Source organism: Schistocerca americana, chromosome 1 (assembly GCF_021461395.2).
Source record: "Schistocerca americana isolate TAMUIC-IGC-003095 chromosome 1, iqSchAmer2.1, whole genome shotgun sequence".
Taxonomy (NCBI): domain Eukaryota; kingdom Metazoa; phylum Arthropoda; class Insecta; order Orthoptera; family Acrididae; genus Schistocerca; species Schistocerca americana.
In genome coordinates this window covers 730,093,648-730,165,736 of record NC_060119.1, presented here as the reverse complement: position 1 = coordinate 730,165,736, position 72,089 = coordinate 730,093,648, and positions in this window count along the sequence as shown.

Here is a 72,089-nt window from a genome sequence, read left to right as displayed (position 1 = left end):
TCGAGTCCATGTCGTGTCTTGTTGCGGCACTTCTGCGTGCTCGCGGTTGCCCTACACGATATTAGGCAGGTCCTAAGTTTCTTTGGCTCCTCATTGTAATATCAAATAATGCAAGTTTTCGTACAATCTGACTAGTGCACAATTTCTGTGCAGTAATGCGATCGTTGCAAATATGTGCTGCATTTTTTCTCTTTGCTGATGGACGGCTAGATTAACTTAAGTATTACAATATGCCCCGCAGTATACTGAACATGTCTGTGTTTTGTGACAAGCTGTTTATTACCTTTGAAATGAATATATGTTTAAATATTTTGAGTTATTCCATATCCATGAGGACCACTTCACTTGTGTTCTGTGGTAGATATATTAATATTTTTTTTTATTTGCAAATATATATTCTGAATTTTTATTTTTCTGACATGTTCCGCATCCTGGAGGAGATCCTCACTATGGATCTTTTGGAACAAAAAATACATCTGATCTCATCTGGACTTCCCGATCACCACTAACGGCCTTGTTCAAATTGTTGGCAAAATTTCACTACGGCTGGATGCAACGTTCCATTTGACCCATATACCCGTAATATTTCAGGACTGATTTGTGTGCAATTTCGACTTTTACGCATAAGATTCGCACTGTTCCACGTGCTTCACCCTTTTTGTAGCACGTTTCCAGTTACCTGGCCGTTTCAGTCACACACTCTGACGCAGAACTGTGTCTGCAGTAAACCTGGAACAGGTATTCTCCTCTGAAAATGCGCCACTATTGCTGCACAGTGGTCTTAGCTTTGTATCGTAGATAAGCTACGGTTTAATAGGAAAACATAATGGATGGAGAAAGTCAAAACATTCTCTTTGTCTGATTTCTGAAACATCTTTGACAAAGCCTCGGCTGCATTTAAATAGTTCAAACGCAGATCACATTATAGCAAATTTCAACTATTGAAACCTCTTACTTTAACCGAAGAGAAGAAATTTCTAGAAAGTGTAAAAGGGCCACGCGGGGTAGCCGCGCGATTTAGGGCGCCTTGTCACGGTCCGCGCGGCTCCCCCCGTCGGAGGTTCGAGTCCTCCCTCGGGCATGGGTGTGTGTGTTGCCCTTAGTGTAAGTTAGTTTAAGTTAGATTAAGTAGTGTGTAAGCCCAGGGACAGATGACCTAAGGAGTTTGGTCCCATAAGGTCTTACCACAAATTTACAAAAAAAGGTGTAAAACGAGAAGTCTCAAAAATATACCAGATTAGTGTGACACACTTGCATGAAAATGTTCTTCAAATAACTCTCCAAATAACTGCATTGACTGGAGAAGGATTAGATAGAAAAGACCCAGCATAACAACAATTTTCAGGCACCTAAAAGCATTAAAACTAAAGCAGACTACTGCTCCCTTAGATTTCGGTTATTTTGCTTGTTTCCTTATAGCATCTTTCAAATCGGCGACAATGGCTGTGTGAAATCTGTAGATGCTATATGAACATCCCCGTAGTAAACGTCTGCAGTTGATGTGACACTGTGTAGAAAAGTTGCTGTAATTTCTGGTGTTGCGTTTCGTCGCTTTGTAAAAGTAAGCACTACATCACTTTTTATAGCAGTGAATAAAATAGCAACAGATGGATAGAAAAGTTTACCACGAGAGTGCAAATAATTTCTGTATTCCTGCAGTCGTGGGTTGTTGACCTAACAGTACTAAATATCACATCTCACAAACTGTGGCGAGCGAAGTCCATTGAACATGCTACTGAGACATTTACACAGAGTCATCAATCGAGCCAAAATGAAACATTTTTTTGACAAGTTCACTAGAACAGGTCCGAGACATTGCAGATTCTGTGTTCAAAGATACTTGAACAGTATAGGAAGTACCAACAGCATTTTGTTTGTGATGGCAGCCTACTATATTCAATTCAGCCGGTGGAGGCAGTGCGATACAACCTTGGAAAATGTCTTTGTTATTTCTAAATAGTTCCGGTAGAAAATCCCACCCCTCCACCCAAGAAGGCGAAACCATTCTACCCAACGTATACTGAGCTCCAACGGAACTTAACGACCGGTAGGGTCAAGGTCAAATATCTGGAGCCTTTGGCATTACGGCTGAGACAAAAAAAGCTGGACAGGCAGGAGGCGTTGAGGTGGCAGCAACATCAAGCCCAACCACCCCGGCACCCTTCACTGCGAGGCAGCTGCTCACAGTAAGGAAACTGAGAAACACAAAGAATTTCAATGACGCGCCGCCATTACAGCCCAGTTACTGACTTAAGCCTGCGCGACAGTGAATCGTAGCGGTATCAAGAGGGAACGAGGAAGAGAAAAGGAATAAACAAATAAAAAAAGCGACAGAAGAGAAATTTTCATAATCATAAGAAAAGATGTTAGACACGAAATAAACCGATGAGAAGAACGAACAACTAACTAATAAGCCGTGTTTCGTGGTAGCCACTGTGCCTATTCCTGGCAAATCAGTGTGTAAAATGAATGGGAGACCTAATAATAAAATTAGTTTACTACTTTTATAGCATTTTTACTATACCAATGCCCATGCACAAGCATTTACAGTTCACTCCAACTAGACATCCCCCTCCTCTCCTTTTTTTTCTATACACTATCTGAGAGATGAAATAGTGAAGGCAGCAGAGGATCAAGTAGGTAAAAAGACGAGGACTGGTAGAAATCCATGGGTAACGGAAGAGATATTGAATTTAATTGATGAAAGGAGAAAATATAAAATTGCAGTAAATGAAGCAGGCGAAAAGGAATACAAACGTCTCAAAAATAAGATCGACAGGAAGTGCAAAATGGCTAAGCAGGGATGGCTAGAAGAAAAATGTAGTAAGGATATAGAAGCATGTATCACTAGGGGTAAGATAGACAGCGATTACAGGAAAATTAAGGAGACTTTTGAAGAAAAGAGAACCACCTCTATGAATATCAAGAGCTCAGATGGAAAACCCGTCGTAAGCAAAGAAGGGAAGGAAGAAAGATGGAAGGAGTATGTAGAGGGTCTGCACAAGGGCGATGTACTTAAGAGCAACATTGTCCAAATGGAAGAGGACGTAGATAAAGATGAAATGGGGGATATGATACTGCGTGAAAAATCTAATAGATCAGTGAAGTACCTAAGTCGAAACAAGGCCCCCGGAGTAGATAACATTCCATTAGAACTACTGATAGCCTTGGGAGAGCCAGCCACGACAAAACTCTTCCATCTTGTGAGCAAGATTTATGAGGCAGGCGATATACCCTCACACTTCAAGAATATAATAATTCCAGTCCCAAATAAAGCAGGTGCTGACAGCTGTGAAAATTACCGAACTATCAGTTTAATAAATAACAGTTGCAAAATACTAACACGAATTCTTTATAGACGAATGGAAAAATGGTAGAAGCCGACTTCGGGGGAAGATCAATTTGTATTCCGTACAAATGTTGGAACACGCTAGGCAATATGGACCCTACGACTTATCTTAGAAGATAGGAACTTACGTTTCTATCATTTGTAGACTAAGAGAGAAAGCTTTTGACGGTGTTTACTGGAATACCCTCTTTTAAATTCTGAAGGTGGCAGAAGTAAAATACAGGGAGCGAAAGGCTATTTACAATCTGTACAGAAATCAGATGGCAGTTACAAGAGTCGACGGGCACGAAAGAGAGGCAATGCTTGAGAAGGGAGTGAGACAAGGTTGTAGCCTATCTTCGATGTTATTGAATCTGCATATTGAGCAAGCAGTGAAGGATAAAGGAAATAAAAGAAAAATTCGGAGTAGGAATTAAAATCCATGGAGAAGAAATAGAAACTATGAGGTTTGCCGACGACGTTGTAATTGTCAGAAACAGCAAAGAACTTGGAACAGCAGCTGAACGGAAAGGACAGTGTCTTGAAAGGAGGATATAAGATGAACACCAACAAAAGCATAATGAGGATAATGGAATGTAGTCGCATTAAATCAGATGATGCTGAGGGAATTAGATTAGGAAATGAGACCCTTAAAGTAGTAAATGAGTTTTGCTATTTGGGGAGCAAAATAATTGATGATGGACGAAGTATACAAGAGGTGAAATGTAGACTAGCAACGGCAAGAAAAGCGTTTCTGAAGAAGAGAAATTTCTTGACATCGAATGTAGATTTAAGTGTCAGCAAGTCTTTTCTGAAAGTATTTGTATGGAGTGTAGCCATGTATGGAAGTGAAGCATGGACGAGAACTAGTTTAGAAAACAAGTAAATAGAAGATTTAGAAATGTTGTGTTACAGAAGAATGCTGAAGATTAGGTGGGTAGATCAGGTAACTAATGAGGAGGTACGGAATAAAATTGGGGAGAAGAGGAATTTGTGGCACAGCTTGACTAGAAGAAGGGATCGGTTGGTAGAACACGTTCTGAGGTGTCAAGGGACAACCGATTCAGTATTGGAGGGAAGCATGGAGGGTAAAAATCGTAGAGGGAGACCAAGAGATGAATACACTGAACAGCTTCAGAAGGATGTAGGTTGTAATAGTTATTTGGAGATGAAGAGCCTTGCACAGGATAGAGTAGCATGGAGAGCTGCATCAAACCAGTGTCTGGTCTGAAGACCACAATATACACACACAACGACACATTCACTATCTCTCATACTACCCAGTCTGGTTATTCCTGTGAGTTCACGATTAATATATTGTGTTAATTTGTCATATTAATAAACAGTTACCGCTTATTGTATAAAAAAGTTTTACATAATGCATTCCAGCACAATGTACTTGCAGAAAGCAATCGAAGCTCTTTAAGACTGTTCACAGATGAAGCGGTCGTCTATAATAAAATTGTAACGACAGAAGACAGTATCGATTTTCAGAAAGACTGCAGAGAATTAATGAATGGTGCAGGCTCTGGCAGATGATTCTGAACGTAAATAAATGCAACATATTGGGCATACGTAGGGAAAGAAAGCTGCTACTTTACAAGTACCATAATCGATGAAAAATTGCTGGAAATAATATCCAGCGTAAACTATTTAGGAGTAACTATCCAGTGCGGTTTTAAGTGGAACGATTACATAAAACAGATAGTAGGGGAAGAAAACCCATACAGATTCACAGGAAGGATATTAAGAAAATGCAATTCATCCATGAAGGAAGTGGCTTAAAGACGCTTGTTCGACCGATTCATCAATATGAGATCCTTACCAGGTAGGACTAATAGAAGAGGTATTTTCCAAAGAAGAACGGCGTGTTTCGCTACGGGATCGGCACGAGTACGTTATAGAGAGGTTTACTATTGAAATTTCGAGAGAAACTCATCGAGAAGAATCGAACAACATATTACTTCCTGACACATACATCTCGCGAAGTGACCACTACGAGAAAATTTCAGAAATTAGGACGAATACAGACAGTTACCGATAACCATTCTTCCCATGCGCCATTCGCGAGTAGAACTGGGTTGGAGGGCCCATTTGGTGGTACAAAAAGTACCCTCCACCACACAACACTAGGGAGCTTCTGGCGCCTCTACAGACGCAGAGTTTTTATTTCTGTCGAAAGCACATAATTGTTAAATACGACTCACTCGTGTTCTTTTTTAACTTATGATACTGTTGTTCACGCTTGATTTCAACCGCTGGCGAGATCAGACGACACTAGAACTTTTTCTGTGGAAGAGTGGAAGTGAAAAATTGGTTAAAGATTAAGTTGTCTTGTACAACAAGTGAGTTGTTTGCCATATTTGTTTCAGTGAAATATCCATGAAGTTTGTTATGTTATTCGAAACTGTGCATGATGAATATGTCGGAGATAAGAGTCGCTACAAAATCATATACCAAAGCAGTCAACAAAATTCGCTGATACACAACAATAAAAAATCTACATATATTCTTATGTAATCCTGTACAATTCCATCATAATTTCGGAAATTTGCAACTCCTGTATTCCGAGGTGGCAACAGTGGCAACAGTTACGTTTACAGATCAACATGCGTAACTACCGGGTTTGACGAATGCATAGACAGCCTATCGCATTTCCAGTGTCCCGCTAAACCACACTGTGTTAACCCTGTAGAAAATATCATAAGCCTTTTGGTGCAGCTCCTGAAATGTTACGGTTAATATCATCGAATTGTTGAAACTCTCCGCGATCTAATCATCAAGAACAACACACACAGCTGTACATTAACGGTTCTCCACATCCTCGAAGATTGTACAGCTACCCAAAACCTGCGACGACAAATGGACTTAGGACACCACCTGTCAGTGATTCTAGTGGATGAGGAAATAGCTATAAGCTGTGTGTTATGCTTCTTATATTGCAAGATTCAAAGACAACGTAGTTATTGGTCACGTTAGAGAGCAGACGTAGGTAGACATCTCACCGACAATTTAGGCACGAGGCACCATCTAGTCCGTTTTTTGCACCTGAACCGTCATGGACGACAAAATATCTCTGTTTCTATAACTACATGCACCATATATCAAACGGTTTTACAAGTAAATGAAAGTATCTACAATCAAATGGAAATATCCGGATTTGAGAATAAGTCGACCGCACCCATATTCGCCTGGTGTATTGTTCTCAGCACCGTCAATGCTCGAAACTGACATTCCTTAACAATGCATTTTATTATTTGCGTCTTCGGTCTGCAGTCGCGGTCAGCAGATGGACGGAAACCCCACTTCTTCAAGGTATAATCGCATCTTCCTTGACTATTGTAATGAGGTTCGCTTCGACTAAGTTTCATGCGGTAATTGAAATCCTTCAACCTTCCTTGTTCGTTGTTGAACAAGGTGAGTATTTTTGGGTGGATGGTCGTTCCAGCGTTGTCGCCACTTGTAGGTTACTCCGAAAGAAGGAACACTTTCTACATCAACCCAGGACGGTTTGCGTGATTACAGGCGAGTTGTTGGATCTTATAGAGCACCGCCGAAGAGAGAGTTCTTGCACAAAGTGATCTTCTTGAGCAAGTTTACCATAGCTGCTTTCCTTCTTAGATCTTGGGGACCAGTACTAGCTAGCACAGATAACCAATGAATGGGAGTCGACCTATCGCTACCAGTGATAACTCCCATTGCTTTATAAAGCTGCCCATCTGTCTCTGTTGTGTGTGCGCTGTTTATCTACACAGGAGCGCAATATTCTCCAGCGACTGCAGCAAAGTGTAAAGAACTGGCGTCCGCACCCCAACTGTTTCTGGCAATCTTACAAAGTAGACTGACTCTTGAGCTAAGATTCTTAGATAATCAGAGGCACTGTTATGAAACTTCCTGGCAGATTAAAACTGTGTGCCCGACCGAAACTCGAACCCGGGACCTTTGCCTTTCGCGGGCAAGTGATCTACCAACTGAGCTACCGAAGCACGACTCACGTCCGGTCCTCACAGCTTTACTTCTGCCAGTATCTCGTCTCCTACCTTCCAAACGTTACAGAAGCTGAAACTTCCTGGCAGATTAAAACTGTGTTTCATATAAGCGCACACTCCGCTGCAGAGTGAAAATCTCATTCTGGAAACACCCCCCAGTCTGTGGCTAAGCCATGTCTCCGCAATATCCTTTCTTTCAGGAGTGCTAGTTCTGCAAGGTTCGCAGGAGAGCTTCTGTAAAGTTTGGAAGGTAGGAGACGAGGTACTGGCAGAAGTAAAGCTGTGAGGACAGGGCGTGAGACGTGCATCGGTAGCTCAGTTGGTAGAGCACTTGCCCGCGAAAGGCAAAGGTCCCGAGTTCGAGTCTCGGTCGGGCACACAGTTTTAATCTGGCAGGAAGTTTCATATCAGCGCACACTCCGCTGCAGAGTGAAAATCTCATTCAGAGGCACTGCTGTTTGAATGCCAAGCACCGATGCAAAATGGTTCCCAGATATAATGGACTGTAGTTGTGGGGAACTTCGATCAAAAGTCACTTGTAGCGTCCTCTGGGTCCTCTGTTGTTTAAATGGAATGCAGTGACCTCAGTTTTATTTGGGTTACACTTAAGTCTTCATTTATGGAAGTAATCATTCAATTTCGTCAGTCCACTGAACATCGGATACCAACTACATATGCTACGTTGGCATTTTAAGTCTTTGCAGAATGATATTATTTTTATTTTGAGAGCTGAATTTTAGGAGGCTAATTAACCATTCATGTACCTTTACAAAACGTATATTAGTTTTATGGCTATTTTTTTCGAAAAAAAGGTAGAGGCTTGTACCTACATTTTATGGCGCTATGTGTGGATTGAGATTCTAACAACCACTGCCGGTATCAGCGCAGTTGACAGGATGTGTGCGCATCCGGGGAAGGGAAAAGAAAGGAAACTCCGCGATCAGACCCCGAAGATCGCGCGGTAGTTGACCGACCGCTGCATCATCCTCAGTTATTCATCATTGGATGGAGTGTGGACATGGGGTCAGCGCAGCAAACTCCCGACCATTGGCAACGTTCCGACGTTGGAGCTGCTAGACAGAGATAGCTCCTCAATTGACGTCACGAGGCTGTGTGCACACCAGTCCAGTCCTCCCGCCAAGGAAACATCCCTGGCAGTATCAGGAACTGAACACACGTTCCCTGCATGAGGGTCTGTCGCACTGACTACTCGGCTATGGAGTCGGACATCCGGGGAAAACACCAAGAAAAACGGGTGGTTTAAGAGGTAAAAGTGGCCTATATCCTCCTCTACGGAGTACAGTTGGGCGCCCTCTAGATTTGGTGAAGAAACTACCAGCCAATTGGAAGACCAATCACAGAACAGAGTTCAGAATACAGTAGCAGAGAGAGAGAGCGAGACAGAGGAAGGGCTAGGCAGGAAGAGCGATTGCCTTTCGATCGACGCTCTGGATGCGTTTCTGCAGACTCCACTCATCTCATTGACTGGTCAGCCACTACTCAGGAAAAACTGAAAATTAGCAGATTACCAGAACAGATCGCTTTTGTGCTGAGGTGTTTGCCGCGCTCCGGTATGTAGACGGTGAGAGTTAGCATAGAAGTACTAGCTCCGACAATTTAACTGTGCAAAAAGTTTAGAATCAACGACAAAATAATCCTGGTGCACTGGATTAGCGGTGGCTTACACACCATGTGCTTGTGTCCTTTTACAGTTACAGTCCTCGTCATCATCAATAAACTAATTATCAATTAATGGCTTCAGCTGAATGTGGCATACCTGAAGACACTTGTAGACTCTCTTCCTCAACGAATTAATTAAAGACATCATCAGGTTTAGAGCCAATGTTACATGGTTTTAGCGTGACGTCTGCTGCAGTGTGCCTTATGTTGTGCCCAGTGTGCTTATTTAAGAAATATAGACTTGATATCGATTCCAAATATGGTGACGCTCTCGGATAGTAATACTACTATCTGTGGTACTCTGGATGGAAGGATGACTGGGATTAATGTTCATAGATGCCGACGACACTGGAGAAAGTGTTCGCTACAATCGTCCGAAGTTAATACAGTCTTACACAAAACAAAGACACGCACCACGAAGGAGTTATGCAAATCGGTCACAAATTGATATTCAAACAGGTATCGACGGAAAACGCAAAATTGTAAACTTTGGCGGCCGATAGAAGAATGTGTGACGCTGTAGCCCAATTCAACCATGTAGCTGACAAGGATCGTTAACAGGGGACAGATCGAAACCAGAGTATAAATACTTTGCGAATTTCCTTCTGTGTTTTCAGTTGGACACTAACTACGCCTCGCAGACACGCGCGTGAACAATATAAGCATACACAATTGTCAGCATTTCAGAGAGGACGTGTAGTTGGAGTAATCGGCGATCTTCAGAGAGGCACTCAGAGCCCCGAATTCATTACTATCATCGATCTTACGTGCAACTGGTGCTTCAGTGATCACACGGATCATTACTAAGCGGCTCACAGAAAGGCGGCTGAGCTTACGGCGCCCCTTACTCCGACTACAATTGACCTCGGTACATCGTTTGCAGTGGTGCCGGGCACATTCGACCTGGAACGTTATTGAATGGTGTAGAACTGTCTTTAGTGATGTGTTCCACTTTGAGCTGAACCCAGATGACCAGCGACGATGTGTTTGCAAGCGCCCCAGACACATATGGGGTAACTACTTGACTGTCGCCTGCCATATGGTCCGACGACCAGGTGTGATGACCTGGGGTGCCATTTCATTTCATTGCAGCACCCCTTTGGTTGTCATTCGCGACACCCTTACAGCAAAGCGCTACGTCGACGATATTTTACGTTCCGTTTTGTTGTCCTTCATGGCGAGCCGTCCTACGTTTACATTGCAGCAAGATAACACCCACCCCCACAAGACGAGAGTTTCGACTGCTTGTCTTCGTGCTTGCCAAACCCTGCCTTGGCCAGAAAGGTTACCGGATCTCTCCCCAAATGACAACGTTTGGAGAATTATAGGCAGGGACCTCCAACCAACTTGGGCTTCTGACGATATAACGCACCAGTTGGGCAGAATTTGGCACAATATCCCTCAGGAGGACATCCGACAGCTCTATCAATCAGTGCCAAGCTGAATAACCGCCTGTGTAAGGGGCAGTGGTTGACCAATGCGTTACTGAATTGCTCAATTTGTGAAGTTCTTTCTCCTACATAATTCATCGAAATTTTTCTGAAATTGTAATCATCTGCTTGTCTTATATGTTACCATTCCTTGCAGATGACTCCCTCGTGGTGCGTCATTTTTTTTGTCTTAATGTATTATAAGGCCATACTGATGAACACAACAGTGAATTCCGACTGTAGGTGTCACTACACATCATGTTGGCTGAATAATTTTGGGACCTGTTTACAATGGAATATTATGAGACAAAGAGTGACACCGTCACCAGTCACACCAGTATACTCAACTGCGCATGAGGCGTGATGATGAGTGAATCATTCGAAACGTGCCCCTGTGATTAAAGATACATTTGAAGCGACTGGTGGCTGGTAGAGATCAGAAATGAAGCGAGTACGAGTCTAATATTCAGGGTTGCACACATCAGAAATCAAGGCGCCTCTTTTACGTCAGTGTTATAGTGGCTCCCATACTTTCCGCTACAGTTCCGCCAATATGACGTCGGCTCGTCCCCGCTTTCTTAAGCGTGCAGAAGTCATGACTTAGTAGGGAAGCTGAGTTCACGATCTGCTGTTGTAAACTAGCATTGACAGGGCGTAATAACCGATTGTCGGGACAAGATAGCCTCGAACTCAGCTACGTTTTGTGAGACTGTGGAGGGTAAAAGGGAAAATTAAGAGACGCTGTGTATGTACACGGTGATTCAGCTGTCGCTACCCAATGCCGTTTCATGTAGCCAGCAGTGGTACATATGGCCTCCACAAACCACGTGCGAGATTTTCATGTTCTCTCGCTCGCTACGCTCAAACTATTAGTCCTACAGAAAAAAGAACAGAGCATTTTTCCAGGAAATTTAATGTATTTAAATTTGTTCTGCTGTACGTTTTCACTACAGACCAGAGTCTTGGAGCCATTCAAGAAAAACGTACAAAAGTGGCCTTCAAACGCCATCTCCACTCCCACACTCTTTCGGTAAAGAAGAGTTGATCGTGGCACTCCTTCCTGCCACTGTAAAAAGTTTTGCAACTGCACGAATTATTTCTCACATTCGACCTTCTTTGGCCTTCATTTTACTGGCCTTATTACGTAATTGGCTTAGCCCAGTACTTACAAATGGTGGAACTGGTGTTTGAGTAAACTCTGCGTAAAATGTTGTGAATTTTAAAAGCATAAAATGAACAATTACATTGTATTCGCCATGTCTTCTGACTACTAAACTACTGTCCTTGCAATTGTCAAAGTAATTGGTTTTAGCGTAACGTTTACAAAAGTTGTTTTTCTTTCACAACCCACGCGGACACATTTAAATAAGAATGTTAACAAAATAACCGACTATGCTGGTGGCGCGATAGCCCAACAACAGATACTATTAAAGGTCGAATATAGGAAAAAGTTCCTGTAGACGAAAATTTTTGTAGAGTGATAAGAGGTACTGCCAAGACAACACATTAGATATCCTGCCTGACTGGTGAGGGAGAAGTGTGGAGGTAGAGGTGCGTTTGAAGGTCACTTTTGTATGGTTTTCTTGAATAACTCGAAAACCGTAGCTTCCGGCGAAAAAGTATCCCAGTGCAAAATTTAACTACATTAAATTTCCTACGGTAAGGTCCTGTTCATTTCTGTACGACTAGTAGTTTGCTCACAGCGAGTGAGAGAATATGAAAATCTCGTATTTGATTTATGAAGGTCAGATATAATACTGCGAATTACGTAAAACGAGACTGGTAGAGGCAGTTGAATCGCCACACACAAATATGGAGGGTGGTCAGGAACCGTCAGAAAAGCTTATAAAGGTATTGCGGCGTAGGTTGTGCTTAGCACTAACTGTAAAGAAGAAATTCGATACGTCGCGCCGTTTCTACGTCTACATCTACATATATACTCTGCTAGCCACCAAGTAGTGTGTGGCGCAGGGCACAATTCGCGCCAAAGTCATATTTCCTCCCTCTGTTCCACTCGCTGATCGCGCGAGAGAAAACGACTGTCTGAACGCCTCAGTACGAGCTCTAATTTCCATTATCTCTGAAAGGTGATCATTGCGCAATTTCAAAGTAGGCGGTAATAATATATGCTCTACGTCCTAGGTGATGACCGGATTTCGGAATTTAGTGAGCAACCCCTTCCGTTTAGCGCAAGTATGTCCCACTCCAAACTTTCCATCAGATTGTAACGCTCTCGTGATGGCTAAATGTGCGATTCCGAGATAATTAGCATTGCAGTCAGCCAATCAGGCCGTTTCGTGCGGAAATACAAGCCAATCCCCAGAGACGCTGTCTCCCACGCATGATTAAATAGAACAATGTTCACTGTCAATGATAATTGTACTGGGCACATAATAATCGCCATGTCGAACAGTTGTGATTATATAGCAGGCAATCCTCGATTATATTTGCAAACTCGTCTATTCGCTCTCTTTCCTACGCTAGTGTAGTCCACTTGTCCCCGGCAACAGACTCAACTGGCGCGTTTTCGGCGAAATTGGCAGCTGCGGAGGGCATGCTTACGGAGAAGGCGTGTTCGGAGATGACGTCGCGGGACCCGCTGGCGAGTTTAAAGCGAGTAAGCGGAGCTCATTTCTGATGTCTAGTGGCTGGTGACAACATAGTTCACTGCTACTTCGATTCTGCACTGAGTACGCGAAAAAGCTTGCCCCCCTTCTAACAGCCGTATACCGCAAGTCTCTAGAGGAACGGAAGGTTCCAAATGATTGGAAAAGAGCACAGGTAGTCCCAGTCTTCAAGAAGGGTCGTCGAGCAGAAGCGCAAAACTATAGACCTATATCTCTGACGTCGATCTGTTGTAGAATTTTAGAACATGTTTTTTGCTCGCGTATCATGCCGTTTTTGGAAACCAAGAATCTACTCTGTAGGAATCAACATGGATTCCGGAAACAGCGATCGTGTGAGATCCAACTCGCTTTATTTGTTCATGAGACCCAGAAAATATTACATACAGGCTCCCAGGTAGATGCCATTTTCCTTGACTTCCGGAAGGCGTTCGATACAGTTCCGCACTGTCGCCTGATAAACAAAGTAAGAGCCTACGGAATATCAGACCAGCTGTGTGTCTGGATTGAAGAGTTTTTAGCAAACAGAACACAGCATGTTGTTCTCAATGGAGAGACGTCTACAGACGTTAACGTAACCTCTGGCGTGCCGCAGGGGAGTGTCATGGGACCATTGCTTTTCACAATATATATAAATGACCTAGTAGATAGTGTCGGAAGTTCCATGCGGCTTTTCGCGGATGATGCTGTAGTATACAGAGAATTTACAGCATTAGAAAATTGCAGCGAAATGCAGGAAGATCTGCAGCGGATAGGCACTTGGTGCAGGGAGTGGCAACTGACCCTTAACATAGACAAATGTAATGTATTGCAAATACATAGAAAGAAGGATCCTTTATTGTGTGATTATATGATAGCGGAACAAACACTGGTAGCAGTTACTTCTGTAAAATATCTGGGAGTATGCGTGCGGAACAATTTGAAGTGGAATGATCAAATAAAATTAATTGTTGGTAAGGCGGGTACCAGGTTGAGATTCATTGGGAGAGTCCTTAGAAAATGTAGTTCATCAAAAAAGGAGGTGGCTTACAGAACACTTGTTGACCTACACTTGAGTATTGCTCATCAGTGTGGGATCCGCACCAGGTCGGGTTGACGGAGGAGATAGAAAAGATCCAAAGAAGAGCGGCGCGTTTCGTCACAGGGTTATTTCGTAAGCGTGATAGCGTTACAGAGATGTTTAGCAAACTCAAGTGACAGACTCTGCAAGAAAGGCGCACTGCATCGCGGTGTAGCTTGCTGTCCAGGTTTCGAGAGGGTGCGTTTCTGGATGAGGTATCGAATATATTGCTTCCCCCGACTTATACCTCCCGACGAGATCACGAATGTAAAATTAGAGAGATTCGAGTGCGCACGGAGGCTTTCCGGCAGTCGTTCTTCCCGCGAACCATACGCGACTGGAACACGAAAGGGAGGTAATGACAGTGGCACGTAAAATACCCTCCGCCACACATCGTTGGGTGGCTTGCGGAGTATAAATGTAGATGTAGATGTACATAACCCCGCGTTAAATCCCGCCACCAGTCAGCTGTGACGTAGCTGTCGTCAGTGTAGGCCACTACCACAGACACAGAGCAGGAGCTCGTCGCCTGTCGCCTATCGCCAGTAGCCTATTAGTAGCCGCGGCTGTTAATCCCACGCGCTGCTTCCAGCCAATGCGTAGGTACGGCACGAAGGCGAGAATGCAGTGAGACATCGGTGGAGGCGCAAGGTCGTTTGCTGAGGCGTGGAGTGAGTCACTACGTCTACTGGCTAAATGCCGGCGCTGGCCGCTGCACTCCTGCTGTAGCCGCCAATAACAATTAACGGTACCAACAATCCCCGTTAAAATCCTTCTGGGTACACTGCACTATCATCTTATAAAAGAGTTAGAGGTGAAGGTTATACGTCATCAAGCCAAAAGTTGTTTTGCACACCCCAGTGCTTTACTTCGCACCAACCAGTTGGAAGCGGTGTGTCTTTGCCTTCCTGCGACCTTTGAATTGACTTACTTACACAGTTATAGGGGGAAGTATAGTTTAATATGGACTCTGAAGCTCATAGCAACTTAGTTTTTGTTTACATTGACAAATACTGCGAGAGATGAAAGGAATGATAAGTGGCAGATAAAAAACTTAGGACAGACCAGCGATCGAATCCGAGATCTTGAGAGCCGGCCAGAGTGGACCAGCGGTTCTAGGCGCTTCAGTCTGGTACCGCGCGACCTCTATGGTCACAGGTTCGAATCCTGCCTCAGCATGGATGTGTGTGATGTCCTTAGGTTAGTTAGGTTTAAGTAGTTTTAAGTTCTAGGGGACCGATGACCTCAGATGTTAAGTCCCTTAGTGCTCAGAGCCATTTTAACCATTTCGAGATCTTGAGATCCATAGTATGGCTCTAAACTATTGCGCCAAACACTTAAAATGCTAAAATGTGATAATAAGACATTATTCAACACCAATTTTGTATGTGGGATGTGATATATCAGTTAGTATGTATTTTGCTGTGGCGAATCGGAATCTACCTTTCAAAATGTCTTAGCACGTAAGATCTTCTAGTTTTTGTTTCTCTACTGTCAGGTCTCCTGTCATTTGAAAGAAGGAATCTTTTTTCGTCCACAATTAAGAACACTGATCAAAGATCCAGCCTTTGATACCAAGACGGCTGCGGTGGTCTAGCGGTTCTAGGCGCTCAGTCCGGAACCGCGCGACTGCTACGGTCGCAGGTTCGAATCCTGCCTCGGGGCATGGATGTGTGTGATGTCCTTAGGTTAGTTAGGTTTAAGTAGTTCTAAGTTCTAGGGGACCGATGACCTCAGATGTTAAGTCCCATAGTGCTCAGAGCCATTTGAACCATTTTTGATACCAAACTCACAAATATGGAATCACACGCTGGTCCTCGTTCAAAGCAAATGCGATGGGCTTTTTGGGTAACAGAAGAGTTGAACACGATGTTTCTATTATGTATGATCTGCTCGACAGTCCGGAAAATTTTGACAGTCTAAGCTATAAACAGGTTGAACGCTTTCACCAAGACGTCTGTACGACGGAACACTGTTATCAAGGCCGCTAGAACCCTTCCATGATGGGCAGCTACTGCTGGAATCTTGTGGGGGAGAGTTATGCAACGCAGTCAAAAGGAGAGCATCTTTGTCGCATTTTTTAATGCCAAAGATGATTAAAGTTTAAAATATGTTCTGAATTAATTTAGTTCTTCTGTTGGCGTCATGTCCATATATACAAAATGAATGGTATTGAGTTCCGAATATATTCTCCTCTGTTTTAATTCTTTCATTGTTCGCCAGTACTGTTTCTGATTTTGCTGCATATGTAGGAAATTCAGTACCTAAAATTAGGTAAATCCGTCCATTTACAAATCAGATGCAGAAAAAAGAATTTCAATTTCTTGACTAGCGTAACCGACGTTTCGGTCTTTTTTCTGTAGCTTTCCTCAAGGATCTTACTAGGGAGTGAGTGCGTGTTTCAGTATATTGTGTTTGTGTGTCATAAGACCACCGATGTCAAATTTCTTAGATTTTATTGGCCCAAAACTACCCTTCGTCGGCGTTACCATAGAAGGATAGGATATGTGGTAGACTACTCGTAGTTCACTCATATTGCTAGTAATAGGTAGCCTCTTGTGAATTTGCGACAAGTTTTCGCTATTAGTCGCGGGAAAAAACTCATAGCGCCCAGCTCACCCGTCTTACCCCTGTCACCCAGCCCACACTGCTCACACACCTTACCCAACGTACTAAAAACCCAAATTTTGTGTTCTCCAATGAGTTCCGCCTCAATTAGCCTTACTGTGATGACGACTGCATCATACCAACCTACTGTGTGTACCAGAGGGTTCTTCCGATAGCACTATCATTTCTCTATTTTTTTCTTATTTCGTGAGATGTATATCGGAGCAACTAATATGTAATCCAGCTCTTCTTGGACGTACGATTTCAGAATTATAACAATTTATTTTTTCTTCGATGCACTATTTCCTTCTTGTACCGCCTGCCGGTGGAACTGGTTGGACATTGCCTTAAAACTCCTGTACTGTCTAAAAAACCACGTCGAAACGTATCGCTCTTAGTTGGATCTTCTACTAAACCCAACTGGTAAGTACTGACGAATCTTAGTCTGAAATCCGCTTTTCCTGCTACTGTATTGCTGTGCAAAACCCAAGGACGAAACTAGCTTTCACACGTTGTGTTACTGCCAAGTAATATAGCTCTATGAAACTTGAACGATACATTATAGAAGGCAACTAAAAGAAATACGCAATGAGACTAACAGAGATGACATTTTATTGAAAGACAATAATTACACTGCATTCACAGCAGCTATGATGTTCCCCTGGATATTACAAAAGACCGGACATGGTTCTTAATAGCGTATGTCGTCGTCACGGATGGCAATGCGTCCTGTGCAACATGCTCCCACGCTGGTCACGAGGTTGATAAGGATCTGTTGAGTGTAGGGTGTTCCACTCCTCCACCAGCACGACTGACCGCTGTTGGATGGTCGTTGGTGCATGGGGTCGTGCTTCAGTACGTCTTCCCAAAGCATCCTACACGTGATCGATGGGACTTAAATCGGGGGCACCGTCAGGCCGAATGTCCTCTCGTTCCAGGAGCTCGTCCACCGGCCCTCTTCGATGTCGTCGCGCTGTCATACATAAAAATTGTCAGGGCCGAATGTGCCCCTGAAGAGGCGCGTATAGGGAAGAAGTACAGTGTGTCCCAATAATATCGACTGGAGAGTGTACTATGTTCAAAGATTTGGAGGTAATACACCCAGGCAACATTATGCCTCCCTGCACCATAACATCGGGACCACCAAAACGATCATCCTCGACAGTCTCGCTGGGAGCATTCAGTGCTCCCATCTATCGTCATATACTGAAATGCCTGGGCTAGCAGGCCAGAGCGGATTACGTTGTGAAAAGGGGCCTAAGTGAGTTCCTGTCAGCTGCACTCAACATACAAACTTTATTTATCAACACACAATATTGCAACAAGAATGCAAAACATTCAAAACTTTAATCGACCTTCTTGATTAACTTTAAATCGGCTGAAGGCCACACTTCAAATGGAAGACACAAGGCCTAAGTAAAATTGAAATACAAGGTTCTTCTAGAGGTTTCATCAAACAATATTTTCTAAATCTTCAATCTAATCGGCTGAAGGGCTTAGCAATTTAATTTTAACGGAACTTGGCTGGAGGTCGCATATTAAGCAATAAGAAGAGTTTCAATCAAAGGCAGAAGGCCTTATCTTAAAACATTGAATGCAAAACTCGGCTGAAGGCCCGTACAAAAGCATCACAATCTTATGCCTTAAGGGCAAAACAAGAACATTAATTTAAGAGATGTTAAAACTCGGCTGAAGGCCACACATCAACACAATAATTTAACGGCTTAAGGCCTTAAAAGATTTGATGTAAAATTCGGCTAAAAGCCCCATATAAGGAATAACAATTCAGGATATATAAAAACTCGGCTGAAGGCCACACATCAACAAATAACTAAAACTCATACAGGGAAGTTAGTATGTAAGAGACCCGGCACAGCGCTCAGAAGTATCCAAGGGCCGGCCTGGGATTGTGACGCTAACGCCCGTTTAGGTGAGACAGGCAGCCTGTCCGACGACTTCTTCATTGGGAGGCAACCCAACAACCAAACAACCAAATCAGTTCCGCTCCACGCAACCAGCAAACGACCACAAGATTTCGATACAACGCCACAAAAAAAATATTTACGACTAAAACGACCAACACCTCAGCTGTCGAACTACACGCCGCGCTGGACAGCAACAACGCGACGAGGATAACGCCTTCTGCCTTTGATCGAAACTCTTCTTATTGCTTAATATGTGACCTCCAGCCAAGTTCCACTAAAATTGCTAAGGCCTTCAACCGATTAGATCGAAGATTTAGAAAATATTCTTGGGTGAAAACTCTAGAAGAACGTTGTATTTCAATTTTGCTTAGGGCTTGTGTCTTCCATTTTAAGTGTGGCCTTCAGGCGATCTAAAATTAATCAAGGAGGTCGATTAAAGTTTTGAGCGTTTTGCATTCTTATTGTACTATTGTTTGTTCTTAAATAAAGTTCGTATGTTGAGTGCAACTGACAGGGACTCACTTTGGTCCCTTTCCTCAATCTAATCCGCTCTGGCCTGCTAGCCCAGGCATTTCACTGCTCCGCGCGGCGGGGGCTTGCTTGCTGCTCCACGCTAACAGACGACTGGACTGCTGGTTCATCCGCGACTGCTGCTCCGTCGCGACTGCACTGCTGGTGCGCCTCCCACTCACTCACTTCCTTCGGACGGACGACGTCCCGGAGACACTGGCTCGGACCCAACCATGCAGAGCGAACACAACCGACGTCTCTGCACAGGAAGGACCCGACCCAAATACACGTTGTCGATGAGACGACTGACCGAACGACCAACGGTCGTCCCCGCTGGTACTGGCTGTGCCGACCTCGCTGGTGCTCCGTCCCCGACTGCACAGCTGGTCCGTCTTGAACTGCTGCCAGACACACGACGACCCGGAAATACTGTCGATCGCTCCAAAAATGGTACGACAGTGCACTTATCGATACGCGCTGCTGCTGCCGCCGCTCACGGGCAAATAAGGCAGGAAGTTAGTGACGCCAGTAAATCGAATAAGATAACAAGGCGGCAGTACCGTAATAGAAAATAACAAACAATAAATGGCATGTACACGAGCTGTGCACGGCTCATATACGTCCAGATTCATTACTCATATTGAATCTGTGCCCATACGAGAAGAGGACAGCGACCACGCTCCTTATTGGTCCAGTCCCTATGCTCTTGGCACCATCGCAAACGGTGCCACTGATAGGGAGCTGTCAACACAACGTACTGGTCGTTGGGCAAAGAGACCACTCGCATTCAGTCGCCGTGCCACTACGGCGTTTGAGATTGCTTACCTGTTACCTGTGGTTGGTACTGTACCTGCTGCTTGACGTTGAGTCCCCTATTGCCCGTTTCGCTGCTGCTGTAGCGGAGCATTGTTGTCCACCTCCTCTCCTTCTCGCAGTAGTGCCTGTGGTTCGGAACGGTCCCCTTTTACGTGAAAAAAAAATATTGTGAGCAATACCAAACTCTTGGTCTACGTTCGTCACACTTCGCCCTTCTTCCAATTTCCCAATGATTCTTTCCTGCGTGAACTTATCCAAATGTAGTATCCGGGCCTTGTTGTAATGAAGAACAGCAGGACAATCCACCATAACTTCCCGCTGAGCTTTCTGTCCACGACTGGAAGATCGGCTTGCTCTCGATCTTTAATGCGCTATGTTACATTATCCATCTGGTCCATAAGTATGGATAGGTAGCCATTCCCAGGACGGTCCTCCTGGGCGTAGGAGTTTTATGTTCTTAATGGTTTGAGTACTACCATGAAATTTTTCAAAATTTTATTTTTGTAGAGATTTACAGTCCAAGTAGGCTATACTCTGTTTATTATCTGTCCAATTACCCAGTTTCAACCGTGGGTCATTTTCAAACGCCTGTAATATGTTCATATAATGCTATCATTGCTTTAATCACAAATATCTACAAATTCTCACATGTACATATAGTTCATAACCAAAATCACGTACATATTTAAGTTTCACAGTTGATTTCACACTATACTACGTGTCGGGCACATGTTGACATGTATAAATCGTATTGCTGTGCGTTTGTGGCACGAAATCAATACAACGGTATACATGATTACGTCCATTAGACCACAGACACATACCTAATCCATAGTTTTCGTTGGATTTCAGTCACTTGTATTTTCATTGGTGACACGATTTTGACAGACTTCAGTGTACACCGAAAATACTAACTTGTACAACAAACTGTAGCATAAACTCATAAGCCGGTAGGGTTGGCCGAGCGTTTCTAGGCGCTACAGCCTGGAACCGCGCGACAGCTACGGTCGCAGGTTCGAATCCTGCCTCGGGCATGGATGTGTGTGATGTCCTTAGGTTAGTTAGGTTTAAGTAGTTCTAAGTTCTAGGGGACTGATGACCTTAGAAGTCCCATAGTGCTCAGAGCCATAAACTTATAAACTCAATACTTTTTTTCAAAGGTTTCTTTAGCGTTAGCTTCATGTAAGCATTGAAATGTGTCAATGGTAACAGGTGAAAATTTGTGCCAGACAGGGCCTCGAACCCGAAATTTCTGCTTTCCGCGAACGGTCACCTTAACATTCTCAGTGCATTGTTAAACATGGAAATGGGGGAAAAAACAAAAGTACCCACTGCCAAATCTAATGGAGAGATACTTCAACCGTCATCAGCATTACAACAGTTTGTGAATTCTTGGAATACGAGCATCTTTCCTGTTATCTTATGGTCATTGTATCGTAAATACGTGTGAGTTATTCAGATTTTTTACAACTAGAGCAGGCTGAAGTAAAAGTAGCAGCTAACGTTCTGAGTAACTTGAACAATGATGTCGTGAGGCATTTCGGCTTGGCAGCCCGCTCAACATGTCTGGACAGTCAATAAAACATTGATTTCTTTCATAGATCTGAATACTGCTTGTCTACTGCTCCTCTATAGCGTTAGTAATAATGCACTTTCCGTGTCTTGTCATACAATGTCTTTTTTTTCCAAGTGTTCCGAAGCCTTACATCAAATAACAGATATGCGATTTGCAACTAGTCTCACTATAGAAAGACGTACAGTTGCTTAGAATGTTACTGTTTGGGAAGAAGAACGGAGATACTACAGCAGTCCTCGGAATTTCTCCACTTGTACGCCGGAGACTCGGCTCTCGCCTAGCCGCTCTTAATCACGACGGTGCACGAGGCGAACTTAGCTTTTCCGTGGTTTGTCTATATCGATTAAGTGAAAACTGGGGCCATTTCAAAAAGGTACACTGGGTGACCTTTCCTAGACATGTCCTGTTCGAGCTTGTGGTCTGTCAAAATGATGTCGTCAACCGTAAGATACCTTCCATTTTACAAGATAAGAAGTGCACGACGGCAGAAAAATCAGATGAAAGATTGTTGACATAACAAAACGAGAAACGTATAATGACGCAGGCTTGGAATTTCTATTATCTTAACAGAAAAGTGTTATTAATGAAGCATTTTATATCATAAGCGGAGAGCTCATTGGATTCACCTGCGATGTGTTGACATGTGAAGGGCTCCCTGCTCTGTTTACAGTTGTGAACAGCCTACCAATCTTTGAGTTTCAGCCACCCTCGCTCCGCCCTCTGTCTTTCCACATACACAACAACAAGTCGGTGTCAGCGTTGTCTGTCCTCTTTTTGCGCTATCGTTATTTCGTGGCCTTACCAAGGAATTCGCTTCAAGTGAGTTAAAGAAAGCTCGAGAAACCAAATCAGGATGGTTGAAAGATTTCTGGGCCCTGCACCACACGTGCGTAATTTCTGTATCTTAACAACTACGCAAACACACACTGTGCTTATTAGTTAGAGTTCCCACTCCACAATACGTATTTTAATCATTTCCATGCCAGTACTGACTCCTTATATACACTAATGGACATTAAAATTGCTACACCACGAAGGTGACGTGCTACAGACGCGAAGTTTAAACGACAGGAAGAAGATGCTGTGATATGCAAATGATTAGCTTTTCAGAGCATTCACACAAGGTTGGCGCCAGTGGCGACACCTACAACGTGCTGACATGAGGAAAGTTTCCAACCGATTTCTCACACGCAAACAGCAGTTGACAGGTGTTGCCTGGTGAAACGTTGTTGTAATGCCTCGTGTAGGGAGGAGCTATGCGTACCATCACGTTTCCGACTTTGATAAGGTCGGATTGCAGCCTAACGCGATTGCGGTTTATCGTATCGCGACATTGCTGCTCGCGTTGGTCGAGATCCAATGACTGCTAGCAGAATATGGAATCGGTGGGTTCAGGAGGGTAATACGGAACGCTGTGCTGGATGCCAACGGCCTAGTATCACTGACAGTCGAGATGAAAGGCATCTTATCCGCATGGCTGTAACGGATCGTGCAGCCACGTCTCGATTCCTGAGTCAACAGATGGGGACGTTTGCAAGATAACAACCATCTGCACGAACAGTTCGACGACGTTTGCAGCAGCACTGACTATCAGCTCGGAGGCCATGGCTGCAGTTACCCTTGACGCTGCATCACAGACAGGAGCGCCTACGATGGTGTGCTCAACGACGAACCTGGGTGCACGAATGGTAAAACGTAATTTTTTCGTATGAATCCAGGTTCTGTTTACAGCATCATGAGGGTCTCATCCGTGTTTGGCGACATCGCGGTGAACACACACTGGAAGCGTGTATTGACATCGCCATACTGGCGTATCACCCAGCATGATGGTATTGGGTGCCATTGGTTACACGTCTCGGTCACCTCTTGTTCGCATTGACGGCACTTTGAACAGTGGACGTTACATTTCAGATGTGTTATTGTGACTCTACCCTTCGTTCGATTCCTGCGAAACCCTACATTTCAGCAGGATAATGCACAAGCGCATGTTGCAGGTCCTGTACGAACCTTTCTGGATACAGAAAACGTTCGACTGCTGCCCTGGCCAGCACATTCTCCAGATCTCTCAAAAAACTGAAAACGTCCGGTCAATGGTGACCGAGCAACTGGCTCGTCACAATACGCCAGTCACTACTCTTGATGAACTGTGGTATCGTGTTGAAGTTGCATGGGCAGCTGTACCTGTACACGCCATCCAAGCTCTGTTTGACTCAATGCCCAGGCGTATCAAGGCCGTTATTACGGCCAGATGTGGTTGTTCTGGGTACTGATTTCTCAGGATCTATGCACTCAAACTGCGTGAAAATGTAATCACATGTCAGTTCTAGTATAATATATTCGTCCAATGAATACCTGTTTATTATCTGCATTTCTTCTTGGTGTAGCAATTTTAATGGCCAGTAGTGTATGTTATAAATAGATGGCTCCTTTCGGGGGCTTTAATTTCCGAAGCAACAGCGCAAAATTTGTCATTGGTAGAGTGTAATGGTTGATCAGTTAAAGAGTGAAATATTACCACCACAACATTATATGTCGCTTTCCTCTATTTGCGTTCAAAGTAAACTAGAACTGACAGACAAAATAAGAGCAGAAAACGGGAGAAACGTGAAAAACCAAATGACAAATGATGTTTGTGTCTTGCTACACGCATTCGTATCAATCAGGGTTCGATTACTCAGTCACTCGCCCGGTTAACGTTTAACGTTGCGTGTTGGAGCGCCGCTTCCGGGACAGGGAGACGCGCCGGCCATGGATCGAATTCGCCCAGTGGGTTAATGATGAAGGTCGGTGTGCTGGCCAGCCTGGTGTGGGGCGGCGGGTGGAAAATAAAGAATTATTTTCTATTGTTGTTATTTGTTGCCGTTCTCAACACAGGCTCTCTAACTACAACGTTGGCAACCGGAAAGTGATTAGCAAAAGCGTGATGCCTGCAATTAAAGTTCACTGTGCCTACTCTGTGGGAAAAGTTATTGATTATTCAAGTTCATTACTCTGAGGATTTAGGATGATGCCTGGGATTCATAGAAATTGCAGTTTACTATAACAATTTTAACTACATTCTGAAAACGATAAAGCGTAAAATTCCCGACATATGATTACCCATATCAGCTACTGTACTATCAGAGCTGTTCAGAGTCCATTGCGCGGATCTTATTATCCCTATATAACGAAACTGTTCAATAATCGTTATCGATGCACATGTTCAAAGTGAATGCTCGCCAAAATTTGATGTTAATACTCATCAAACATCACGCTAGTAATGGTAGAAAGTCTGTCCTGCGGCGACACGTGAAAATACGACAAACGCAAACTGAGACAAAATCACTGGAGTCGTTCCGTGATTAACACTTTACCCCAATCCGAACTCATTGTTAAGTGCATATCGAGTTACGTAATACGGCATCCAAGGCTGTTCCTTTCAACTGCCCAAACGCGACGCGTTGGAGTGCGTGCTGATACGAATCTAGAAGAGAATTGGGGCCTTACTCTAGCTCTTATTTACATAGCCGTGGTGCTGACCGCTGAAGGCGCAACCGACAAATAATTAATTGTTTCATTCGCTGAAGGCCAATGAAGCTCTCGATTTAATTGTGCAATGAGCACACAGGTAAGCATCTATAATAAAATTCTAATGTGGCTAGGTTAAATACTTTTGGCTACAGCTATAGTTTTATAGCTACCTTTTTGAAACTTCTCACATCTTTGTTGATATAGCGTATCTCCATTCTACCTAAATCTAAACATCCCAGCTTTATCTAATCACTTACTTAATCTATCTTGCTTCCATACTCTTAGGACACAAAAACAGAAAACCATGAATTTCAACCAAAATATTACTTTGTGAGATCCAGCATGCTGTCTTCATTAAATTACAATGAAAAAGGAATCCGAATATAAATTTTCAATTTTCTAGCTCCTTCCTGTTGCGCCGATGATTTTTACGTAAAACCTCCAAATTTCGAAAACTGTTGAAGTTACTAAACTGAAACTTAATACATTATTACTTTAGCATCATTCCTGTCATGCTGTCAACTTTTCAGATTATTTACTTTACATTTAAGGTATTGTGCAACATTCGTGACGTCATAACTACACTCCTGGAAATTGAAATAAGAACACCGTGAATTCATTGTCCCAGGAAGGGGAAACTTTATTGACACATTCCTGGGGTCAGATACATCACATGATCACACTGACAGAACCACAGGTACATAGACACAGGCAACAGAGCATGCACAATGTCGGCACTAGTACAGTGTATATCCACCTTTCGCAGCAATGCAGGCTGCTATTCTCCCATGGAGACGATCGTAGAGATGCTGGATGTAGTCCTGTGGAACGGCTTGCCATGCCATTTCCACCTGGCGCCTCAGTTGGACCAGCGTTCGTGCTGGACGTGCAGACCGCGTGAGACGACGCTTCATCCAGTCCCAAACATGCTCAATGGGGGACAGATCCGGAGATCTTGCTGGCCAGGGTAGTTGACTTACACCTTCTAGAGCACGTTGGGTGGCACGGGATACATGCGGACGTGCATTGTCCTGTTGGAACAGCAAGTTCCCTTGCCGGTCTAGGAATGGTAGAACGATGGGTTCGATGACGGTTTGGATGTACCGTGCACTATTCAGTGTCCCCTCGACGATCACCAGTGGTGTACGGCCAGTGTAGGAGATCGCTCCCCACACCATGATGCCGGGTGTTGGCCCTGTGTGCCTCGGTCGTATGCAGTCCTGATTGTGGCGCTCACCTGCACGGCGCCAAACACGCATACGACCATCATTGGCACCAAGGCAGAAGCGACTCTCATCGCTGAAGACGACACGTCTCCATTCGTCCCTCCATTCACGCTTGTCGCGACACCACTGGAGGCGGGCTGCACGATGTTGGGGCGTGAGCGGAAGACGGCCTAACGGTGTGCGGGACCGTAGCCCAGCTTCATGGAGACGGTTGCGAATGGTCCTCGCCGATACCTCAGGAGCAACAGTGTCCCTAATTTGCTGGGAAGTGGCGGTGCGGTCCCCTACGGCACTGCGTAGGATCCTACGGTCTTGGCGTGCATCTGTGCGTCGCTGCGGTCCGGTCCCAGGTCGACGGGCACGTGCACCTTCCGCCGACCACTGGCGCCAACATCGATGTACTGTGGAGACCTCACGCCCCACGTGTTGAGCAATTCGGCGGTTCGTCCACCCGGCCTCCCGCATGCCCACTATACGCCCTCGCTCAAAGTCCGTCAACTGCACATACGATTCACGTCCACGCTGTCGCGGCATGCTACCAGTGTTAAAGACTGCGATGGAGCTCCGTATGCCACGGCAAACTGGCTGACACTGACGGCGGCGGTGCATAAATGCTGCGCAGCTAGCGCCATTCGACTTCCAACACCGCGGTTCCTGGTGTGTCCGCTGTGCCGTGCGTGTGATCATTGGTTGTACAGCCCTCTCGCAGTGTCCGGAGCAAGTATGGTGGGTCTGACACACCGGTGTCAATGTGTTCTTTTTTCCATTTCCAGGAGTGTAGTTACAGCGGACTAGGCTGACACACAATGGAAAGCATATGAATTCTATATGGCATGAGTAGGCTGCTTCCCTACACTGGATGTGGTTTTTAGTCGGTTTCCCCCATCCGATTATGTAAATTTCGGGCTGGTACCGAAGTACCAACTCAGTTACACCATTCGAAAACATGTAGAACACTTTCGCATACTTCTGTCTGAATAAAACTGCACGTAGACAGTTGGGGTTCACATATTCAGTCCCGGGGGGTAAAAGGGTGCCGACAGGAAGGGCATCCGGCGACCCTTTAAAATTAACCACGCCAAATCCCTTAAAGATGCAGGACGAAGGCACAAGGAAAAGAAGATGGTTCGATTACCCATGCGATGGCATGAGCACGACACATTGGGAGAGACAGCCGATTACTTACTTTGTATCGTGATGGCAAACTGCGAAACGATGGAAGACACAGAAAACAATCTTCGTCCGAAATTACTGGAGGAGTATTCGAATATTGGAATTGTGATTCCACATGTCCCGGAGGAGATGAGGCTGGTAGCAATGAAGTTACAGCAAAACAGATCACAAGTGCTGTATCAGCTGATAAACCCAATTACTCAATATTTGATAATGTTATTAAACGGACGTTTTCTGCGGGAAAGGGTGTCCAGACTTTAAAAGAGATAGGATATCATCAAAATAGGAATTTAATGACACACAAGACTTAAAATCTTACAGATCGTTTTACTTGGTAAGTGCTATGCGTAAAACACAAAGAAAGCTCCCTTGCAGCTGCCTGGGCCATCACAGACGGCCAGCTGGCACGAGTTCCATCCTGTGTGTTTTCAAGAAGGGGAAATTCATCAAGGCTGCTGTGGTTCACGGACTGCATGTTATTAATTCCTCAGACGACAGTGACGTATTTTTCGTCGGGTAGACCGTTTGCCGGGTGCAGGTCTTTCGATTTGACGCCACTTCGGCGACTTGCGCGTCGATGGGGATGAAATGATGATGATTAGGACAACAGCTGGTAGCTGAGTGGTCAGCGCGACAGAGTGTCAATCCTAAGGGCCCGGGTTCGATTCCGGGCTGGGTCGGAGATTTTCTCCGCTCAGGGACTGGGGGTTGTGTTGTCCTAATCATCATCATCATTTCATCCCCATCGACGTGCAAGTGATGTTATAGACCTAATAGATCAGTAGATAATTTGCGATGGCGTGCTCTCTTCAAATGACTGAAGCAGGTGGCTTACCTACGTGGCTATTACAATCCTCGAGATTGTTACAGGAAGGTGAAACTCGACTACCCTGTCGAGTAAATGGTGAAGAATATCCCTAAGAATTACCCACAGGGCTCTCTTTATGACCCAGAGTTTTGGAATGTTGGCATAGAGTCATTGTCGAATCAGCTTTACGGTACAAAGATCACCAGAAGTTCTCAACGTATCAGCTTGTTTGCGCTTAAAGAATAGATTAACAATAGCAGCACACACAACAGTTAACATGTTGCTCAAATGAACACTGCCGACAGCGATGAATCGCACGAGTATAAATGATCAAAATATAGAGAAAAGATGTGTGTGGGCACCTGCGTACAAACATCTCCGAGAAACAGGCTTTCAAGTGCACATGAAAATCGTTTGCCAGAGTGGCACTAAAGTCCTCTGGAAAACTGCATCACATAGCCCTAGCAACTGTTAACAGTCTCTAAGGCCGTTGTCAGCCGAGGGACAGTAGTGAGGCCACTCGTGATGCCACCAGTGGCGTCGCTAGCTGGCAGAGGGTTCGGTGCTTTGTCTCTTTCGGGCAGTGGAGGAAGCCTGTTACCCTACAGCAACTAACGGCACTGGCCACTAGCTGCCAGACAGGCATGAAAAGGCATCCAAATTTCGGAAAGGCAAGCAAAACTGAAGACCGTGGATTTATTTTAAAAAATGCAGATCCGACATCATTTTTGTCTCAAGCCCCAGATAACCAACACTGGCCACATCATATTGGGCCACCCATGCCGTACCCATTTCATTACCCCACAAAATTTCCTCCCTTCACTGTTCATCAAATACTCCCTCTGCAAGTGCACTCGCTAACATATGGTCCTATTATACAACTAACGTATCACAAACGATACTACTTATCACAGACAAGTACCTGAGTTCGTTTTCAGTACCACCATATAAATGTTTACTGTTTCTTGATTTGTAAATAAATGGTCTACACATGCTCAAAAACTTATTTAGTTGTGTGTTTCTGCCTACCTTATTTAACAAAAGCTTACTGTCGTTACTAGTCACTTGGAGTATTATTCAAAATTTACAGAAAATTGCTGAAGATGTATTATGAGAATCAAAGCGTTCCTTACCTCAGTGTGAGGACCAATTTCTCTTCTGTTGAAAACACTTGTTTAGTTCTATGCTGATTCCAGTTATATCTTTTATTTAACCAAGCAACTCGTAAAACGACGATTTCGACATTCGAAGACAACTGAAAAATTTACTGTCGTCCGCACTTTGATCGTCAAACGGTGTGTAATACAATCCTCTGGCCAATCGAGCAATACACATTGGATGTTTTCACATTTTCTTACCTTTTTGGCACAGAAGAATGAGGAGAAATATTTTTTCATACGGCGTTATTCTCTCAACTGCCTATTTTCCGATGGGAATTGAGGTTCAACAAAAAGTGACGCCACAAGGAGCCTGGCTAATAAAACCTCTGGCAACTAGCGGCGCCACTCGTAACGTCCTTGTGCTAATAACGGCCTAAGAGCAGTAAGAAAATATTATACAACAGCACTTGAAGAAGAAAATAAAGGTGTTCGTCGATAGAAATGTGAGAAAATTTGGGAAAGGGTAGAAATAGTAAATGAGGATGTATCACTTTCACCCCTCTGTTAAGGACTGGTTTTGTTCAAAAAAGTTATAATCCACTGATAATCCACGGGTAATATTCCACTTATTTCTACAAATGCACTAATGCTGCACAGACAGTGATGAGTATGGAGAACTCTTCACCCAGGGCTACACTATCTGGGAGTGTGTCAATACGTAATACGTCACAGATCTGGAGAGAGCGCATTAGGAAAAAAAAAAAAGGGGAGAGTTTAATAAAGGATGACTCGCCAGGGCAGGGTTTCTTTGATAATAAAAAGGTTGTACTATGCATTAAGGGATGAAGATCCGTGGTACATGCTGAACGTATTGACACATAGAGTTTCAAACTATGAACAACAACCTTATCCGAGAGAGAGACTGCTGGTAGAAGCCACACACAATATAACGGAAGGAACCATGAGAACACGATGAATCTTCTTGTCAGTCTGGTAGTCATCCCCTTCCCACTCTTCACAGTCTCGTGAATCGAAAGAAGAATAAAGCTGCCCTGGGAGCAGGCACCTGAGCTGCACCTCGGCACCCCAGGAGCTAACAATCCAGACCCAATGCTTTACGTTTCATACACTGACACACACACACAGCTTGCAGTGCAACATACTGACCGAATGTTAACATCAAACAAACAAATAAAAATGTGACATAATTTTTAGCATATGATTGTATCCCCCCATCTCCACACCATCTCCTCTGCCTTCGTGCCAAATCGCGATAAATGCTTTCATCAGAAATGTTGTAAGCTGACAGGCGCTGCACACTCCGACCACGTTCAGCTTCAAGCAGAGATTGTGACGTCAGCAAGGACACCGAGTCCTAGAACAATCTAGGTTGAGCGAAGATGCAACAGTGAGACAACTCCAGGCAAAATATAGAGCACATGAAATGTATCCGCAATTGTGAATATGTACCACCATCGGCTATACGTATATTGGAAGACGACTGAAAATGTGTGCCCGAGTGGGACTTGAACCCGGATTTCCCGCTTTACGCAGCAGTCGCCTTAACCACTTAGGCTATCCGTACACGATCCATGGCCAGACCCGAACTTCCATATATCGTCGTAACTCCCTGTACTCGTACACACATTACGTAATTACCGTAAAAGGAACGACATTTTAATTAAAAGTTGCTGCGTGGTATTGGCGGGTAAATACGTTATTACAGTACTTGTTGTTAAGAGGAACGATGCTATGTTCGTTCGGACATGCATGCAACAATACAGGCACTGCAATATCGTATTTATCTGCCGATACGAGGCAGCGACTTTCAATTAAAATGTCCTCCTCCTGGATGGCAATTATATGATGTGTGACGAGTGCAGGTTATGATCCAGGAACAACGACATACGAATGTTTGGATTAGGCCGTGATTCGCCCACGGATAGCCGCCCATGGATAGCCGAAGTGGTCAAGGGACTGCTCGTGTAAAGCGGGGAATGCGTGTTCCAGTCACGGTCGGACACAAATTTTCACTGTCGTCATTCCAATATACAGCCGATGGTAGTTCATATTCGCAACTGCGAATACAATTCCTATATTTCTTGACGGCCGTAGTTGCTGGAGTGCTTGTTCCTTCGGACATGCATGCAAATCCAAAGTAACATTGCATCGTACTCCTTAATAAAACAGGCACTGCTGTTTCGTAAAAAGTAAAATACTCATAGATAACTGATTTACTCAGCACTCTTTCGTCGGACTGCCTTTACAGGGATAATATCTAGTAGTTGTTATCTAACTTCGATCAGTACTCTTTTCTACTGCCTCACACCTTATTTGAGGCACCATGGTTGTTATATTCGATACATGACGTAAAGTGCCAGTCTCCATAAAAGACTATTATAAACTCAGGCCAAATCATAACCTGTCGCCCTATAGATCAGATTTATGAATTGCTGCTCCGAATTTTAACATGTCTCTTAGTGGGACAGTGAATGGTAATGAATCGAAGGTACTAAATTTTATAAAGAAGAAGAAGTAATGATGGTAAGTAACGTAAACTGTACCACTTTTATCCATTGTGGATGTGAAACACTGCGGCTGTGATGAATAAAGGTTTCCAGAAATACATGCAACCAGACGCCTTTGTAATGCTTCAGTTTTTATTTACCACGAACGGTTTCGAGTCACCTAATGACCCATCATCACTTTTAATGAATGTCTGTAGCATTGTGGGGCCCGTGTAGATTTATCCACGCATTTGTTCCTGTTGCACGTGTGGAAAATATAAATTATTTTTTCCAGAGTAATATGTACACCAAAAATAAATCTGCCGATGCTAATAACTCGTCACGACCGCCCCAATGCTCCAAACATTCATTAAAAATGTGCACCGTGTCGTGATGACACCCTAGGCGATTCTAAACAGGTCAGGGTAAATAGAAATTGAAGCATTACAAAATGCGACTGGTTGCAGTTATTTCTGGAAATCAATAAACAGGGTGGTCAGAAGCAACGTGAAAAACTTGTAAGGATGTTGCAGGGGAAGCTATACTGGGAAATGATCGTTAAGAAAGAAATAACGTTGCGCCGTTTTTGAATTATTTGGCACTGAAGTTAATAAGTAAGGTCCTCGCAAACTCAAGCAGAGACAGTGTTGCCAAATGTGTTCTTCGTTTGGTTTCCTCAAACCGAAACAAAACGTAGCTTTTACTCACCCAACTTAAATTTATCACATTTTAACAGGTAATGAGCTTTTGATTAGTGGCAATCCAAGAAGCCACGATTGCCTATGCATCTAAGCGCGTGCAAGTGCTCGAATTTCCGCGTGCGGCAATCTGATTGGCTAAGTCCAACGCTAAATAACTCGTAAACGGCGCAACGTATCGAATTTTTTTCTTGACAATTATTTCTCAGCACAGCCTCCCAACAACACTCTTACAAGCTCTTCAGACTGTTTCTGACCAACTTGTAAATGATGGTTTTGCGAGATTTAATATGCGCATTGAGTCTACGAAAGGCAGAGAGAGTCGTCTCAAAACATGTTTATTAGATCAACATTTCTTCCGAACGGGCGATTTTCTTTAAGCAATCTAATCCTGTCCACACAGTGTAGCTGCTATACTGATACGCGTGACGGTCTGACAGATGTTTTGCGCTTGCGTTATGTGCCACTAATTTTTATCTCTCCAGTTGGCTGTCACACAAAAGGCGGCTTAGAATAGCCGCTTTATCGCTGAAACGTCCTTCTCTCTCTTTCGTCCCCCCTCCCCTCCACCCCACACACGGGAATATGTACATTGTGTGGATGTGGGTAGTGGGTACACGGAGGTTGACGGTTTGCCAACCGGTGGGGGCAGCGTTTCATCAGAGATGGCCGTAGCAGGACAGCTGCAGGAAGTAAGACTTCTGACACTTCCCTAACAGGCGTTCATGTCGGTCGCGTTTTTCCCAGTCAGGCCCGCGTCATTCGCCTACTCCTTGCGGCCTCGGTCCTGTTGTAAGTCCAACGAAAAGGGGAACAAGTATTTCAGCTGGCAGAATCTCGTTGACGTATGATACGACTTCCTAGGCGTTGCCGAGGTATACCCTAGAGGTGATAGCAAATAAGCAGGAAATTCAGTCTTATTACGACACTACACTGAGGGAAGGTACTGTGTTATGGTGGTTGCTTTCCATGAAGCGAAAGAGCATTGCAACAGAAGCACAGCTTGTTCCTGTACCATTCGCTCAAGGGAGCAATGGCAGGTTTACCAGAAGCCCCATTCCAGTATTCCAGAACCGAGCGTCCAGCCAGTAGCAATGTGAACGATGCTGTTTTGGCTAGGACGGTCCACGGCGTGATGTGGTTGCAGAGTAACGTGCTCGTACCCTGTTGTAGACATGGAGCAACGATTACCACAACTCATCAGTATAGACGACACTATTGTAACACTCAGAGTGTCCAGCAGCAGAATTTCACCACACATGCTAATCTCTGTGCCGCTTGCTGATGAACACACTTGGGACAGTGATATCCGTATCCCATACAGAAGAAATAGTTTCCCGTGGTACAGCTGTTCAAAGCTTGTAACTTCCCCACAAAAAAATTGTAATTTATATTTATTATGGATAGTGATTCTAATTTTAGTGTAACCTCAGAACAAAATTGGTTCCCATTTATAACCTCCCTACAGAAATTCATTCACATTGAACCTCCACACAAAATTTGTTTCCCATTTAATGTAAGCTCGAAACAGAAAAATTCCTAAACCTCGTAATAAAAAATAAATTCAGTAACCTGGTAGAATTTGGACGACAGCAGCGCTGCGTCATGGCGTTGTAAGATCATTCTGAATAAAAAAGGAAAAATTCTTACCTCAATAAAAAAGGCGAATATATCTGCTCTTACATAAAATTTTTCCGGGACAGCTCTGTGCAATGCTGGCCGATAGATTTGTCATTTATGAAAGGAAGCAACTGATTTTTCTTTTGCAACAATAGGAATGATCATGGATTGAAGAAATTAGTAAATTCTTTAAATTGAAATGAATATTTGTTAGAAATTACGTTATATCACGAAGATTATTATTAGGACATTTTTAAAAGATTGACATGGGACTCCACATAACATTACTAGATATGCGAGAGGCTGCTTTTTACCTTATACAATAATACTCAGGCTCCGGCATCGCTGCACCGCGACCGGCCCAGCCAACATGATACACCAGACTGGGCTGACAAGCGCAGACAGGCGACTGCTCGCTAACAACAACTTACTGCTACTGCTACACAGTTCGTACTGCAGTCAACACTGCTCTTTGGTCTCAGAATCTCTTATAGCTTACATATCGCAGGCAGCACATACCTCTTACAAGCTTGTTGTTCACTGCTACTGATTTGGCAGGTGGTGTACGGCACTTTGAGCCATCTACCCGCTGTTACAATCGCGGTAGTCGACGGGGACACCTTTCGTCAAGATATTTTGTCCACAGCAGTTGAATCCGGCTGAGGCGATTGTCCCTGATTAGAGCTACTGTCGGTATGCCACTGACACGATGTGGCATGAAAAGCCACGTGTCTACACGGAACGAAATGAACTGACGTCGCGCTTCTTCCCCAATCTACGCTCAGTTTTCATGCCGGCGGCCAGAACAAGATCCGATAAAATCTTGGCCAACCGAGGACAGCCTCTGAATTCAGGTGGAAGGCACCATTCGTGCCGACATGTGCTACGATTTGCAGCCGGATGCACCCAGTGCGCTCAACTGAAGCCGGTACAGTCTCAAAAAATGGTTCAAATGGCTCTGAGCACTATGGGACTTAACTTCTGAGGTCATCAGTCCCCTAGAACTTAGAACTACTTAAACCTAACTAACCTAAGGACATCACACACACCCATGCCCGAGGCAGGATTCGAACCTGCGACGTAGCGGTCGCGCGGTTCCAGACTGTAGCGCCTAGAACCGCTCGGCCACCCCGGACGGCAGGTACAGCCTCCTACACATTACGGATGAGATCATCCGGCAAGCAGAGTTTCCTGTGGAGATGACATCGGAGGCGTAGGAATAAACAGCAACAATACTGAAATACTGAAGTAGCACACAATGTTGAGCTTACTTAACCGACTTTTTTTTTTAAGGAGTCATCAGTCTGACAGGTTTAGTGTAGCCCACCACGAATTCCTCTCTTGTGCCAACCTCTTCGTCTCAGAGTAGCACTTACAATCTGCGTCCTGAGTGTAAAAATGTGAGACCCAAACACATCTGGAAATCATTTATATGATAACATTTACGATATCGTTCAACTGTTAAACTGCAACCTGAAAATTAAGGAAGCACTAAATCAGTTTTAAGAGGATGCAGAGTGGCACAGATGAAAAAGCCATCTTTATTTGCAAATGTATTTGAGAATAATAAATGTCTGAATTACTACATTTCAACCGAATTTCAGCACTACACTTCCACAGAATCCAATACCACATAATGTTTGCCAAAAAGTAAATGTTTCGCCAAATGCCATATAGCTATCATATATACTGCAGTTTTTTACTTGTATCCTTGTATGTTCTGTGCTGGTGCTCCTAAAGACAGGTAGAGTTGCTAACCAACGAGAACAAGAGTCTGGATATCAAGAGAAATTCATCGCGCTCCTCAAAATACAGTAACATGGTTCTGGATCATTGTTTGGTGAAGTGTACTGCTGGAAGATGTAGTTTCTATATCTACATCTACACTCCACGTGCCACCTTACGGTGTGTGGCGGAGGGCACATTGTATACCATTGAATACTGGCAGAATTGAAGCTGTGAGGACGGGTCCTGAGTCGTGCTTGGGTAGCACAGTTATTAGAGCCCTTGCCCACGAAAGGCAAAGGTCCCGAGTGCGAGTCTCGGTCCGGCACACAGTTTTAATCTGTCAGGAAGTTTCATATCAGCGCAACACTCCGCTGCAGAGTGAAAATCTCATTCTGGACATTGTATACCAGTTCACTTCCCCCTTTGACTGTCACAGTCGCGTATGGTCCGCGGGAAGAATCATTATTGGTAAACCTCTGTGTGGGCTCGAATCTCACGGATTTTATCTTCAGGTTCTTTTCGCTGATATACATAGGACGAAACAATATAACTTGTGACTCATCTAGGTAAGTACGCTCTTGGAACAGTAGACCATACTGTGATGCAGATCGCCTCTCTTGCAGCATCTTGAGTTCACTGAGCACATCCCTGACGTTTTCGCGTTTTCTACATGAACCTGTAACAAAACGTCCTGTTCTTCTTTGGGTCCTCTCTATTTCCTCCACCTATCCTCGTCCTGATCCCAGTCTGAAAATCAGTATTCTAGTATTGGTGGAAAGAGTGTTTTGCAAGCTTCTTCCTCTGTTGATGGACTACGTTTCCTGAGGTTCTTCCAATAAACCAGCCTGGCATTTGCGTTACTCCCGATTAATTTTATGTGGCCGTTCCACTTCGAAGCTCCGTAAGCATACACATAGATGTTTTACGGATGTAACTGTTTCGAGTGATTGTCCTGTAATCATACGATAAATGGTCTTTGTGTCCATGTATTAGCAATACGTTACATTTGTTTATGCTGAGGCTTAATACCACTCCCTACACCAAGCGTCGGTCTTCTGCATGTCTCGCTGCATTTCACTACAATTTTTTGGTGTCGCGATTTATCCGTGTACAACACCGTCGTCTGCAAAAAGCCTCAGTGAACTTCAGACGATATTCAATAGGTCATTTATGTTTATTGTACAAAGTAATAGGCCTACAACACTTCCTTGGTGCACGCCCGAAGTTACTTTTGCCGGCCGTGCGGTTCTGGCGCTGCAGTCCGGAACCGCGGGACTGCTACGGTCGCAGGTTCGAATCCTGCCTCGGGCATGGGTGTGTGTGATGTCCTTAGGTTAGTTCGGTTTAAGTAGTTCTAAGTTCTAGGGGACTTATGACCTAAGATGTTGAGTCCCATAGTGCTCAGAGCCATTTGAACCATTTTTGAAGTTACTTTTGCGTCTGAATACTTTCTCTGTTCAGAATGACAAGCTAGAAACTCTTAAATCTAGTCGCACAGTTGGCCTGATATTCCGTGCGCTCGTATCTTGTTCATAAGGCGGCAGTGCAGAACTGTATCGAATGCCTTCCGAAAGTCAAAGAACGTGGGATCTACCCGGGCACGTGTATTTACTGCTGTCTGGGTCTCGTAGACCAATACAGCAAGCCGGTTTTCATGCGATCGTTGTTTTCTGAACCCATGTTTGTTCTTGCAGAGGAGCTTTTCGGTCGCCAAATGTGTTGTAATACGCGAGCGTAAAACATGCTCCAAAATTCTAACGAATTCTAAATTCTAACGAACCTTCTTGAAAACTGGACTGACCTGGGCTTTTTTCCAATCATTGGGAACCCTTCGCTTCTCCAGAGACCTGCGGTACACTGCTGCTAGAAGAGGTGCAAATTCTTTCACAGACTCTGTTTAGAATCGAAGTGGTGTGCCGGCAGGACCAGTGGCCTTTCCTCTGTTGAGCGATTTCAGTTGCTTTTCTATACCTTCGTCAAATCCTTCCACGTCTATAATTTTATGTTCTTGCGACGAGATAAAGAAGAAACTACCGTGCGATCTTCCTCTGTCTCACAGTTTCGGAAAAAGACGTTTAGTATTTCGGCCTATTCTCTGTCATCCTCCGTTTCAGTAGCATTATGATCACAGAGTGTCTGGACAGATAACTTCGACCCGTTTACTGAGTTAATGTAAGGTCGAAACTTCTTAGGATTTTCTGTCAGTTCGGCAGATAAGATTTTACTTTAGAATTCGTTGAACACTTCACACATGTTCCTCTTTACGTTGATTTTTACTTTGTTCAGTTTTTGTTTGTTTGTGAGGCTTTGGCTACCTCTAAATTCACAGCGAAGCTCTCTTTGCATTCGTAGCAGCTTTTCAACACGGTTGTCGATCCACGGATGGTCTTTTCCATGCACAATTTTACTCGGCACATGTCTGTCTAAAGCATATTGTGCAGTGCTGCTGAACTTCCTCTTTGATACTCAATATTGTCAGTGCTAGAGAGGAAACTTCCATGTTGAGGTGTAGGTAATCTTAAATCTGTTTCTTGGCACTCTTGCTCAACAGAAAGATATTCCTACCTTTCTTTGCATTCATAATTACAGCCATACTCAGTGATGCTGAACAGCCTTATGATCACTGATTCCCTGATCTGCAATAACGATTCGGTTCTCTGATTAACTGCCGAAGGTAAATTTCGGTTAAGGGACATAGAACAATTTCATATGGTTGCATGTCCATATTACCCATCCTAGTCACTTGATTCTCTGTAGTTGGCAAGTTGAAATGTCCACCTAAACTTCTAATACGACCAGCAAATTTACGCGAAATGTTCTCCCTTAAATGTTCCCTCAATACTGCTGCTAAGTAAAGAGTCTATAAAAGCATCCGATGACTATGGTTTGATCCACCTTTACCTTCGCCAAAATTATTTCCATTCTGAATTCGTGGTAATCTCACTAGATGTTATAGTTTTTTTTTATTTTTATAAAGACGTCTCCACCACCAGCGTTCAACGTATGTTTACGATATAAATTCTAGTCCTCGTTTAGAATATCCTCCCACTGACTTCTGGAATCAGCCAGTTTTCTGTCCTTAGTACTGTGTGGGCATTGTTACCATTTATAGACGAGACTAGTTCCGGGACCTTACCATAGATGCTCCTGCAGTTAACTAATACTGTGTTAACTTTTTCTTTCTCCGAACTGCTAAGACACATGCTACTCTGTCCGGAATCAGAACGCATCTTATCGCGCCTGTGAAGGGATTTCTCTGTCCTAAGCTCCATACGTACTCCTCTGACCTTGTAGTCGCTTCCTGAGTGTAGTACACGCCTTACCTATTAACGAGAGTCCTACATATCTATACCCGATAGCGGAGGTCGAGAAATCCGTATCCAAGATCGTTACAGATAGCCGGAGCCCCCGATTTAAGACTTCCAATCGGTTCCAAACAGGAGGACCACGATCTCTTCTAGGAGCGATGCTACAAAAAGATAGATATGTTTCCACCACGTGAGCGAGGGTAGCTGTCTTCACCAAATCATCCAGCCACATTTAGGAACTGAGGACGGCCTCTGAACTCAGGTGGAAAGCAACATTCATACCGACATGAGCCACGATTTGCAGCTGGGTGCACCCAGTGCGCTCAATTGATGCCGGTATAGTCTCCTCCAAATCACGAACGAGATCATACCGCGAGCAGAGTTTCCTGCGAAAATGACATCGGAGGCGAAGGAATAAACAGCAAAAATAGAGTCATCTGTCTTCTGAATGGTCTGATGTGGCCCGCCACGAATTCCTCTCCTGTCCCGACTTCTTCGTATCAGAGTAGCACTTACAATCTACGTCCTCAATCATCTGCTCGATGTGTTCTAATCTCTGTCTTCCTCTACAGTTTTTGCCCTCTACAGCTGCTTCCAGTTCCCTGATGTCTTAACAGGTGTCCTATCACCCTGTCCTTTCTCTTTATCAGTGTTTTCCACATTCTCCTTTCCTCTCCGATTCTGCGCAAAACCTCCCAGTTCCTTACCTTATCAGTCCACCTTATTTTCAACATTCGTCTTTAGCACCATATATCAAATGCTTCAATTGCCTTCTGTTCCGGTTTTCCCACAGTCCAAGTTTCACCACTATCCAATGCTGTGCTGCAAATGTACATTCTCAGAAATTTCTTCCTCAATTTAAGGCATACGTTTGATACTAATAGACTTCTCTTGGCAACGAAAGCCCTTTTTACCAGTGCTAGACTGCTTTTGATGTCCTCCTTTCTCCATCCCTCATTGGTTATTTTGCTGCCTAGGTAGTAGAATTCCTTAACTTCATCTACTTCGTGACCATCAGTCCTGATGATAAGTTTCTCGCTGTTCTCATTTCTGCTACTTCGCATTACCTTCGTCATTTTCGATATACTCCCAATCCGTATTCTGTTCTCCTTAGACTGTTCATTCCATTCAGCACATCATGTAATTCGTCCTCACTCTGACTGAGGATAGCAATGTCATCAGTGAATCGTATCATTGATGTCCTTTAACCATGAACCTTTACTTTATTTCCATCATTGCTTCTTCGATGTACAGATTGAACAGGAGTGGTGAAAGACTACATCATTGCCTTACATCCTTTTTAATTCGAGCACTTCGTTCTTTGTAATCGACTCTTATTATTCCCTCTTGCCTCTTGTACATATTGCATATTACCCGTCTCTCCCTATAGCTTACCCCAATTTTTCTCAGACTTTGGAACATCTTGCACCATTTCACGTTGTCGAACGCTTTTTCTAGGTCTAAAGATCCTATGAACGTGTCTTGATTTTTCTTTAGTCTTGCATCCATTATCAACCGCAACGCCAGAATTGCCTTTCTGGTGTCTTTACCTTTCCTAAAGCCATCTAACACAGCCTCAGTTTTCTGTTCCATTCTTCTGTATATTATTCTTTTCAGCAATTTCGATGCGTGAGCCGTCAAGCTGATTGTGCGATAATTCTCGCACGTCTTGCAGTCTTCGGAATTGTGTGGATGATATTTTTCCGTAAGTCAAATGCTATGTCGTCAGCCTCATACATTCTACACAGCAACGTGAATAGTCGTTTTGTTGGCACTTCCCTCAATGATTTTTGAAACTTCTGATGGAATGGTATCCATCCCTTCTGTCTTATTTCATCTTAAGTCCTCCAAAGCTCTCTTAAATTCTGATTCTAATACTGGATCCCCTATCTCTTCCCCGTCGACTCCTGTTCTTCTCCTATCACGTCAGACAACTGACTACTATCGGTCAAAGGAAGTGTCAATGAACGATCTCAATGGCTTAATTCTTACAGCGCCATCATGTCTGCCTCTTGTGACGTATGCGGCATCTTGAGACGACCGCAGCAGTGGTGCAACGGGACAAGCGGACCGCATCGTCAAGTGACACCAGTTCCCGTTTTTGCATGATCCAGACAAGACGTTTGCAGGCCAGCCACAAGCCTAACTAACGCTGTTGTTGGCTACTCAAGGACCGGAAGTCAGCGGCATAGCCTGATGTACATCAACATGTTGCCAATGCTCCAGTCTGACGTCAGATCCCTTTCATACATTCGCAGACCACTGTCAGTTGCGTCATATTTTCCCGCTTGGCTCAAAAATGGCTCTGAGCACTATGGGACTTAACATCTATGGTCATCAGTCCCCTAGAACTTAGAACTACTTAAACCTAACTAACCTAAGGACAGCACACAACACCCAGCCATCACGAGGCAGAGAAAATCCCTGACCCCGCCGGGAATCGAACCCGGGAACCCGGGCGTGGGAAGCGAGAACGCTACCGCACGACCACGAGATGCGGGCTATTTTCCCGCCTGTAATCTTCTACAGAACAGGAAAAGCTGCATCAACATGTTCTTTAATTGGGCATGAACGTTCAACGCTCTGTTGTTCACCGATATGCGTCCACTTCCAATAGGTACTAGTTGTGGCTGCACGTCAGGACCCCATGAATCTTACAATTTCTGCGATATTCGTTCCCGGCTGCGTTTCACACTTCAGTCTGTCGTTTGTCAAAGTAAGTTACAAGGGACGTTCAATAAATAATAAAATACATTTATTTTTTGAAAGCAGGTTGGTTTTATGCAGGATTCCAATATGCCATGTTACTCCCCATTCTTTTGCCTACATATATTTTTCAAGATAATGTCCGTTCAATGCGGCGGTCTTACGCCTCGCTACTGGAGGCACAGTAAGCACGCCTGGTACCACTCTACTGGTCGGCATCGGAGCCAACGTCTTGCTGCATCAATTACCTCCCCGTCATCCACGTACTGCTTCGCGCGGAGTGCACCCTTCTTTGGGCCAGACAGATGGAAATCGGAAGGTGCAAGATCCGCGCTGTAGGATGGATGAGGAAGAACAGTCCCATGAAGTTTTTCGAGCTCCTTTCGGGTGCACAGACATGTTTGTCACGATCAGACTCATACCGTGCTGGCTGTTCTGCACAGATTGTACTTCGCTTTTGGAAATTTGATATTTGTGGTAAGGTCTTTGGGACCAAACTGCTGAGGTCATCGGCCCCTACCTTCGCTTTTCCTTACGGTGTTCTGTTAGGGGGTGAGGAATCCAGCGGGTACACACCTTCGAGTACCCCAACTGGTGGACGTGTCAGCACTACCAACAGAGACTTCCAGTTGCGCAGCGCGGTGTTTGATTGTGATCCATCGATCACCTCAAATGAGCGTGTCCGATCGTTCCAACATTGCAAGAGCCACAGATCTGTGCGGCTGGCCGGGAGATCGGATCGGTTTGTGCGACCTTGTTGTGATGATGAAAGACGCTACACCCAACGACTCACCGTGCTTTTGGTCACTGCCAGCTTTCGGTAGACATTCTGCATGCGCCTACGAATATCTGCGATGGTCTGGTTTTTCTCCAAGAGAAACTCAATGACAGCTCTGCGTTATAGACGCCATTTTGAAGGTTACATGTAGTACCCCCATCTGTCGGAACGTCATGAAACTATAGAGGCCGATGCGGGATTATTCCACGATGTCCCACAACAAATTTCACATATTTTCAACCAAAATTAGCTGAGAAGAAATGTGTTGCGTTACTTGTCGAATCCCCCTCGTAAGTCAGCACTTCACCTATTATCTATACGCGGAGTTGATTGTATGGTTTCTATCTGTTTCCAGTCCATGTCGTGTTTGCTTTCTGTGCGACATTAACTGCGTAAGAAGCTAGACATACTGTATCCTCACGAGATGGTCAAAATTTTCTCTATATTGCCTGTAATATCCTTACCGCTATATTATGTTGCAGTTATTATTAAGATTGTTGCCACTATTCGGACGTTTTAACTGAGAAGTTTAGAAACGTCATCTTACTGCACTAAATAACGCGAGCGTTAAATAACAAGAACATCGCTAGACACTTGTCTTTCCATTCAGGATATTTTCACACACTGCCCCTTAATGTGCAGTATTGGGTTGGCTTACCGCGTTGATAATAGTTCTATTTCTTTTCTGCGCTCTTTCGCAACTACACACATAAAAAAAAGTTTTGCATCACCTCGGTTCCGAGAGTTCCGGAACCTGTACAGAAAATTGGAATAGAGATCAATACAAACATCATTTCCGTATAGACATTGCATGTTGTACCACCATACAGCGAGACCTTCAGAGATGGTGGTCCAGATTGCTGTACATACTGGTACCTATGATACCCAGTAGCACATTCTCTTGCACTGATGCATGCCTGTATTCGTCGTGGCATACTATCCACAAGTTCATCAAGACACTGTTGGTCCAGATTGTCTCACTCCTCAACGGCGATTCGGCGTAGATCCCTCAGAGTGGTTGGTGGGTCACGTCGTCCATAAACAATCTACCCCAGGCATGTTCGATAGGTTTCATGTCTGGAGAATATGCTGGGCACTCCAGTCGAGCAAGGAAGTCATTCACAAGATGTACACGACGGAGGCTCGAATTGTCGTCCACGAAGACGAATGCCTCGCCAATATGCTGCCGGTATGGTTGCACTGTCGGTCGGAGGATGGCATTCACGTATTGTACAGCCGTTACGGCGCCTTCCATGACCACCAGCGGTGTACGTCGGACCCACATAACGCCACCTGAAAACATCAGGGAACTCCACTTTGCTGCACTCGCTGGACAGTGTGTCTAAGGCGTTCAGCCTGACCAGGTTGCCTCCAAACACGTCTCCGACGATTGTCTGATTGAAGGCATATGCGACACTCATCGGTGAAGAGAACGTGATGCCAATCCTGAGCGGTCCACTCGGCGTGTTGTTGGGCCCATCTCTACCGCGCTGCGTGGTGTCGTGGTAGTAAATATAGACCTCGCCATAGAGGTCGGGAATGAAGTTGTGCATCATGCAGCCTATTGCTCACAGTTTGAGTCGTAACACGACTTCCTGTGGCTGCACGAAAAGCATTACTCAACATGGTGACGTTGCTGTCAGGGTTCCTCCGAGCCATAATACTGCAATAGTATCCCTTGGGCGGCCTGAGCGAAGCATGTCATCGACAGTGCCAGTCTCTCTGTATCTCCTCCATGTCCGAACAACATCGCTTTGGTTCGCTCCGAGACGCCTGGACTCTTCCCTTGTCGAGAGCCCTACCTGGCACAAAGTAACAATGCTGACGCGATCGAACCAGGGTATTGACCGTCTAGACATGGTTGAACTACAGACAACACGAGCCGTTTACTTCTTTCCTAGTGGAATGGCTGGAACTGATCGGCTTCGTCTAGTAGGCACTGCTCATGTGTGGTTGTTTACATCTTTGGGCGGATTTTAGTGACATCTCTGAAAGCCGAAGGGACTGTGTCTATGATACAATATCCACAGTCAACGTCTATCTTCAGGAGTTCTGGGTATCGAGGTGATGCAAAACTTTTTTTGATGTGTGTAGTTTATGGCATTCTGTTGCATAAAAAACACACGCTGCACAGATGAGCAACGCAAACGACGAAAACGAATCAAATGTGCTACTCTGCCAGCTGTAAGCATCGTTTGCAACTGATTGTGTCTATAGGTACCTGAGGTAGCAGAGCTACATGACAACTGCGAACAGAAAAGAAGACGTGACAAAGCTCATTCTTTGATTGACTCTTGCAATGTTAGCCGTACTGTAGACAACTAACTGGCATACGCTTGGTTGTTCTGTTAAAGGTGCATAATGTGGGCCGTGACGGACGCGGCACTGTTCCGTCGATGTCGCTGGACAAGTTTGGATTTGGAGGCGGCCGCGTCGAGCGCGTGCTGAGCGATAGAGGGCGTGCGACGGTTGTTGCTGGAGAGAGCAACGGCCCTACGAGTACACGGGGTCAAACGCTTGCAACTTTTTCAGGATGCAGTTGTCAGCTACACCTGATGAACCTGAAGAAGAGTTTTCTGTAATCAGGTACTGGAGGCAACATCTGAGCAACATTGTTTGTGTATCCCTCATTTTGGTACTGGTGCCATCGGAGCTTTAGTGTAACTTTTAAATTTTAGGCTTTGCGCCTAATCAGTTAAATTATGATAACTGGTGAGAACACCGCCTGTAATTTTAATTTTTTTTTAAACCAGGGGACCCGTGCGAATCTTTTGCTCTTCTGTAGTTTTAAATAATGACAGTATTTGGAACAAGTGTAATCACTGAGGTAAGCGTATTTGTGAGAATTAAGACAAAACATCTCCAAAAATGAACCGAAAGACGTGAAATGTACATCCTTCCACATGCACTTCCATGCGCAAAATTTCGATGAAATTTCTTTACGGAGAACTATAGTACCTCGGTCTTAACGATATTTGACGTAAGAATGAAATCTTGATGTGCTTTTCGTATTTCATCTTCTTCAAAGCGTACAAAAATGCTAATTGGCTACATATAATTCTCCGTGAATAAAGACGGGATCTGATAAATACAATCCTGCTTTTTGAAGTGTTTGTCCCTGCGACATGTGTATTGAGATAGCAATTGCAATATAGTGAATTATCTTCTTGACAATTGAAAAGGCATACTTGGATCGGATGACATTAAATTTATCCGTAGTATCACAACAGCTTTCCCGGTGTCAATTAACTGAACATCAATTGCAATTTCATTGAGTTTTGTTACAACCACGCGTGCCCCAATGACTAAGCCCTACTCAGTGTTCACGTTTCTTATCAACATGATAATAGTGTTTTTCTTTAGTGTAAGTTTGTGGCAGTGAGAAGATAGTCCCTTATTCATGATTAATAAGTTAACTTCGTAAGATAGAGGTATGAAGATTTTGCCTATTATAGTTAAAAATCTCTTTCGTGTTAAATTTTTTCATAAATGGTAAGTTTTATCGCAAAATTGGTATTCAGTGTCAGAAGCCGGATAAAAAAACCTTTCTAACGATGCCTCATTCATCGCTGTACAATTAATATATGTTTAGAAAAACGGACGTTGACTTCAGAAATAATGTGTATGATATTGGCAGGCGCATTTAACAACCTTGGTTGTGCATTTTTTTTTAATTTTACCAATTGGAGGCAATGCGTTTGTTGGTTGTATGGATATTGTCACTGAGTTGTTTGTTGCAGTAATGTTTCTAAAGAATAACCCACTTTATCGACCAGCCCTTTTACTTTCCTATCGCTCCATTACGTAATGTACTTTTTACAGTCGCAAAATCCATTTGCTTGACGTCTGTGACACACTGGTATAGCGGACATAATAGCAGCTAACAGACAGTGATGTTTCACTATTTGACCAGCATAAACTGCCTTATAGGGTTTCACGTTTTTTTGTGTTCCCTGTCGAGGTGTGCTGTGTTAAATCTCGCTTTACTAACGAGTTTGGGTATTTCGGTCTCATCTCAGCGAATTGTGAATTGGGATGGTGATTCCCAATTGGGAGGTGATTTCAGGTTCTGGCATTTGTCTTACGTGCAAGGAAATTCTCCCTATAACCTTGGTTGTAATGGCGTCCACCCAAAAGGAAATGATGTGGTTCTGTATGATGGTGGTGCAAGACTGCCCCAGTCAACAATTTTAAAGCGTAGTGTATTTGTATGCATTTGTTTGTGGCTACGTCAAAGTGAAATGTAAATGACATATTGCACTTGTACTGTAGTGTAACTGCCGTTTTTTTCTGTGGTTGTGTATTTTCTTTTATATAAGATGGTCCTTCAAAAAATAATGGTTCATTTTTTTTGCATCTGTTAGTAAATGAGTTGTAGGATAATATCCTTCTAGGTTTCCTCTGCACGTGTGCGAAGTGTCGAACAATTACGGCAGATGGTGGAGCTGTGGTGCACCATAAGAGTGACGTCTACGCAAGACACTCGTTACAAGCAAGGTGCTCAAATTGAATTCTTGGTTGCGGAAAAGAAAACTGTGGTAAACGTCCATAAACGTTTCTGGGAAGTGTATGGTAATGATGCGGCTGATAGTACAATTGGGCGATAGGTAAGAAGAGTTAAAGCTTCAGGGAGTGTAGAAATTAGGCTCCATGATCGGCCACGTTCAGGATGTATCACAGCCATTGTTCCCGACATGGCGAATCACGTGGATACCATTATTCGTGCAGAACGACCCATCATCTTTAGCTTCTTCTTCTTCATCTCATGGCGTTACGAACGTCAGTGGGTCTTAGCCTCCTCAACAAAATTTCTCTGCTCTCCCCAGAGCGGTTTTTCGCCATACTCTGACTAACTTTTTTACATCTTCTTCCACATCGTCTGTCCATCGCTTTCGCGGTCTTCCTCTCCGTCTTCTCTGTGTTTTTCCTGTTGGCCTCGGGTCAAAATCCTTATTAGACGTTCTTCCAGGATAGATCCTAAGGACATGTCCAGGCCAGGCTACTCTCCCCATTTTTATAAATCTTGAAACGTCCCCTTAGAAAAATCATGAATGACAGTGCTGGAAGAAGTCTTACGTTATTTGATACACAAACTGCTGAGTAAAACTGAACGTACTCAGACAGTTTTCTCTTTACTTATTCTGATCATCACTAAACTGACACACGATATTTTTAGCGCAACGCATTCTGACTTTCAATAATCCCTGCAAAAGAATGGCCCTGACTAACAATAACCTATACCTCTCATGAATCACTTACTTCACAAAAATCTTCGTTACTCGAACTACTGCAATACAGCGAGCGCCAATACTGCCAGCTGAATATATGATTCTAACTACTGAAGGCACTAACTACTGATACTCATAGTTAGCAAATGAAAACGTCACATCGTCCGCCTATAGTAACGTCTCAAAACTCTGCCATCTCTCTCTCCGCATCCACCACTGCTGGCGGCTGACCTCCAACTGCCCAACGCTACGTGCTGTTGACATCCAGCTGCCCAACACTACACAAGCGTATATTCCAACAATGAGTCCAACCAGCCATAGACTGCACACAGCGCAGTCAGTGATTTTCATACAGAGCACTACGTGGCATTACCAACATAAAAACCTAAACAGCCTACTTACAATCTTACATGTCAGCTCCTTATATGAGGCGATCGACGTCAGTAGAAAGCATTGTTGTCCTGAACTGCCCAGCTGATCTCGCGCAGAATCTCGCATTCCAATACCCTTAGCTGCTAATCATCATTGATCGTTGCTGTCCATGTTCTGTATCCTTAGTTTACAACTGGCCTGATCATGACCCTACATATTTGCAACTTCAGCTGTCTGTTTAATAACCTACAGGCCAATAATTTGTTAAACTTGTGGATCCGCTTAGGATACGCAGTTTTATTTCAGTTGACAAGGACTCCGCACATGTTCAAAATTAAAGACAGGTGCAGACAGTTTATGCAGTGAGCATTAGGAGTGCATGTGCAATGACTAAGCCTCCTCGATATCCGAAGCTGAGCTCAACACGGATTCAAAGAAAGCTCACAACTTACCACAGTGTTCAAAGAAACCAATTTCATCTGAACTGTTGGAGCAGTCTGAGGCCAATGGAGAGGCCTCTTTGCCACGTGTCGTTTCATGTAATGAAACGAGCACATGGCAAGAGTTTTTACCAACAGGGAACGCACGCTCTCACACAACGTTCGTGTTAAGACCACAGAACGTGATGGAGGCTACGTAGAAAAATATTTCTTGTAAATGTTGATTGACTTTTGCCACCAAATACTAACTCTCAAAAATAAATATGTTATAAGAAAAAATGAGGTATTATTACACTACTGGCCATTAAAATTGCTACACCACGAAGATGACGTACTACAGACGCGAAATTTAACCGACAGGAAGAAGATGCTGTGATATGCAAATGATTAGCTATTCAGAGCATTCACACAAGGTTGGCACCGGTGGCGACACCTACAACGTGCTGACATGAGGAAAGTTTCCAACCGATTTCTCATACACAAACAGCAGTTGACCGGCGTTGCCTGGTGAAACGTTGTTGTGATGCCTCGTGTAAGGAGGAGAAATGCTTATCATCACGTTTCCAAATCGATAAAGGTTGTATTGCAGCCTATCGCGATTACGGTTTATCGTATCTACATCTATACTCCGTGAGCCACCTTACGGTGTGTGGCGGAGGGTACTTATTGTACCACTATCTGATCCCCCCTTCCCTGTTCCATTCACGAATTGTGCGTGGGAAGAACGACTGCTTGTAAGTCTCCGTATTTGCTCTAATTTCTCGGATCTTTTCGTTGTGATCATTACGCGAGATATATGTGGGCGGTAGTAATATGTTGCCCATCTCTTCCCGGAATGTGCTCTCTCGTAATTTCGATAATAAACCTCTCCGTATTGCGTAACGCCTTTCTTGAAGTGTCCGCCACTGGAGCTTGTTCAGCATCTCCGTAACGCTCTCGCGCTGACTAAATGTCCCCATGACGAATCGCGCTGCTTTTCGCTGGATCATGTCTATCTCTTCTATTAATCCAACCTGGTAAGGGTCCCATACTGATGAGCAATACTCAAGAATCGGACGAACAAGCGTTTTGTAAGCTACTTCTTTCGTCGATGAGTCACATTTTCTTAGAATTCTTCCTATGAATCTCAACCTGGCGCCTGCTTTTCCCACTATTTGTTTTATGTGATCATTCCACTTCAGATTGCTGCTCGCGTTGGTCGAGATCCAATGACTGTTAGCAGAATATGGAATCGGTGGGTTCAGGAGGGTAATACGGAACGCCGTGCTGGATCCCAACGGCCTCGTGTCACTAGCAGTCGAGATGACAGGCATCTTATCCGCATGGCTGTAACGGATCGTGCAGTCACGTCTCGATCCCTGAGTCAACAGATGCGGACGTTTGCAAGACAACAACCATCTGCACGAACAGTTCGACGACGTTTCCAGCAGCATGGACTATCAGCTCGGAGACCATGGCTGCGGTTACCCTTGACGCCGCATCACAGACAGGAGTGCCTGCGATGGTGTACTCAACGACGAACCTGGGTGCACGAATTGCAAAACGTAATTTTTTCGTATGAATCCAGGTTCTGTTTACAGCATCATGATGGTCGCATCTGCGTTTGGCGACACCGCGGCGAACGCACATTGGAAGCATGTATTCGTCATCCCCATACTGGCGTATCACCCAGCGTGATGGTATGGGGTGCCATTGGTTACACGTCTCGCTCACCTCTTGTTCGCATTGACGGCACTTTGAACAGTGGACGTTACATTTCAGATGTGTTAAGACCCTTGGTTCTACCCTTCATTCGATCCCTGCGAAACCCTACATTTCAGCAGGATAATGCACGAGCGCATGTTGCAGGTCCTGTACGGGCCTTTCTGGATACAGAAAATGTTCGACTGCTGCCCTGGCCAGCACATTCTCCAGATCTCTCAACAACTGAAAACGTCTGGTCAATGGTGGCCGAGCAAATGGCTCATCACAATACGCCAGTCACTGCTCTTGATGAACTGTGGTATCGAGTTAAAGCTGCATGGGGAGCTGTACCTGTGCAGGCCATCCAAGCTCTGTTTGACTCAATGCCCAGGCGTATCAAGGCCGTTATTACGGCCAGAGGTGGTTGTTCTGGGTACTGATTTCTCAGGATCTATGCACCCAAATTGCGTGAAAATGTAATCACATGTCAGTTCTGGTATAATATATTTGTCCAATGAATACCTGTTTATCATCTGCATTTCTTCTTGGTGTAGCAATTTCAATGGCCAGTAGTGTAACTGAAAGATCCTCGTAATATGGGCAGAGCCCAAGACAGAGTGCTCGGAGACACATGTCCGACATTGCTGAGGCCTCTTCGGGTCACGGCCACTGGGCCGAGGAGGAGGCCGCGTGTCCAGCGAGGCAAGCCGGTGCGTCGCAGCAGCAATGAGGCCGTCGCCACGCGATCACCTTGTAACTACCAGTGTCCTGGTGCATCGGGATATGACCCATGGCCGTTTAGCTGTAGGTCGCGGCGATTATGCACATCTTTTGCTATTCGGTTACTCATTCTTCGGCGCGGAATCTGATTCTGAAGGGTAACTTCAATAAGCGATATTTTAAAATTTTTTAAAAATCAAACGCTGAAGTAACTCATTATGGTGTGTTTTTTTTTCATACAAGCAGTTTGGTCTCAATTTCGAGTCACTTTCATGGGACCAAAGTATTTGTGTCAAACACTGTACGGTCACACAATGAAACACGCAAGTCTAGGGTTATTAAACTGAAATAAAAATTGACTATTTACATGAGCGTACAGTTTTCGCCATAAACACGTTATTTTCTCGAAAATGACTCTTTAACTGAGATTAAGTAGGTTGTATGAACTAAATTGGCAATCTGGGCTCCGTTGTCAGCTAAAATAATAATTGACCGACCGTACTACTCTCGGCATAACACGCAATTTCAATGAAAGCGACTCGTAAGCGAGTTGAAATCTTTTTGCGTCAGTAAAACATCGAATGAATATTAGCACCACATAAAGTGGTCGATGAAGGACACTGTATGATTTGATCGTTTTAGGAAAAGTCAACCTCGTTACTTTTAATTATTAGGCTCTAAACTGACTTAGAATATTACCGTTAATGTCCTTCACCAAATTATGGTGTAGAGCAAATCATTATACAACCGCAGTTAATTATGCTGCTTGCATGGATTTAAATATTATCGTTGTCAGCCTGCAGCATATGAACGTCGAATAATATAGCGAAGCTCCATTTACCAATTTTGTGACGTGCCAAACCTTCATAATTTATCAGATCCAGATATTGGCTCTACCTTCCTTACAGATTGTATCCGACAGATTCGTAATCAGGTTGCTTCTGTCTTAGGTGGAATATCTGGCGCGCAACTATAGGGTGATTCCATGATTATGTTAGCAATTTTGAGAGATGACGGAGAAGGGTAAATGCGTCAATTTGAGGAAAACAACCTTGGCCCAGAAACAACTGGGTCGAAAGGTTGTAAGCGAAAACCGTTCTGATACCTCCGACTGTGGAATACATGTACCGTTGTTCTTGTTGCTACGGTCATAGGGTAGGCAACTCTCAGAGTAGGTAACTGGACCAAAACAAGAAAAAAAAACATGGATTCTAAAACGTATACCTTGGGAGCTATGAGCACTTGTTCACCTTCGACTCTGTGAAACACGTCTCTTCTACTGCGAGATCTTTGGTTTCCATGTTTGTGGAGGAGGTAGTGTGGATAAAAACAAGAAAAGAGTGTCCAGTAAAAATGGCCTCTAAAACGCATGCATTAAGAGCTGTGAGTAGTTGTTCATTTTCGATATAGTAAAACATTTCTTCTGCTGAACAAGTAGGACACCTGACGTCAGTTCTCGCTAGAGGGCAGACTTCTGCTTGGTCTGTGGGAGAGAACGCGAAGACTTCATTTCTCGAAGGAGAACATTTGACTAGGTGTTTCAACTGATGTGTCGCAGTCTGTGGCAGGGCATGGCGGCTATTGCGCTTCACGCATCAAAAAGCTAAAGATGGTGAGAGACTGCAGCGTTGACGAGCAGCATGCGAGAATGCACGTGCATTTATTGGGACGCTGTTCGGTCTTGGCACGTTCCAGAAGCGAATACTTCGTGAGCGTCTGCAGGCTAATCAAGAACTGAATCCGAAATATTAGTAGCGTGTATAATTCTTTCTCTCTTTTGGCGGGCGCAGGCAATCACCGCGCAATCATTGCAGATTTAACTGTTGATAAATCATGTGTAGATTCCAGCTTTGTCTCATTTATTTCAAAAATGGTTAAAATGGCTCTGAGCACTATGCGACTTAACTTCTGAGGTCATCAGTCGCCTAGAACTTAGAACTAATTAAACCTAAATAACCTAAGGACATCACACACATCCATGCCCGAGGCAGGATTCGAACCTGCGACCGCAGCGGTCGCTCGGTTACAGACTGCAGCGCCTAGAACGGCACGGCCACTCCGGCCGGCTCATTCATTTCAATTACCTAGTCTTTGTCGAAGTATTTACGTGATAGACTTGTAGTGACCAATGTTGACAACTAATAGTTCTCACATTCTCTGCATTGCTTGGGATCGAATAGATCCAATAATAATTTGTTGTTCATGTATGTGAGCAGAGAATATTGTAACAAACAGGCATAAATGTAGACCACTGTTTCATTCCGCAGTTAGACCGATACCCTGATTGTTGTTTTGTGCCCGCATCTCGTGGTCGTGCGGTAGCGTTCTCGCTTCCCACGCCCGGGTTCCCGGGTTCGATTCCCGGCGGGGTCAGGGATTTTCTCTGCCTCGTGATGGCTGGGTGTTGTGTGATGTCCTTAGGTTAGTTAGGTTTAAGTAGTTCTAAGTTCTAGGGGACTTATGACCACAGCAGTTGAGTCCCATAGTGCTCAGATCCATTTTGTTGTTTTGTGTGAGTTACAGCAGCCAGGGCTCATGACTGCTAGACGTACCCGTGTCCTATTAATTATCCGTTGCACGATACTTTTTTTTCATTACATGCTAATGAGTCCATGGGCAGCGATCTGATTAATAGGGAAGTCAACCGATGCGGATCATTCTGACATCCACAGTGGGGTGTCGAAGTCTCTACTCACAATAATCCGTTGCCAAGGGGAGGCATTCAGTCATCAGGCCTTTCAAGGAGGGCAAGTCAGCTTACCCACATATGGCGAAATATCCAGGAGCAGTCGAAAATTACCAAAATTGTTATGATACGCTTAGTACAAACTGATTTGCTTATTAGGGATACGAGAAGGTGCGCAAGGAGGGTAAGAAGAGGGTCAGTCATCTGTGAAAGAAATTCTTATAAATTCTGCTTCGTCATACGAATGGGAAAAGCCGCCCTGCTAAAGCCGATACTGGTATTTTCGTTCTGAATAACAGGTGTTTTTCGACATTTGTTTGGTCTCGGTTGTAACAAGTGTTTTTTCTGTTTTTTCTAATAACCGAGTAAAGAACCAGTTTAGCACCAGTGCTAAAATTTTTCGTTTTTAAATAAAAAATTTTTTAAGGAAAGTAGTAATTTTTCTTGGTAAAATTTGCACTGGCTTGAAAGAATGCGTTGTTGTAGAAAATAGGAGAAGCGAATAATGCTATTTTAATAACAACGCCGACAGAAACGAGCAACAAACACGCGACATAACAAATGGTGCAGCTTTCCTGAGACAATAATGTTCCCCGTGCTGTGTGTCGTGCGGTGCAGAAAACTTTCCTCCACCTGATCAATGCGGTAGTTTCTCGCTGCCGTCGTCGACCATCCGTTGTATTGCAGAATAGCAGCAACCCTTGTCAGCAAATATTTTTGTGAAGCGACGCAGCAATGACGTACGATGCTATATTTCCTTTAAAACATTAAAGATTTGTCTGCCAATTCTATGGAATAGTAAAAGAAAAAGAAAATTATAGTAACAGTAATAAATTAAAATGTTAGCAACACTTCGTTGGCAGTATGCAATAAAAACAGAAACTAGATAATCTGCTGCCTGTGTCTACATAATATGTCTTCATCTGATTGTAACTCTTGAAAATGGACAAAGTAACGCGAAAAACAATGTTTTTCAACCTCTGTTCTCACACTTTTTTACTGACTATTCGTAATGCCCAAAAAGTTGTATGTCCCCAGATTACACTATGATTTTTGAGCAGATTTTTAAAAAATCAGTATCAGTAGGAGATTAATGGTGATTTTTATTGTATTCAACCGCTCATCACTTTTCGAGAAAAGCAACGAACAGCGAGCGGACTAAGTTTTATTTTATGTACCGATTTAATTTAATATCTTGAATGTATGTATCTGTAAACTGAGGGTGTCAATTTTTTAAAATCTTTGTTCGATTTATGTGGTTATTACAGGAAATAACAGAAACAAAAAAACGAAAATCGGTTGGTTAAGAAAACGGATATTTTGAGCACTTTTAATAGTCGGGTTATACTGGAGTGAAAAAACCGATATAACAGAAAATCGATTGTTTCAACAACAACCACCACCCCTATTTCATCATTCCAGTAACCAGAGAAGTAGGAATGGAAGTAACTCGTACGAAACTGATCTGAAACTAGGTTATGACCATTTAGACCACTTATTCTTTCACTTATAGAGTTCAGAACTTTAGACTGACAGAGAGACTGTAGCAGCGAGTGTTATTTCCCTCGGTCGCAGGTTCGAATCCTGCATCGGGCATGGATGTGTGTGATGTCCTTAGGTTAGTTAGGTTTCAGTAGTTCTAAGTTCTAGGGGACTGATGACCTCCGATGTTAAGTCCCATATTGCTCAGAGCCATTTGAACCATTTTTGTTGTTTCCCTTCAAACTCACAGAAACTACTGAGTATCGACGGAGGTACAGGAAGAAGTAGGTTCACTAGCAAATGGCGTGCCCAGTTGTACCCAGGAAACGGTTTGATTTTGCAGAATTTTTCATAGGATGGGAAGCTCCGGAGAGACAGTTCGTCGAAAAGAGGGGCAGCTTACGAAACGACCTGGCGGCGTAACGTCACGTCAGGCGTCGCGACCTCTGCGGCGGCGAGGCTCCGGCACGGACTCGGCTAGGCTGTGGCCACGGGCCGCGCGCATTTGCGGCTGGCTTGGCTCGGCCGACACGTCACGGCCGTGACGCAACCATGTGTGCGACAAGTGATCCGGGAGCCACTTCACACCGTGAGCTGCGGTTACAGCCTCGACTTCCGGAGTCCTCTCGCGGACTCGTCGCGCCGCATCTTGCGTAAACGCCATACTCACATTAATGGGGTTTCTGTAGTACACAGTACTGGGGTAACGCCATCAATCAAAAAAACCAAGTACTGACAAGGGGATCCAAAATCGTCGCCAGGTTTCGAGAGGGTGCGTTTCTGGATGAGGTATCGAATATATTGCTTCCCCCTACTTATACCTCCCGAGGAGATCACGAATGTAAAATTAGAGAGATTAGAGCGCGCACGGAGGCTTTCAGACAGGCGTTCTTCCCGCGAACCATACGCGACTGGAACAGGAAAGGGAGGTAATGACAGTGGCACGTAAAGTGCCCTCCGCCACACACCGTTGGGTGGCTTGCGGAGTATCAATGTAGATGTAGATGTAGAAGGGCGGGCCCCGACGTTCGGGTGATGGATTTAGTTCAAACTTCGTACACTTGGGACAACATAGCGTGTAAGTAGTAAGGCGTACTACTTAGGCGATTTCGAGACAATTGGAAGAGAAATTATGCGCGTCAGTGCTACACCGGTGTGCTGTGACCCTGAACACCAGATGACGGCAGTCGTGTGGTCAGCGTCCAAAAGTCCCGTAATCTGTGGATCGCTGGATCGAGTCTCGCTCACCTTTTTTTTTTTTTGTTAATTTCTGTTTTTCAATACTAGTCATACTGGTTCGTACATGTCATGTTTCAACAGTAATACGATGAAAAGACGCGCGTATTTGTATCAACTTTTATTGAATTTACAGTATTATTTCGCTGTTTACTAACTTTCATTATTGCAACAAATATAATGCGACTTTTATTTCTAAAGGCAAGCTAAAAACTTTATCAAGCGCCTTCATATTGTTTATTTTTGATTGATAATGAAAGACAAATTGCTTCTTATGAAAATGCAATTAAAATACATTCAATCGTGCATCGCCAATTTTCGGCACCGGTGTTTACGAAAATGTTGCGTTACGCATGGTTCACATCCAAATTGTCGGAAGAGAGAGAAATTTTTCAAAATGTCAACGAGTTGTTTGCTTCCTTAGAAACTCTGAAGATTCTTTGTGCACGCGGGAAAATTGCATTCATTCGACGCAGTAGATGTTTTAATTTTTGGTTTCGTTGTCTCTACGAAAAAGGTCGTCCAGCAACTTGTAATGTCAAAAGCACATCCAACTTTTAATCTTACTTTACCCTTATATTCTGGCACATTGTAACTCATTGTATTACTGAATAAAGTTATTTGCACCTTTGCTTACTAATGTTTTACTTGGGCTTTCCAAGCCTATCCCTCATCCCTGAAATCTGTGTCTGCATATCGAAGCGTCCAGGTGCAAAGCAGTTCTCGGTACATTACCCGACTGCAGGTATAATGGATTTCGGAAATCACGATAGGCATACATTTTCAGGAAAACTTCACGTGTTTGGTCCTTTATTTGAGGATAATTATTAATTATAATATCTGTTGTGATAATAAAGGTTAGCAAACAGCCAAATAACACTGGGAATTCAATAAAAGTTCCTGCAAATAAAAGTGTCTTTTCATCATATTACGTTTCAAATATAAAATGTTTGAAATAATACGAGTAATGTTGGGAAAAAGAAACAACCATGAGTAGGACTCGATCCAGCGAACCATCGTGTACAGAGCTTGAACGCGAACCATATTGTCACTGCAGTCTCGTGCTAGGACTGCTACGCACCGATACGTCACGCACGTAAAACTTCTCTTGCGATTTTCTCGAAAGTGCCTAAGTAGTACGCCTTAGTACTTGCACGTTATGTTGTCCTAAAAGTGTAGAAAGTCTGAAGTTAATCCGAGATCCGAACGTCTTGGCCTCCTTTCGTCAAACACGGTGGAGTTGGGGTTTGGAAGTTTGCGTATGAGAACTTTTCTTGATATTAACGTAAGTACGCCACACTCTCAGCCCCATTCCGCACTTGATTTCTAGTATACAAATGCACTGTTATGTGAGGTTTCGAAAAGTAAGTTACACATTAATCTAGCAGGCCCAATAACTTTTATTAAGTGCTGCGTTACACTTCAAAATAACGCGGATACATACGGTATTTTTTAGCATAGTCACTAGGTCTTTGTAAACATCGGTTGAGAAGTTATACCAATCGTTCAGTTCCTCGACGATAGAAATCTGTTACTATGTCACAGGGTCATTCGAGAAACGCTATGTGAAAGTGTTCATCATTTTAAAATCTCTTTCCTCCTGATTTTCTTTCAGCTTGCCCAAAAGATGGAAATTGCACGGTATGAGATCTGGACTTACCGATCAGCATAACACACGTCTGTGCGGCCTTGGTCAAGTAACTGGTGCCATTTCGCTACTACTGGATGCGATATTGAATATGGTACGTACAAGGCAAAAATCTCGCAGTGAATCTGTGTGCAGTTTCGACATTTTGCCCGCAGGGAGTCCTGCTTTTCAGCGTACTTCGACTGTGGGAGTAAGTTTCCAGTAACCGCGATATTTCACGCCCATATTGTGGTGCACTTATTATCCGTAAGACAGCAAAACGTATCTGCAGGAAATCCGCAACATATACTCTCTGGTCTTAGCGTGGGACGACAAGTACAACTTTCTTTCTGAAATCGCTGCGTACTTCCGACTTTTATACATGGGCATGAGGCCTGGACAAACTACATGGAGCACATTAAACTGCTTGAAGAATACTAGTCTCAGAAACGTCTACAAAATTACTGGGCAAGACAAACACAGGCACCAACAGAAACGTCAATCCGTTTCAATTCTTAATCCTTTCTTGCTCTTTTCTTCCAGTATGCAAACTGGTTCAAATGACTCTCAGCACTATGGGACTTAACATCTGAGGTCATCAGTCCCCTAGAACTTAGAACTACTTAAGCCTAACTAACCTAAGGACATCACACACATCCATGCTCGAGGCTGGATTCGAACCCGCGACCGTAGCGGTCACGCGGTTCCAGACTGAAGCGCCTAGAACCGCTCGGCAACAGTATGTTTCAGTATGTTTCTTAGTCCTATCTTGAGACCACTTACTGTCAATTTTCTTTCCCTCCTGCCTTGGAAACCTTCCTGTCTTAAAACTTTTTTCCACAAAAATCTCTCTTTCAGATACTTCTTCTTCTCTTTTGTTAATTCTTTCCAGGACTTTCCTAACCTATTCAATCCAGGTGGCTTCATTCTTTAAGTCTGTCGGAATAATAATAATTTCCTCTTCCTTACTGTTTCTGTTCCGCTTTCTATATTGTGGTAATTTTTATCGTTACTTCTTAGTTTCGCAAATTCTGCATTCTTATAAAGCGTTAATATTTCCCATGTACAAATGGTTCAAATGGCTCTGAGTACTATGCGACTTAACTTCTGAGGACATCAGTCGCCTAGAACCTAGAACTAATTAAACCTAACTAACCTAAGGACATCACACACATCCATTCCCGAGGCAGGATTCGAACCTGCGACCGTAGCGGTCGCTCGGTTCCAGACTGTAGCGCTTCGAACCGCACGGCCACTTCGGCCGGCTCCCATGTACACTGAAGCGTCAAAGAAACTGATATAGGCGTGCGTATTCAAATACAGAGATATCTAAATGAGCAGACGGCAACAACAAGTGTCTGGAGCAGTTGTTAGATCCGTTACTGCTGCTACAATGTTATCAATATTTAAGTGAGACTGAACGTGCTGGCCGGCTGGAGTGGCCGAGAGGTTCTAGGCGCTACAGTCTGGAACCGCGAGACCGCTACGGTTGCAGGTTCGAATCCTGCCTCGGGTATGGATGTGTGTGGTGTCCTTAGGTTAGTTAGGTTTAAATAGTTCTAAGTTCTAGGGGACTGATGACCTCAGAAGTTCCATAGTGCTCAGAGCCATTTTTGAACGTGCTGTTATAGTCGGCGCACGAGCGATGGGACACAGCATTTCCCAGATAGCGATGAAGTGGAAATTTTCCCACACGACCATTTCACGAGTGTACCGTGAATATCAGGAACCCGGTAAAACATCAAATCTCAGACATCGCTGCGGACGGAAAAAGATCCTGCAAGAACGGGACAACTGAAAATAATCGTTCAACGTGATAGAAATACAACCCTTTCGCAAAATTGCTGCAGATTTCAGTGTCAGCATGCGAAACATTCAACGAAACATCATCGATATGGGCTTTCGGAGCCGAAGGCCCACTCGGGTACACTCGATGACTGCACGACACAAATCTTTACGCCTCACCTGGCCCGACATTGGACTGTTGATCTGAAAACATGTTGCCTGGTTGGACGAGACTCGTTTCAAATTGTATCGAGTGGATGGACGTGTACGGGTATGGACACAACCTCATGAATCCATGCACCCTGCATGTCAGCAGGGGACTGTTCAGTCTGGTGGGGACTATGTAATGGTGTGGAGCGTTTGCAGTTGGAGTGATATGGGACAGTGATTCGTCTAGATACGACTCTGAAACGTGGCATGTACGTCTGATCACTGCATCCATTCATGTCAATTACGCATTAAGATGTAATTGGGCAATTCCAGCAGGGCGATGCGACACCCCACACGTCCAGAATCGCTACAGAGTGGCTCGAGGAACACTCTTCTGAGTTTAAACGCTTCCGCTGGCCTCCAAAATCCCCAGACATAAACATTATTGAACACGTCTGGGAAGCCTTGAAACGCGCAGTTCAGAAGAGATCTCCGCCCCCTCGTACGATTACCGATTTATGGACAGCCCTGCAGGATTCATGGTGTCAATTTCCTCCAGCACTACTTCAGGTATTAGTCGAGTCCGTACCACGTCGTAATAGTGCACTTCTGCGCGCTCGCGGAGGCCCTACACGATATTAGGCAGGTGTACCAGTTTCTTTGGCTCTTGTGAGTACATCAATACTCGCTTTTTCCTATCTTGAGCGTTCTGCTGTTTAAGACTGTGCACTTAAGACAAGAAGAAAAAAACATACAAATTTCATAAACAAGAGTTACAGTGGAAAATGGGTATCTAAGCAAATCGACTACAACGATCTGAGATTCTTTCTTTTCTCGAATTTCCCACTCTGAGTCGATATTTTTAATAGATATACAATAATGGGTATATGTGCCGATATTTTTATTGCTGAGTGAGGGCAGCATACTGAACAACATTACATCAGTATTTATTTAATTTGCAGACTAAAAATTAAAGCAAATAGTGTAGTAGGTTTTTAGGTTGGTTAGTACCTGCAAGTACAAGCGACAAGAGTAAGCCATTATAACGTATTTTCCCCTGTGCAGCACGTCAGGTGTCGAAGTCTGGACCCATGGACCCAAGACGTTTCGTTTGTACGCAGGCGTTGTTCACTTAATGCTGCAGTTACGACCGTGCAAAAAACATCAGGTACTAAATTATGTGCCTTTTGGGCAAGAAGTCTGTTACACGCAGAGAGCAACCAACACATGAAGTGTTACATATTACTGTACCACATATAAAAATATCAGCACTTATACCCATTACACCCTGTATAGGAAAACATATGTAGACATACTTTAACAAAGTTCCTCCGATCTATGGGTATTTTATTACGGAAAACAAATGTAGGGTACGATACCGTTCGCATGGAGTAGTCCCATCTCTCAGAACGAACGTGGAGGTCGGAAGCAGGTCGGATCCGCGTCAGCAAAGGTTATCGCATTTCGCGGAGGTGCCACACGGACAAACAGAAAGAGTGCCGCTGTCAGTGTGACGCATTCCGGCGTCCCTGGTTTCCCAGAAACAACGCGCCACTGGTGCAGACAGCCTTGTACCTAACAGGCAGGAGCGAGACACGTAGAAGGAAACTAAAAAGAAAAAAAAATGTCGTGTGACTAAGGCCGCCCGTCGGGTAGACCGTTCGACGGGTGCAAGTCTTTCGATTTGGCGCCACTTCGGCGACTTGCTCGTCGATGAGGATGAAATGATGATGATCAGGATAACACAACACCCAGTCCCTGAAGAGAGAAAATCTGAAAATCTCCAACCCAGCCGGGAATCGAACCCGGGCCCTTAGGATTGACATTCTCTCGCGCTGACCACTTTTTTTTTTTTTTTTTTTTTTTTTTAAATTCTTAATCTCAGTTTGTTCTCGTTCTGTAGTGTGTGTTACACAGATTAAGTACTTCTATTCAGACTACCTTTCTGCTATAGATAGACGAAGTTTACTTCAACTAAGGAAATGTCAGTGATAATTATAGAGTTCAAAAATGGCTTTGAGCACTATGGGGCTTAACATCTGAGGTCATCAGTCCCCTAGAACTTAGAACTACTTAAACCTAACTAACCTAAGGACGTCACACACATCCATGCCCTAGGCAGGATTCGAACCTGCGACCGTAGCGGTCGCGCGGTCCCGAACTGAAGCGCCTAGAACCGCTTGTCCACGCCGGCCGGCAATTATAGAGTGCTCAGGCGCATTTTCTCTTGTGTTTCGGCAGACATTTGCAATTTCGTGTTTGCATCGTGTAGTTCTAATCAGGCAAAAGAAATAGTGCTCATACATCTATCGTACGACACCTGACGTCGACGGAATGAGTCGGTTTGTTTCCCATTTAAAACAAAATGTCTTTAAATCGCTATTCTATGTGCTTATTCGTTAGAGCTCTGTCAGATTAGACAAGTGCGATATTCGTCTTAGCGATTTATATTATCAGCAACAGTAGAAAACGGGAAATAACTGGTACTCCACCAGCGACCGAGCAGCGCACTTCTGCACGGCGGTAGCAGTCAGCGCGGGCCAGTGGAGTGTTGTCGCTGCTGGAGTACTCGTTATACCTCCTGTTTTAACAACCCCTGTGAGTACAGTCAGTAAAAATAATATCAAAATAAACTAATTTGGGACCAATCTGTCGAAAGAGCACGTAGAATTCCAATCATTTTGATTCTAATGGGAAACAAAACGACGCTTTCCACCGACGATGGTCGTCTCTTGAAAGATGTGATGAGCAGAATTTGTCTGGAGTGACTCCAGCTAAATGTTGCAAAAACAAAGTTGCAGATATTTGCCGAAAGACCAGAGAAAATGCTACTGCCGACGACTCTTGGGAGAGACACCTTGTATAATGTAAAGTCTGTGTTTATTGTTGAGTGAATTTCGTGTTATTCGATACTACATACATACATGCATTATTGTGGCCAAGATAGACACGAAGCCCACGCCTATTACAGTAGTACAGGTTTATATGCTAACTAGCTCTGCAGATGATGAAGAAATTGATGAAATGTATGATGAGATAAAAGAAATTATTCAGGTGGTGAAGGGAGACGAAAATTTAATTGTCATGAGTGACTTGAATTCGACAGTAGGAAAAGGAAGAGAAGGAAACGTAGTAGGTGAATATGGATTGGGGCTAAGAAATGAAAGAGGAAGCCGCCTGGTAGAATTTTGCACAGAGTATAACTTAATCATAGCTAACACTTGGTTTAAGAATCATGAAAGAAGGTTGTATACATGGAACAACGCTGGAGATACTAGAAGGTTTCAGGTAGATTATATAATAGTAAGACAGAGATTTAGGAACCAGATTTTAAATTGTAAGCCATTTCCAGTGGCAGATGTGGACTCTGACCACAATCTATTGGTTATGAACTGTAGATTAAAACTGAAGAAACTACAAAAAGGTAGGAATTTAAGGAGATGGGACCTGGATAAACTGAAAGAACCAGAGGTTGTACAGAGTTTCAGGGAGAGCATAATGGAACAATTCACAGGAATGGGGGAAAGAAATAGAGTAGAAGAAGAATGCGTAGCTTTGAGGAATAGTGAAGGCGGCAGAGGATCAAATAGGTAAAACGACGAGGGCTAGTAGAAATCCTTGGGTAACAGAAGAGATACTGAATTTAACTGATGAAAGGAGAAAATACAAAAATGCAGTAAGTGAAGCAGGCAAAAAGGAATACAAACGTCTCAAAAATGAGATCGACAGGAAGTGTAAAATGGCTAAGCAGGGATGGCTAGAGGACAAATGTAAGGATGTAGAGGCTTATCTCATGAGGGGTAAGATAGATACTGCCTACAGGAAAATTAAAGGGACCTTTGGAGAAAAGAGAACCACTTGCATGAATATCAAGAACTTAGATGGAAACCCAGTACTAGGCAAAGAAGAGAAAGCAGAAAGGCGGAAGAAGTATATAGAGGGTCTATACAAGGGCGATGTTCTTAAGGACAATATTATGGAAATGGAAGAGGATGTAGATGAAGATGAAATGGGAGATATGATACTAGGTGAGGAGTTTGACAGAGCACTGAAAGACCTAGGTCGAAATAAGGCCCCGGGAGTAGACAACATTCCATTAGAACTACTGACAGCCTTGGGATAGCCGGTCCTGACAAAACTCTACCATCTTGTGAGCAAGATGTATGAGACAGGCGAAATACCCTCAGAATTCAAGAAGAATATAATAATTCCAGTCTCAAAGAAAGCAGGTGTTGACAGATGTGAAAATTACCGAACTATCAGTTTAATACGCCACAGCTACAAAATACTAACGCGAATTCTTTACAGACGAATGGAAAAACTGGCAGAAGTCGACCTCGCGGAAGATCAGTTTGGATTCCGTAGAAAGTTTGGAACACGTGAGGCAATGTAGAAAGTTTGGAACACGTGAGGCAATACTGACCCTATGACGTATCTTAGAAGAAAGATTAAGGAAAGGCAAACCTAGATTTAGAGAAAGCTTTTGACAATGTTGACTGGAATACCCTCTTTCAAATTCTGAATGTGGCAGGGGTAGAATACAGGGAGCGAAAGGCTGTTTACAATTTGTACAGAAAGCAGATGGCAGTTATAAGAGTCGAGGGACATGAAAGGGAAGCAGTGGTTGGGAAGGGAGTGTGACAGGGTTGTAACCTTTCCCCGATGCTATTCAATCTGTATATTGAGCAAGCAGTAAAGGAAACAAAATAAAAGTTCGGAGTAGGTATTGAAATCCATGGAGAAGAAATAAAAACTTTGAGGTTCGCCGATGACATTGTAATTCTGTCAGAGACAGCAAAGGACTTGGAAGAGCAGTTGAACGGAAAGGATAGTGTCTTCAAAGGAGGGTATAAGATGAACATCAACAAAAGCAAAACGAGGATAATAGAATGTAGCCGAATTAAGTCGGGTGATGCTGAGGGATTTAGATTAGGAAATGAGACACTTAAAGTAGTAAAGGAGTTTTGTTATTTGGGGAGCAAAATAACTGATGATGATCGAAGTAGAGAGGATATAAAATGTAGACTGGCAATGGGAAGGAAAGCGTTTCTGAAGAAGAGAAATTTGTTAACATCGAGTATAGATTTAAGTGCCAGGAAGTCGTTTCTGAAAGTATTTGTATGGAGTGTAGCCATGTATGGAAGTGAAACATGGACGATAAATAGTTTAGGCAAGAAGAGAATAGAAGCTTTCGAAATGTTGTGCTATAGAAGAATTCTGAAGATTAGATGGGTAGATCACATAACTAATGAGGAGGTATTGAATAGAATTGGGGAGAAGAGAAGTTTGTGGCATAACTTGACTAGAAGAAGGGATCGGTTGGTAGGACATATTCTGAGGCTTCAAGGGATCACCTATTTAGTATTGGAGGGCAGCGTGGAGGGTAAAAATTGTAGAGCAAGACCAAGAGATGAATACACTAAGCAGATTCAGAAGGATGTAGGCTGCAGTAGGTACTGGGAGATGAAGAGGCTTGCTCAGGATAGAGTAGCATGGAGAGCTGCATCAAACCAGTCTCAGGACTGAACACCACAACAACAACATTAATGACGCTAGGAGAAATTAAATTAAAACTCTTTTACTTTCATTGTACCCCGTGTGGGAGAAACTACTTTCAAGAAGTGAGAAAATACATACTATCATACTGCAGTATTGGTTAGTTTTAATTATATCTGTTACCTGGAATCTGAAATCGTTTTTAGTAAAGCTCAGTGGTACCTGAAAAAGCAGTTGTTAGACGAAAACAAGGAGATTAAAGTAAACGGTGGCAACTACTGAAGTTTGAGGTAGCGATATCTTGAAATACTATTTTTTCGTGTTAAACGTACCAGTTTAGAAGAATTGAGAAATAGTACCACAGTTTCACATGTTCCACCCTCAGCACAGTGTAAGTGTTTTTTTTTCTTTCGTTTTCTGGGTAGGTTGTGAGTACTGCTAATCTTGTGAATGCAGTTTTTCCAATTTCGTTGGATTTTTTATTTTAATATCTGCATGGTGTCAGTTAATTCTGCAATTTAATTTAGAGACGAAAGCCACAACACCCCATCATGTTTCTGGAAAAGACGTCATTCATTTGGGAACTTCCAGCAGTAGTAATCAAATAAAACAAAATGTGAAACTGTGGCCGGCCGGAGTGACCGAGCGGTTCTAGGCGCTACAGTCTGGAACCGCGCGACCGCTACGGTCGCAGGTTCGAATCCTGCCTCGGCATGGATGTGTGTGATGTCCTTAGGTCAGTTAGGTTTAACTAGTTCTAAGTTCTAGGGGACTGATGACCACAACAGTTAAGTCCCATAGTGCTCAGAGCCATTTGAACAAATTTTTTTTTTTGAAACTGTGGTTTTAAGATCCTAGTAAACAAACATTCCTATGAATTTAGCGGCTTTAGTGTACTTAAGTTTTCCGATGTGCAATCTGTAAACATTTCAGAATTCTAAAGCAAACTTGTGTCAAGAGTACGGCTCTCTTGTGCTGTGAATTGCCGCGCGGAGTGACCGCCCGGTTAGAGGCGTCATGTCCCGGACTGCGCGGCCCCTCTCGCCGGAGGTTCGAGTCCTCCCTCGGGCATAGGTGTGTTTGTGTTGTTCTTAGCATAAGTTAGTGCAAGTTAGTTTAAGTAGTGTGTAACTCTAGGGACTGATGAACTAAGCAGTTTGGTCCCTGAGGAATTCACACACATTTGAACATTTCTGCTGTGAATGGGTCTTACGGCCTTGCCTGAGAATAATACTCACAATTAAAAGACATTGTGGCTGTCTGCAACTTGACGTGTCTTCTTTACGGTAAGTAGCAATCTGTCGTTCCCTACGCTGTTGATAAAATGGTTCAAATGGCTCTGAGCACTATGGGACTTAACCTCTGAGGTCATCAGTTCTCTAGAACTCAGAACTACTTAAACCTAACTAACCTAAGGACACCACACACGTCCACGCCCGAGGCAGGATTCGAACCTGCGACCGTAGCTGTCGTGCGGTCCCAGACTGTAGCGCCTGGAACCGCTCGGCCACATCGGCCGGTACGCTGTTGATATTCCTACCTGGAGTTTATATTGTTTGACAATATACTAACTTATTTTAAGTTATATAAGTGCTGTTTTATTATCAGTTAACCGGTCCACATGCTTATTTCATTATTAATTGTATTATGAGTTCCGTTTTTCAGCATTTCTAGCAGAGAAGACGCAACACCCTGATGTGGCACCGATTCGCCATTGGTGTAATTTCATTACTAATTTGTAATGTTCATTCTCACTTATAATACAAGCATGATATATTTTTTCACGCATTACAGTGTTTATGACGTCATATGTCTTTAATTGTGTATCGTATAATGATGTATGTGTACATATATTCAGTGGAATGTGTGGATACTGTTTGAGAAATATTATTTATACAGGAGTAATAAATTTAAATGTCATGCGTGATGTGGTTCACGTATATCAGCGTTTATGACGTCATATCTCTTTATCTATGTATCACAGATTGATCGACATTCAGCGGTATATGTGGGTCCTGTGTGAAAAATGTGTTGGGAATAGACTTAGTAGCATAATTACGAATTTAAACATAGTGCACAATGCGGCAGTTTTTCACGCATTTCAGTGTTTATTTCGTCATATCTACTGAATTATGGGTTGTACCACGATATAATTTTGTAGGTGCATTTAGCGACATATGTAGATACTGTGTGCAAAATTTATTGCGAATAGCGTTAGTAGCACAGAAGCAATAAATGTAAACGCCATGCAAAACGTGGCAGTTTTTGACGTATCTCATTGTTTATGACGTCATATCTCCTGAACTATGGCAGGCAGGTGATTCTTACCCCCACAGCGATTGTGGCCTGACAGTAAAGAATATGTGTACCAAGTCTGGTTGAAATCGGTGCAGTGCTTAAGGAGGAGATGTGGAACGTACACGCACACATATGTACACATATACATTTTATAATATGTATGGATACAGCAGCAGCATATTATGTAATACATAATGTCCTTTTGGAAACTACTTTTATCCGTGTCTTCTGGAGCAAAAGTCAACTACCAGGAGAAGTAAGTCGCTGATTTACACAGATAGCGTCTAGAAACAACTCCATTCTTAGCTGAGGGATTGGAATATACTAGGGCCACGTGTGCACAGGTGCTAGTTGGGCAACTGGCTCAAAGCATCCCGAGTATTCCATAGCGCCAACGATGTTGACCGGCACGAGGACGAGATCGTTCCCCAGCCCTGTCGCTTTAAACGGTCGAAATCTGATATCTACAATCACTTAACGGCCAATGCGCTACGTCATATCTCGTTTTCGTGTTGAGGTCAGGGCAAAACAAAGTGTTAGAGATAGATGAGCATGAAGGAGAAGATAACAGATGAAGAAAGAGGCATTAAATGGAAATGAGGGGGCTTGTGAGGAAACGAAGCACACTGACAGGGTGGGGGAAACAGTTTCGGAATGCTCCCTACGACATACTTGATGGACTAGCCTCTATTGTTTTTTCCAGGAAGATAGGCGACCTACATGTGTTTCCTGCTAAGGAACGAGAGTTATCACCAGGAACTAGGACAGAAAACTCTTGCAGCAATGCACGTGTTATCACTGCACCGGATGTAGCAGCTTCCCTCCATCTCTGAACCACGCGAGGCTACTTTCTTTAAGTGCGGAGAGAAGTGTGGACGTTCACGTGTGATATTTGACTACTGCAGATAAAGAGACGGTTTAATGATGAAGTCTTCTCGAGTTATTAGCGGAGTCAAGGCATCGTTCTGCGGCAACGTTTCGACAAGTTTCCTACTCGTCACCTATAGGCGAAGACTTCTCCTGACGATGACGAGTACGAAACTTGTCGAAACGTTGCCACAGAACGACTCCTTGACTCTGCTGATAAACCGAGAAGACTTCATCACCGAAATTTGCCGAGAAAGCCTGCATTGCCACAAAGAGAAAGTTTTTCTTAGAGTGGCTACAGACATCGCTCGATATGAATAAATTAAAAATATGCCGATGGTTGGTTGGTTTGGGGGAGGGGACCAAACAGTGAGGTCATCGATCCCATCGGATTAGGGAAGGATGGGGAAAGAAATGGGCCGAACCCTATCAAGGGAGCCATCCCGAAACTTGCCTGGAGCGATTTAGGAAAATCTCAGAAAATCTAAATCAGGATGGTCGAACGCGGGTTTCAGCCATCGTCCTTCGGAATGCGAGTCGTGTGCTAACCACTGCGCCACCTCGCTCGGTAATATGCCGTTGTTATTTCACCATACGTCAGGAACAATGACTGATATAGGGTGATATGGTCTGATAGCGCTGTCGTGCGACCTTTTAGGCGACACCACTTCCCTGCGTTCTCTGTCAGCTGGACCATTAACTTGATGCAGATAGAGAGATTGGACAAAAATACGAAAACACCAATAACACAACACATTACGATGGCTAATACTGTCTAGAAAAACCGTTGCGATTAAAAGCAGCTACCTGTCGTCTCGGAAAGCATTAATACAAATCCTGTATGGTTTTCAAAGGCATCTTATACCATTATGCCTGCAAAACATTGGCAAGTTCAGCGAATGACGATGGAGGTTGATATCGATCACCTACCCTTCTCTTCAAAGTAGACCCAAAGACTCGATAATATTGATATCTTATGACTGCTGCGGCTGGGTAGATGGGGCATTTCGTCGTGCCCAAAAAACCAACCTTGCACGATGCAAGGTGTGTGAGCAGGTGACCTGTCATCTTGGAACACAGCCTCACCATTAGGGAACGAACACTGTATCATAGAGTAGACCTGGCCAGCCAAAATGTCACACAATCTTTGGCAGTAATGCGAACTTACTGGGGGTTCGTGGAACAGCAAATCATCATCGAACCGTTTGCATATTTCGCTCCTGAGACGTAAACTCGGCCAGGATTTGAAAACAGTGTGAAACAAGACTCATACGACGAAATGACTTTCTTCAATTGCTCCACAGTCCAGGTATTTACGGGTATTTGCGCCACTGACGAATGTTTTAGGAATTCTAGCTCGTTCTGCAATTCGCTGCTTAAGGAGCTCCCTTCGTGTTGTGTTTGTGCTGACATGGTTCGCGAGTGCCTTCCCTACATGCGATATTAACGCCGATACGGTGTCTTTTGAAACGCCAAACACTTAGGCTACCTTGAGTCCGGAAGCACCAACCATATGAGTACAGATAAATTGTCCCCGTTCGAATGCACTTAGTTCCGACGTAATGCACTCACAGTTATACAGGGCATTGTTCTGACCACTACTGAGACTCGCAACGTATTGAGGACATTGCACCGGATGCTGTTCATTGTCAAATACAACAGGGTAACCTGCAGGCTCGGCTAACACCTGCGTTTGTTTTCAAACGTGTGTTTCAAACAGTGTTTCCATATTTTTGTCCAACCCCTGTACATCTACATCTACATGAATACTCTGCAAATCACATTTAAGTGCCTGGCAGAGGGTTCATCGAAACACCTTCACAATCCTCTGTTATTCCAATCTCGTATAGCGCGTGGAAAGAACGAACACCTATATCTTTCCGTACGAGCTCTGATTTCCCTTATTTTATAGTGGTGATCGTTTCTCCCTATGTAGGTGTGTGTCAACAAAATATATTCGCATTCGGAGGAGAAAGTTGGCGATTGGAATTTCGTGAGAAGATTCCGTCGCAACAAAAAACGCCTTTATTTTTTTTAATGATTTCCAGCCCAAATCCTCTATCATTTCTGTGACACTCGCTCCCATATTTCGCGATAATACAAAACGTACTGCCTTTCTTTGAACTTTTTCAATGTATTCCGTCAGTCCTATCTCGTAAGGATCCCACTCCGCGCAGCAGTATTCTAAAAGAGGACGGACAAGCGTAGTGTAGGCAGCCTCCTTAGTAGGCCTATTACATTTTCTAATTGTCCTGCCAATAAAGCGCAGTCTTTGATAGGCCTTCCCCACAACATTTTCTGTGTGTTCCTTCCATTTTAAGTTGTTCGTAATTGTAATACCTAGGTATTTAGTTGAATTTACGGCTTTTAGATTATACTGATTTATCGTGTAACCGAAGTTTAACGAGTTCCTTTTAGCACTCATGTGGATGACCTCACACTTTTCGTTATTTAGGGTCAACTACCACTTGTCGCACCATTCAGATATCTTTTCTAAATCGTTTTGCAATTTGTTTTTATCTTCTGATGACTTTATTAGTCGATAAACGACAGCGTCATCTGCAAACAACCTAAGACGGCTGCTCAGATTGTCTCTCAAATCGTTTATATAGATAATGAACAGCAAAGGGCCTATAACACTACCTTGGGGAACGCAAGAAATCACTTCTGTTTTAGTCGATGACTTTCCGTCAATTACTACGAACTGTGACCTCTCTGACAGGAAATCACAAATCCAGTCACATAACTGAGACGATATTCCATAAGCACGCAATTTCCCTACCAGCCGCTTGTGTGGTACAGTGTCAAAAGCCATCCGGAAATCTAGAAATACGGAATTGATCTGAAATCCCTTGTCCATAGCGCTCAACACTTCATGCGAATAAAGAGCTAGTTGTGTTTCACAGGGACGATGTTTTCTGAACCCATGTTGACTGTGTGTCAATAGACCGTTTTCTTCGAGGTAATTCATAATGTTCGAACACAATATATGTTCTAAAATCCTGCTGCATATCGACGTTAACGATATGGGCCTGTAATTTAGTGGATTACTCCTACTAACTTTCTTGAATATTGGTGTGACCTGTGCAACTTTTCAGTCTTTGGATACGGATCTTTCGTCGAGCGAACGGTTGTATATGATTGTTAAATATGGAGCTAATGCATCAGCATACTCCGAAAGGAACCTAATTGGTATACAGTCTGGACCAGAAGACTTGTACATAGCGGCAATGCACAGACGGATGCCAACATTTTGTTATTCGTTCGAAGTTGTGACACAAGTGTGATACATAATATGTCCCGCTTATTTGA